This window comes from Podarcis tiliguerta, assembly GCF_965153285.1.
Source record: "Podarcis tiliguerta genome assembly, chromosome: 3".
Classification (NCBI taxonomy): Eukaryota; Metazoa; Chordata; class Lepidosauria; order Squamata; family Lacertidae; genus Podarcis; species Podarcis tiliguerta.
The window spans coordinates 61,929,038-61,985,979 of NC_139536.1; the positions used below are offsets into that span (position 1 = coordinate 61,929,038).

Here is a 56,942-nt window from a genome sequence, read left to right on the forward strand (position 1 = left end):
ATTATCTTGAAAGAAACTATTTATGGGATGAGTAGAGATGAAAGAGAAAAATAGCAGACATCTTGGGCGAATCTACACTGGCCGGTTATAATGTTAACAATGCATTATAAAAATGTGACACCAGAGGGCGCTGCATTGAGAGCTATATAACATTTTTTAAAATAGCCTTTAATAGCATTTTTACAGATCAGTGTAGATTCAGCCTTTGTATCAGCATATCAGGAGAGAGAAAACAAAATGGTTCAGCTTTTAGGGGCAGAGTTAACTTAAACAGAGAGACTACAAACAAGGGCTGGCTACATTGCTAGACAAACAGTGCCTTTGTGTGTTTTAAAGAAACATTAACTAGATGCTCAAGAGAATTAAATGTATTTGTTTTTCCCCAATAACCCTGACCTCAACACCAGCCTGCCCCATCCAGGTAAGCTGCAGTGATGCTTTGTCAGGAGGGTGATTTCATGGCCCAGACCCACAACGCCAGTTGCTGTGTGGTGTTGTGGTTAGTGTGTTGGAGACAAAGTGGGGAGACGTAGGTTCAAAAATCCCCAGTCAGTCATAAACTTCCTGTGTGAAATGGGACCAGTCACTATCTCTAAGCCTAAGCTACCTCACAAGGTTGAAATAAGGATAAAATGGGGGGTGCAATAGTGAGGTACATCACCTTGGAGGTAGGGCATAAATGTACCAAATAATTAGTGTTGTCCAGCTCTTATGCTTCCATATTTGCTGCTGTCAATGCTAGTGATGTTATAATAGTCCAAAGGCATGAATTAAGGAATGAACCACAATCCATAGCCACTTAGAAATAAATAAGTCTCTTGAATAGAATCCATTTGTCTGACTCATGAAGAAGCTGGAGCCACTTCAGAAAATCTGCTTCTTCCTTTTTAGTGCTTTTTCTAGAAAGAGCAAACCTCAGTTAGGTAATTTGCATTCTTTCTTAATAGTGTAAGTCCTTTCCCAAACACACAGTGCTATAAAAAAGCACTTTTGCTATCAATATAATGAAAGGCATAAAACCAACAAGGTGAACAACATCACCCTAGCCCTGAACCCACAACAAAATGCTGCCTTTTGAATCTTATACATTTAGGGCATGATCGTTGCCCTAATTAGAAAATGGGCTGGGTGTGGCATTAACTCAATAGATTATCCAATGTTTTATGTTGTTAACATATGGAAACAGTTACCAAGAAGTCCATCCAGCCAACTGGGAAGAAAAAGCAATGTAAGACTGTACCCAAAAAAACAAGAGGAACCTGAGAACAGAAAGAGCTCAGTTAATATTTTCTTAACTTCATTTTTCCATCTCCCACCCACCCCCCTTAAAAAACAAAAAAACAAAAACCCTTCTGGATTTCCCCTACATGTCCATAAATGGAAGTTACCAAAATGCCACATTTTCAGACTGACTTGAAACAGGAAATGCCAAAGATGTCTTAAGATAACCTGTTCTGTAACCACAATAAGGCTGCAACCCTAACCTCAGTTGCCTGGAAGTAAGTCCCACTGAATTCAATAGGACTGACTTCTGAATAGATGTGGTTCAGCTTGCACTGTACAGTGGTCCCTCAGATTAAGAACTTAATCCGGCTTGCACTGTACAGTGGTCCCTCAGATTAAGAACTTAATCCGTTCTGGAGGTCCGTTCTTAACCTGAAACTGTTCTTAACCTGAAGCACCACTTTAGCTACTGGGGCCTCCCGCTGCCGCCGCGACGCTGCTGCACAATTTCTGTTCTCATCCTGATGCAAAGTTCTTAACCTGAGGTACTATTTCTGGGTTAGCGGACTCTGTAACCTGAAGCGTATGTAACCCGAGGTACCACTGTAATGGTTTGTTCCAAAGCACACTTACAAGGGAGTCAGTACTGAATATAGTGAGTCTTGCTTTTGAATAACATGATTAGGACTGCACTGTATTTAGATACTGTCAGGGCTGGCTCCTGGTCCCAGCTCACAGAGGACCAACGCTGGCTGGTATTTATGTACAAAAGTCTTTATTGAAGTACAGTTTCCATTTCCACGCCGCAGCGCTCCATCCCTACGTCTAAACTTTAGACCGGCGAAGCTCCCTCTGAGTCCCCGCCCCCTGTACACCAGTTTAAGACTCTAGCTTTACTCCACCTCTTCTTTCTCCTCTGGGTCCTGTTGCCCTCCGGGGCCCCTGTCTCCCTGGATTCCTCTGAGGCTGACGATGACGACCCCCCTGACTCCTCCCGCTCTCTTCTGCGGGCTTTAGGACCTGGCTCTCTTCCCGGGCTGCCCCCTGTGCCTCCCTCCTGTACATTTGAACTTGGCGCGCGCGCGCGTTTAACTTTCCTGATGACCGTTTCCTCACTCCCCGACGGAGGTGTGGTCAATCCTGCCTCATGTTCTCCCGCTGGCAGCGCTCCACCTGATCCCGATGCCTGGGACTCCTCCCCCCTACTGCCCTCTGGGGGGGACGCGGGCCCTGATTTCCAACTGCTACTCTCTGAGTCTCCTCTGGCCTCTTCTTCCCGAGGTGTCCCCCTGGGCACTCCCCTTGCCCTGACCATGGGGGCCCCTTTCTGTGAATCCTCCGAGTCACTGGAGAGACTCAGAGACCTCGGACTACTGTCGTCGCTGACATTTCCTTCAGACTCCTCCCCCTCGCTCTCCGTTTCCTCCCTCTCCTGTGACTCTGCTCCTGAACCCCTGACAGATACGTTCAAAGGTTCGGCAAATTGAGGTGATACTCATGCAAAAGCAGAACATAAATATAAATATTAAACAATACATTTAAATTTGTCAAAAACAGGGATACTATTGGAGCATTTGTTGGTGGATATCCCTAGCCTGATGGGGAGTTACACATACAAACAGATGCTGCATACTTGATTTCCTGACCTCTTCCAGCAGCAGGCTTCTCCCCACATGTGAGGGATATGCTTGGGGAGAAACAAAATGTTTTTCCACCTGAGGCCACCGAGCTATCAATCTTCCTCTTGCCTCCTCACTTCTGATTCCTCCACAACCCGACTCATCTGGGGCTATCTTGCCTCTGTACTGCTCTGAGTATCATACAGTCTTTGCTCAGACTGAGGCACTGTGAGTAAGGTGACCTTGGAAAGTGCTCAGGTCACCACCACTTTGGCATTGACAAATATTTTTTTTAAAATTTCACTGTGATATACTGTGAAGCTCTCCAGGGCCACCTCGCCTACATTGCCTCTATTTCACCCACATTTCCCTCCCTCAGACTGAGGCACAGGTGAGTGGCCTAGGCAGACCTTTAGGAGCATAAGCAATGGACAAGCAGTGGCAACACTCCTACAATCCACTAGGCTGGGAGTGGTGGCTGACAAGGCCCTTGACTACCACCTTAGCAACTATAATTGTCAGGCCAGCAAAAATAGCATAGGGAGGGGGTTGGCTCAGATGTGGGCAAGGACTGTAGTCCTGAGGCAGATGAACTGGGGAGGCACTGATCTGCCAGCCCATAAAATCCACCGCCTGAGGCAAATAACTTGCTAATGGGTAGAACAATCCAGGATATGCTAACATCTACCCCTCCCATGTGCACCGTGAACATGCAGTAAGGTCTGTGACAGATCCAAGTTATCCAGGTCAAGATTTCAGAATACCACTGCCACACATTCAGTATACAACAAAAGAGGGTGGGTAAAGAAAGAGAAATTCCCATGAGAAATATGCATTCACCGTGAAACTTCACACCATTCGAGAAGTAGGCCAGAAGTGAATAAAGATAGATTGTGTAGATGTCCTCTGCTTCATCGATCATAAAGCTGACATCTATAATTTTAGCATATGTAATGCCAATGCAGGCATGTTGACATCTGCAGCCAACGGTTCTTACCCCATAAATTTATGTCTATTATTAGATCTGTTTCTCCAAGTTGTATCAGTTTCCTTTTATTTTATTTTCTTGGACCAATATTGCAGCAACTGCTCATACCAACTATGGTAAATCTATTTATACTCTGGGGAAGGGCACCGTTCTTAAATGAAGCATAAATAGTGACACATAAGCTTCTGGTGAAGGAAGGCCCATCAACACAGAGAAGGAGGCTTCCACTGTGAATCTTCCTTCTGCCCTGCATGCCTCTTCTCAAATGTCCCCAAGGCTTTTTCCCAGCCGGAACTTGCCAGAACTCAGTTCTGTAGCCTATCAGGTGGGCACCATTGACATTCTAAGAGAACTTCCCACTGGTGGGGCTAGCACTGCATCCTCAGCCCAGATGTACATGGTAGAACAAAAGGTGCAGGATGGCTTGGCCCAGATTGGGCCCAACACTAGGATATGATGGCAGTGAAACCAGCTCAGCCCCACCCTGCCATTTTGGGACCTTCTGATAACTTTGTTTGGCAGCTAGGGGAGGCTGGAGGGACATTGCTATCTAATCCAGCACAGTGAGGGGTATAAGCATTGGATTGTTTTGCCCATATCGAGCAAAAAAGGTTGACATGTTGTTCCCAAACTGAGATTGTGTTCACATCACGAAACTGGTAATTATTTATTGGGGCGGAGGCCTCATGCCAATCCATTCTTTCTAATGCTTCAACCAGTGATAGCTGTTGGCAAAGCTGACCACACCAGCCATTTATCTGACAGGAGATCCTCACTCACAATAGCATGCATGTGCCAACAGAAAAATGTGCAAAGATCTCTGAATTGGATTAATAAGAAAAACAAACAAACATGTGCTCTACTTTTAACGTGTTTTAATATTGTTGCTTCTAATGTCAGGTTATATTCCAATGTATTTCATCTCTTTTATTTGTGAGCAGTTTTGAATATACCAGAAATAGTGAAGTAAAATTCATTTTGTGTGGCCGATGGATATTACATGGTTTACGTGCACGGAACTTTACAGAGTAATAAGGCGAATTCTCCTGTCCCAGAAGAGCTTACAAGTTGCAAGACAATAGAGAGAAGATTAAACAGGGGGAGAAAATTGCATAGATCCAGGGTTTCTTCTATTAATGGAAGGGGTTTTTATCCAGCAGAGACTCCCAGTAGTGAAAGGGCAGGAGGTAAGTACCACCTATTTTCCTTTCCCTGTAACCTCAAACACAAAATGGGTTAAAAAGAATAACAATCATCTCCATTCAGAGCCACTGAACCCCAGTGCCTACATCAGGGACCGGACTAACCTGTGGCCCTGCAGATATTGGTGCACTACAGCTCCCGTTATTGTGGACCATTGGCCATGCTGCTTCATGGTTAATGAGAGTTGGGGACCAATATTTGAAAGGACACAGGTTCCCCACTCCTTGACTGGAGTATAGGACTTGAAAGTGAGAAACCCAGACTCATGAAGCACTCAGGCTGATTTTCCAGCATTGCTGAATTCCTGCTGTAAGTTCCTTTGGAGGCAGTATGGCATATTAATGAAACGTTTTGGAAAAAATAAACCCAGGAGCTCTGAGTCTGTTAGAACTGAGCATGTTCACTGGTGACAGAATGTTGACTGGCTTTTGGAGGGGAGGTTAGAAAATGGGGGGCAGAGGATGGAAAGATGAAAGACATGCTGGCACTCTGAAAAGGAGCACTCCACACAGCAACATTCAAAGTCCCACTGAGAAAGAATATTTTGGAATGATTGCCTGAGAAGTCCCAGGAAAGAGTAAGGGGGTCCATGTTCCAGTTTACATATTGCCCTCAACTGTACCATTCCTAATGCCCAAACTGCCTGCATATGCATATTTATTTTTCTTGGTGCTGCTCCTCATAGAAAATGTTGAATAGTTGGTCATATTGCCCTCCTGTGGTAGAGCCACAGAACAGCCTCAGGCTGGGAGAACATTTGAAGTGGGGAAAAGGAAGCTGTTCACTCTGCATAAACGTCTGTCTCCTAATGAGGGAAGAGAGCAACTCCAGATAGATGGAAGCAACCATTAAAGACCAAACTGTGGGAGGCAGTGGAAGACAGGAGTGCTTGGCGTGCTCTGGTCCATGGGGTCACGAAGAGTTTGACACGACTAGACGGCTAAACAACAACGAGGGCCTGTGAGAAAATGGGAAGAGAATCATGCTCTTTGTGTGGCCACAACGTGCTGGAGGACATGTGGAGGGAGCCCAATAGTGCAGATTTTCCAATGTACTTGCATATGCAGCACATGGACTGATTAGGAAGCACCAAAGGCCCTCAATCTGGAAGCATTCGAAGTATTTAGTGCCCCATATAATTTGGCCCACCAATGGAGAAATAGGTAAAAGTGCTTTTTCTTGTCAAGTACAAGTTGCTACTGTTGGGCTTTTAAAAAAAGTGCTCCATTTACAAAGACTCACCCTTTTCAGAGGAGCAGAGAAACGTAGCTAATTAAAGATGTAAATAAATGTACATCTTTTGTGTATTTTCCACAATTTGGGTGGAATAAATATGTGACAGGGACAAGGGTGGCACTGTGGGTTAAACCACAGAGCCTAGGGCTTGCCAATCAGAAGGTCAGCGGTTCAAATCCCCGCGATGGGGTGAGCTCCCGTTGCTTGGTCCCTGCTCCTGCCAACCTAGCAGTTCGAAAGCATGTCAAAGTGCAAGTAGATAAATAGGTACCGCTCCGGCAGGAAGGTAAATGGCGTTTCCGTGCGCTGCTCTGGTTTGCCAGAAGCGGCTTAGTCATGCTGGCCACATGACCCGGAAGCTGTACGCCAGCTCCTTTGGCCAATAAAGCGAGATGAGCGCTGCAACCCCAGAGTCGGTCACAACTGGACCTAATGGTCAGGGGTCCCTTTACCCTTTACCTTTAAATATGTGACAGATACTTACGTAGCAGCTAAAGATGAAAGGATCTGTCAGTTTCTATTCTTTCTAATTTCCCCCTTAAGTTCAGTTCTCATGAAAATTACACAGCATTTTCAAGAGATTTTTCTAATAAATACATTTTTATATGCAGTTTTGATTAACACACACATTTTTGCACGCAATTTTCCCTGATATCATGAGTTTCTGTATGTTATTTTCACCAACATCTTCACTTTTAAGCATACTTTCCCCCAACATATGCATTTTTGTAAACAGTGGTTGAGGAGCTGCATTGTGAAATTCGGATAAGAGAGAAGGATAACTGTGCTTCTGTTCTCTTTTGAAAAGTACAAATTTGATAAATTTACTGAACTGAATTTCTCCTCCATCCCTAGTGGCAGCCTTTACTGCCACTGTACAACAACTGGTTGTGGCTTTTAAATTCACACCTAAACATCACTGATAATACTGAAACTTAGCCCGACCTTTGCCTCTGCCCTGATTATAGAGAACAGTTATAACAATGTAATGCTTCCCAAACCATCCATTTATCTCAGTCTGCTGACTAGAACAACAAAGAATCTTGCCGAATCTTAAAATACAAACACGTTTAATTATGGCACAAGCGTTTGTGAACTAGAGTCCACTTCACCAGATGCACAGCATGATCCTCAGTTGGTTGATATATACAAATGGGTATATAGATGAAAAATAAAAAGGCACCGTCCGTTACATGGCAATGAAGTGCAAAAAGCATAGTTGGTGGCAGTTCAATTAGACACTAATTAAACTCAAGCTGCTCAGCAAAGGAAAAAACGTTCCTTTGTTTACGCAATTTTATTTCAAAGCAAGCATTTGCAGAATGACTTAAATAGAAGCTAGCCTACAAAGGAGACAAAATGCTGGTGACAGGAGACAATCCCAGATGCATTGCTCACGACTAGAGCCGAAAAGCTCCCAATTGGAGATGAATTATGTGGACTCGCATTTGGCACTTACGGCAGGATTCTGGAGCTCCTGAGTGGAGCCAATCCCAGTGCAGTTCAAAGTTGAGAGAACACTTGAGGCCTCCAGGTTCCTCCTTTGCTGCCTTGGCATTGTCCATCCCACAACTGACATCATATGGTGCCAAGTGTGAGGCAGGTGGGCATGGCTTGGGAACAATGTCTTCAAGGGCCAACTGAGGACTTCTGCCAGGAGTTTCCCCATGCCTGAATTAGAGCTTAAGTGTATGCAAAAGAAGCACAGCTACCATTTACAACAACTATGTACGTTGGTGGCAGCATAATTCTATTAGCTTCCAAAGCAACTACTCTCTTCCGAACTTAAAAGTGGTAAGCTTAATGCTGGTGGTCAACAAAAGCAGTTCAAAGACTCTCTCAAGGCAAGTCTAAAAGAATGTCGCATAAACACCGACAACTGGGAAACACTGGCCTGCGAGCGCTCCAATTGGAGAACAGCCTTTACCAAAGGTGTCATGGACTTTGAAGATGCTCAAACTCAGGATGAAAGGGAGAAATGTGCCAAGAGGAAGGCACATTTGGCAAGCCCCCACCATGATCAACTCCCACCCAGAAACCTATGTCCCCACTGTGAAAGGATGTGTGGATCCAGAATTGGCCTCCACAGTCACTTACAGACTCACTGTTAAAACCATGTTTATGGAAGACAAATCATACTCAGCTATGAGTGATCACACAAGAAAAAGAAGGAGGAGAAGAATTATATTAGCATTACTGGTTAAGTTAATGGTAAACCACTTAGGGAGTTTATTTACAATTAGGTGACATACAAATTTTCTAAAATAAATACAGTGGTACCTTGGGTTAAGTACTTAATTTGTTCCGGAGGTCCATTCTTAACCTGAAACTGTTCTTAACCTGAAGCACTACTTTAGCTAATGGGGCCTCCTGCTGCTGCCGCGCCGCCGGAGTACGATTTCTGTTCTCATCCTGGGGCAAAGTTCTTAACCCGAGATACTATTTCTGGGTTAGTGGAGTCTGTAACCTGAAGCGTATGTAACCTGAAGCGTATGTAACCTGAAGCATATGTAACCCGGGGTACCACTGTATTTGTATTTATTTGTAAAATAAATGATGGCTGGAGGAGATTGTAGTTCAAAACATCTGGAAGGCACTAGGTTGGCAAACGCTGTATATCTTATCTGCCAACTAAAGCAGACAAGCAGAGATATTTTTCTTTTTAAAGACACTTTATAGAATAAAATGTGGGCTTCATTTTGTGATGGTATGTCACTTTGATTAGCAAGATGAATATTTTAAAGTGGCAAACAGTCGCCATAAAAAAACGAAGCCCACATTTTATTCTATAAAGTCTTGGAAAAAATAATGCTTCAGAACTTGTTTGTGTTTTGTTGTGTTCAAACGCTCATGAAATGTTGTGTCCAGATCACCTGGTGGCGCTGTTTCACCAAGCGTGCATATTTCTGTGTGGTGGATAATACTTAGCACTGAGTGTGATCACCTTTACAGAAGGCAACTTAAGTACATCGGAAGCTGGATCATGCCCTAGTCCAGCATTCTCTTGCAACAGTGAATTCCTGAACAAGTTAATAGGGAATTTTGAAAGTCCTGAGTGAATATGCTGAAATCTTTAACATGTGAATGGAAAAGTGCTGGAGGAGATAAGGAAGTAAATAAAGGAGATGTTAAGAGTTAGGTGCGATCAAGGAATCTCTAAGCATGTGGTCCTCTCGAGTAGTTTCCATTCCAAAGCAAGGTGGGCCTATTATATTTTGTACAGACTTCAGAAGCATTAATAAGATCACCACTCCTGATGCTTATCCCATACCCAAAGCGGATTCTATGTTGGAGTTGTTGGGATCAGCCAGCATCAGGGTTTTTGGCAAATGGAGTTGGACTAATCTTCTAGGTGTAAAACAGCATTTAACACTGAATGGTATATATGGATTTACTTTCTTCTGTTTGAATTAAATGATTCTCCCGCATCTCAAAGGGGAAAGGGAATCTTTATGACAAATGATAACCTCTCCCTATTTTTTAAAAGCAGTACCAGCAAATCTAACCAGCAAATATGTGTTACTCAAAAGGACTAGAATCTTAAAATCAGTATTTTTTCAATTTCCAGAAAAGGGAGTGGGCAGTACAAATATGCTAGTGATTTTTTCTTTTCTTTTCAGCAAATATTACAAAGCTATCAGAAGCCTCTTCTTTCTATAAGTATTTGACATACAGTACATTCTGGTAAACAACTCCGGAACATGGCTGTATCTTTATTTAGTATTTATATTATTTCTTCTTTTTTAAAAAATATACATGCCAGTTGTTTCACTTTTAGTTAATCCACTATTAACACAAATAATCCACTATAAACAAAAATAAAGTAATTCCAGTACACTTAAATGGAGTTGAAAAGAGCTGCTGACGTTGCATGTGCGTCCATTTACATATGGCTGGCAGAATGACTTTAATAATATACAAAAATTTTCCACCTCATTCATGTGGATAACAGGCTGGGAGAAGCTGTTCCTTTTTGCTATAGTTGGTCCATAAAATGTCCCTGAGATACAAATGTGGCAGCGAGTCTTTCCAGCTCCCATTTTGCTCAAGCATCTTCAAAAAAAAGTATCTTCCAGCACGATTAAAACATTTACTTTGTGCAATATAGTTTCTTTCTTTCTCTCTCTTTCCGTATATAAACTCACATTAGGCCTTGTCCAAGCTTGGCAAATAAGTTTTTAACTGTAATATGTCGGGTACAGGCTGTTTTCTGTCATGGTAGAAACTTAGTCCCGTAAGAAGTTCCACATCTCTGACTCGGGTTGTATGGAACTTAATTCTCTCTTCCACCCACGAGGACTCAGGCTTGCCATTCTGTTGGAGCAGAGAGAAAAGGTTGTGTAAAAGATTGCCACAGAGTGTGCCTGTCTTATTTAGGGGGAGGGGGAATTGGGATTACTCACTGCACAGCTTTCACTGTTGTCTTCTTTGTGAGGTATAACATAAGATGCAACGTCAAGAGACCCTTCGCATTGCCAAGGAGTCTGGGAAACATTTTTGCAACTTGTCAAGATAATAAAGTAGTGAGTTGGAATGAGAACTTCTGGATTACTTGTGAGCCTGGAATAAAAATTAAAAAAATCAGTATCTTAGTCTTTGTCCTTGTAAGCTTTTAAAGTTTTGTCACACCACAATAGAATGTACAGCAGAATCGACAAAACATTTAAGCCCAAACTATAGCATTAAAATGGTTTGATCCTGCTAAATGCAACCCACCAGAAAGTTCAGCTGTGAGAAAACATTTTTGAAATGAATCACATAGGAGAATTTGCTGATGGATCAAGTCTCTTGATGTCAAAGGCATGAAATGTGTTTCTCTGGAAGTAGGTTTCCTTTTTTAAAAGCTTTACTTCCTCATTTTAAAGAAAACCTACTGAAGCTTACCAGTTAATGATGCTGTTAATGAGTTACTTCGAGCAGAGTTCATGATAAGTCAAAAGAACTCTTTGGAACCATGAGCCTAGTTAACTGGAAAACTAGAATTGTTTTCCTAAGGAAAGCTTTGAAAGAAAGAAAAATTACAATAGCAACTCAGATGAAGGAAGGAATTGAATTTGTCGAAATGATACTAGGTGTCTGTGTAGCAGATTCACAGGCTGTATTTGGACTGAATGCTAAATCTTCGTTCAGCACTACATGAATGATTGGGCTCCTCTCTGTTCCTCTCCCACAAAGCTGAGCTGCAGTCCAGAAGTAGCTGCTTGCATTTCCCCTTAACTGTGGTTGCTAATTAGTCAGAACCAGGGATCCTATGGTTAGTGTAGGCTTACTTTGAAACAAACTTCAGTCAGCATTAAATCATGTTCCTGATTCAGACAAAACAAAAACACAGTTAAGGGAAAGTGGAAATAAAATCTTCCAAAAAAATTGTGGAGACAGAGGAGGGGGAGTGTTCAAGCTTAGGAGGGTGCTAGGCTAACTTTGCCCACTATATTAAAGTGGACATGTGCTTTATATAATAATATAAAGTAATATAAATTATTATTTATAAATGCACATGGAGTCATACCTCAGGTTAAGCATTTTCAGGTTATGCTCCGCGGCGACCCAGAAGTAACAGAGCGCGGTACTTCCAGGTTTTGCTGCTCGCGCATGCGCAGACACTCAAAATGACGTCACACGCATGTGCGGGAGCGGCAAATGCGATGCGCAGTCGCGTCTTACATTCTACTCAGGATGTGAACGGAGCTCCAGAATGGATCCTGTTCGTATCCAGAGGTACCACTGTACTGCTTAAAGTCAAAATAGGCTTTCAAGTAGTTCATCAGTTATAAAAAGGGGGAGGGGAAGAGTGAAAGGAATTCCTTATTAACATACACTGATATACGAACTGAACCAATCCACAACTCCCAAATTACAGTCAGCAGGTTTACCACACCTATCAGCCAATCACCCATTCCCACCACCCTTCTGAGTAATACCCTTCCCAACCCTCTCACTATATATAAGGGTCTGGTGACTTCTGTTTCAGTGTATCTGAAGAAGTGTGCATGCACACGAAAGCTCATACCAATAACTAACTTAGTTGGTCTCTAAGGTGCTACTGGAAGGAATTTTTTTATTTTGTTCCCAAACTAATATGAGGATCAGAACTTACTTTATCCACCAACATTCATACTTCATACAATTCTTGACTCAGAAACCATATCAGAATACAGTGGTGCCTCGCAAGACGAAATTAATTCGTTCCGCAAGTCTCTTCGTCTAGCGGTTTTTTCGTCTTGCGAAGCAACCCTATTAGCGGCTTAGCGGATTAGCGCTATTAGCGGTTTAGCGGCTATTAAAGGCTTAAGGGATTAGCGGATTAGCTGCTAAAAGGCTATTAGCGGCTTAGCGGCTTAGAAAAAGGGGGTGGGGAGCGAAAAAAAATCTCAAGACTCACAAGACATTTTCGTCTTGCGAAGCAAGCCCATAGGGAAATTCGTCCTGCGAAGCGCATCGAAAAATGGAAAACCCTTTCGTCTAGCGGGTTTTCCGTCTTGCGAGGCATTCGTCTTGCGGGGCACCACTGTATGTTTAAATACAAATTTAGGAGGCCATGAAATACATATTTTAAAAGAAATGTGTTTTAAAATAGCATTTAAATATAGATTGTTGGCTAACTTTTCCAAAGAAATAAAATCACAGGTGTCTGCAGAAATGGAACACAATGAACTTCTAGGTGAACTCATAGGTGAATTCATGTGAAAGTGAAACAGACTTATTGGCCCATCAGTATTGCTGAGAATACAAAAATGGGAGATAGATTGATAGATAGATGATAGATAGATGGTAGATGATAGATAGATAGATGATAGATGATAGATGATAGATAGATAGATAGATAGATGATAGATAGATAGATAGATCTGATAGATGATAGATAGATAGATGATAGATAGATAGATAGATGATAGATAGATAGATATAGATAACAAAATGCATTTTATCTGATGTTTCATCCCAGAAATTAACTATAGTAAGAACTTTTCTATGGTAGCTAGTGCCATAAAATTGTAATACGGTTTTAAAAATAGCTACAACTGACATATGTTTACCTTTTCACTTCCTCGGGTGTATCATACAAGCCATTGTAGTCGTAATCAAACACAGGGCCAGCAATGACATGGACACCATTTCTGGCTGCAGCATAGGCTGGCAGTAGGACTGCATTAAAGTAGTTCCATATCACTGAAAACACAATGGGAGCAGTTGAACAAGGAAATACAAGCGCCTTTCCTATCAATCACACATGCAGGATAAAAGAGCATCTTTTGGCATTTCCCTTACTAAGATCATAGGCTGCCTTTCTTTTTCTTATTTGTCAAACTAGTTTTGTATGGCATGAACATATCACCATCCCCTGATGGCTAGCAAATATGACATCTTTGGGATGTTGGAGGCCCCATAACACATAACCTCTGTGGCCTGGGGAATTTCCCTTGATTTGTATATTTTTTTAGGCAAACTGGGGGGTGGGCAGCTCAGAGAGGTGCAAGCAGCTGCCCTCCAGGCCCCTCACCTGCCTATGTTAGTCAGCCCTGCTGCCTCCTCATACCATTCTTCCACTGAGGGAATACACGCTTGCCTCCAAACATCTTTACTTATTAGTGAGTTTCAGAGGTTTGGGTGGCAGGTGGTGGTTTTAAAAATAGAAAGAGAAGACACAATTAACCCTTACCATGGAAAGCATGGTACATTGGTACAATATTGCTTGATAAGAATGCTTCGACTTTACTGTATCTTTCATCCTTTATCAGATCTGAAAATTAAAAATGTATAAACAACTATTAATTACAAAATTTGAATGAAATGTCTCAAAAAAGGCTTATGCCCCATTCCCCCCCCCTTTTTGCCCACTTCTGGGTCACAGCGATGTGCGCATGCACTGTTGCATGTCAATTCAATGCACATAAGTCAGTCAGTGCCATACATCTTATATATAAAAGCAGAAACTGCAACTCTTGCTTTGCACGCTAATAAATTGCTCTGCTCAGAAATGAGAAAGAAAACAGAATTACTTGGTGGGAAAAGAAATCCATAGTTTAGCTGGGGGTGACTTTTGTAAAATGAACACATCTGGCTACGGTTCGAAGGAATGCGACTGTCGACATTGAAACAGCTTGGGGTGGCTTCTGAAGATGCAGTCCAATTGTCCTAATTAACAAAATGGGGCATTAGTTGCTGAGTATGCATACCGCACATTACATAAATTGACAGATACAGATTCACAATTGTCTCCCTTACTCTGACTGTCACCTATGAAATGGTTTAGCCTGTGAAGCTTTTTTTTTTTGGCCAATAATTATTCCAGTCTCAGTTCGGCTGGCTGAACATATGACTTGTGGAGAACTCTCTAATAGTAGAATTTTATAATTCCAAACCTCTTCCAATTTTGCCACACCACCAGGAATAGGTCTATGTAGACCTATTTGGTGGAAATTTCATTTTGGAGCATCAGACATTTTTCAGACCAAGCTGGTCATAGCTAGGGTGAGACAACATGTGACATGCAAATGTGAGAAGCACGTGGATGCATTGTGGTCCACCTGGCCTTTGTCCAACAGAAGACTGTGACAGTGAAGGACTTCAGGCTACTGTGGGAGATCTTGGATGTATGAACTTCAAATTCTTCAACTTGGATTTCTAATCAATTCAATATCTAGCCCTGGTACTCTCGGCCTTTTCAGGCTGAAGCACCCACTTTTAATGCAAGCATGCATTTGGTGACCCAATTCTTTATCTTTTACCATATGTTTTCATGGTGGTGGTGATCTTGCTGCAACCCATCTTGGATCAGGCTGCAACCCACTAGGGGGTCCTGACCCACCCGTTGAAAACCAGTGAAAGTCAACTAAATATCAAATGAAGTAAATTAGCTGAATTGTAACATGGGCCTGTTCTGCAATCTTCCACAATACTTATGGGGAACCACTGTGCTGTCTAAGAACCATTTGGTTTAGCTCTTAGTATCAGTATTCGTCTTAGTATTGTTTAGGCTCACTAGTCTTGCACCTCCTGATAACTTCTTTTCCCCCTTTTAAATATAAACTGTGTCCTTAATTACTAATGTACTTACATGCTTGTTAACCATATAGGCACTCCACAAAGGCATCTTGATCTTGTGGCTAAAGCCATTTACATAATGGTAGCTGTGAAGAAGACAATAGACCTGCTTCTTTTGGAGCACTCTGGGCCTCCCAAATGGCAAACTGTATTTTTCAATCTTCTTTACTAGAGTAGGAGGAAGAAAAACACAATTCAGTTTGCTTCTCCTGGAAAGATATTCTGCTTAATTTATACTTTTCTCTAAGTAGTTACAACGCTTACTTTCTGAAGTATTGAAAGTTATCTGTTGTTGAATCTGTGGCAAGAGAAAGCAAAAGGTGAGGTCGTCATTTTGTGTACCATCATACCAAGCAAAACATTTCACAAAAAATGTCCTGTTTTTTAAGTTTCAACTTTGTTCCTCTCAATCACAGGGGCCCCATGAGGGGATATAGTGACAAAGCTTTCTCCCACTTCAGAGACAGAGAACCTATGGGCCCTCCAGCTGCTGTTGAACTCCAGCTTCTATCAGACCCAGCTAAAATAGTCAATGGTTGAGGGCTAAATTTACCATTGGCCTACCCTGCAAGGGTCACATGCCAGCAATGGGTGTGACCACCCAACTATCACAGACACATAGCCCTCCCTCCTTCCACCTCAGCTGATCTGCACAGATCAGCTGTGGAGCAGGGTTAGGTCTCTAACCCACTCATCAAAGGACCAATCTGATGACCAAGACAGGAACAATTGAATTCACATCATCATCTGGGGGCTGGGCTGGGTGGAGATATTTCCCTTTGAAGGAGGAGGCTCATGGTCTGATAATTCTCCTTGTTCCAGCATTGTTGTTAGGTGTGGTCTCAGTAGAAAGCTGTTTTTCCAGCTCTGTCTGGTTTGCCAGCTATGGCCATTCCTGAAAAGGGACAGTCTAGCCTCTATGACTCATGCACTGACAATCTTGGGATTGGATTACTGTAATAAGCTGTATGTGGGGCTTGCTTTGAAGATGGTTCAGAAGCTACAGCTAGTGCAAAATGTGGCAGCTAGTCAGCTGACTGGTTCAGGTCCTTGGAATCCTATTGCACTGATCTTGTGAGAGTTGCAATGGTTCCCAATTTGCTTGCTATCAAGCAAAATTCAAGGCACTAGTAATGACTTATAAAGTTCTAAAACATGCTAAGATCAGGTTCTCCTAGCTGTTCCTCATCCCAGTGACATCTGTTATGCAGCATTGAGGGACAGTCCTCTCACTCTTACTGCCATCACGGTATGTCCTTTCCCTTGAACTATGACTGGCACCGACACTGATAAGTTTCCAATGTTAACCGAAAACCACCTATTCCATCCAGCCTTTACAGGGGTGACCATCTGGCCAGATATTGATTATTCTTGTTATTGCTGCCCTTGCTGTGATTTTATCTGCTCCTTTTATTTTTGGGTTATGATTGTATTGGTTGATAACCCTCCCTGGTATCACATTATTATAAAGACTGGGTTAGAAATATAGATATTTAAAGGGTTTTTTTAAAAATATATATATATATTTATTACAAACCATAGAAATCCCTCATTGACATCACTGAATACCAAGTGATGTTGACACAGCTTATGCAGGATTCCATGGTTTTAGCCAAGAGTGCCATCAATTGCTACATATATTTTTTTGGTCTCATGAATACTTACTGAAAAATCACATGGGCAGCCACGGTTATCTGCAGAGGTTCTCTGTTGTGTGGGAGGGCATGTTGAAGGAAGGCTTTCTTCCTTGGGATGTCTCGGCATATAACTGGCCTTCTTTAAAAGGTGGTTGAGGCTTCCATGGGTTCCATTGTTGGGAGCCGGTGTCAAGCCGAGTAGATCTACAGTTGTTCAGAAAACGATGGCAAAGATGTTCAAAGGTGCACTTCTGCACTGCAGTCCACGTGCAACTATGATCATGAAAATGCCATGTCTTTAGAATTTCTGACATTTTTTAATTATATCTATGCTGGTGGTCAACTGAAAGGCCCACTGGAAGCAGATCATAAGCATAAAAGTATAAGACAGTAAAATAAAGTAATCACACGCCACAGGTGGGTCTCCTGGGAGACAGAATTCCAGAGCCTGGGTACTACCACTGAGAAGGACCTCAGACGTTATTGAGATGTGAAGTTGTGCTTCCTCTAAAGATATCAGTGAGTAAAAAGGTAAAGGTAAAGGTACCCCTGCCCGTACGGGCCAGTCTTGCCAGACTCTAGGGTTGTGCGCTCATCTCACTCTATAGGCCCGGAGCCAGCGCTGTCCGCAGACACTTCCGGGTCACGTGGCCAGCGTGACAAGCTGCATCTGGCGAGCCAGCGCAGCACACGGAACGCCGTTTACCTTCCCACTGGTAAGCGGTCCCTATTTATCTACTTGCACCCGGAGGTGCTTTCGAACTGCTAGGTTGGCAGGCGCTGGGACCGAACGACGGGAGCGCACCCCGCCGTGGGGCTTCAAACCGCCGACCATGCGATCGGCAAGTCCTAGGCGCTGAGGTTTTACCCACAGCGCCACCCGCGTCCCACATCAGTGAGTAGGCAGACTCATATGGGAACAAGCAAATCTTTAAATACAGTATATTATAGTCTGCTCACTACACAAGAAACACTGCCTGTCATATGTATAGAAGACAGCTTGGGATCTTCCGCCTTCTATAAGGCACACTTGCACACTGGCCAACCCCAACCCTGATTCAAGCCTACAGGAATAGTCTACAACTGCAAGAATTTCTCTCTCATTTCCTTCACAGGGCAATAGTTTCACTGTTGACAGAGGTTCTAGAGGTGAAGCAAAAGCTTGGGCCCTTTGCAGGCTGTGATGCTGCTGCTAATACACGATAGGCTAAAATTCATTCCCTAATAAAGAGCAGTCCAATGCAGCCTCAAACTGACAGGGATTTCACAAGTGTGAATAGTATTTACAAACAGTTTTCTCCCAAAGAGAAGTCTGTGCACAGGGACAACCATTTCAATAAATGCACACTGAGAAAATGAGAGCGCTATTGATGCTAAGGGGAAACAAGCTATTAATCTGGATAATCAGGTCATCAAGGGCCATGCAAGAGAGCTTTAATATACAGCTCCCATGAATCTGTATGTTGAGACTGCATTTCATCACTTGCAAAATTTCAAAATGTAAGACAACAAAACATGTCTTTATGGTGAAGCTGAAGGCTTATTTGGCTTCTTGTCTATGTCCAATAACCCATGAAACCCATTAAACACTTATTTAAGTGTGGGGCAGTTTGCAATGGGTAGAGAGAGCTCCAAGAAAGGGGAAATATTAAGATATGGGAATCCTGAGAAGATGATACACGTATAGAAAGAGAGTGAATAGGAAGAGGACAAGAAGGGGCTAAAAAAAATGTAGGGTTGTTGTTGTTAGATTGAAAATTAACGTGGGCAGGAGACAGCAGAGTCCAGCAATTTCCCACTATAAGAAATGTATCCATAATGTGCATGTAAAAGTCCAGTCCAATCAAAAACTATTTTTCCAAAAGCTTTGTGGGGGGGGGGGGGGGAGCAGCCACTTTACCATACCACACATTAAATTGTAGATCTCAATGTTTTCAAAGGGATCTACTTCATTTTGAATCTTGAATCCAGGTCCAAACCCAATAAACAGAGCCTAGAATAAAACAGAAATTATGTTTTATATGTATGAAATGTACATCTTTCTCTCTCTCTCTCAGTGTGTAACACACACTCATTTGGAACATCCATTTAGGATGTAGTCCTTTTCTCATTTATCTGAGAATAGGCATGATTAATTCTATTTCTACTACTTCCATAAGGTTGCACTGTTAGTGTTTAACTAATAATTGCTTAATTGATCTGAATACAAATGCAGTCTAAGCTCATCTTAAATGATTCTCTGTTAAAGTTATTTCAGGGGAAATCGGAACAACCTTTCAACAGACTTTTCTACTTTAGACTGTGTGTATGAGAAATATATAGTTGATTCACATATATTTTTCAAAACTGTCTCCAGCAGAAGTAAACAGTGACTAGTTATGCCCCTGTGTGTCTATGTAGCCCTTAAATTTATCTAAACATGTAAGACTGAGATAGCCCTTTTTAATTGCATACAGGAAACCCAGCTTTAAAAACAAAACAAAAAACCAAGTTTGATCTAACATTATCTGTCAGGAGGCTTACATTGTTGCAAATGTTCTTTTTTACTTTCTTTGAACAAATACAATATGTATTTCCTTGCAAATGTTATTGAAGTCATGATATAAATGTTATAATCTACCTTTATTCAGACTACAGCTGCATCCCTCAGGACAAACAAAAGCAAATAACAGACTGCTACATTCAAGGCGAGTGAGTTTCTTATCTCTTGCGGTAATTTTTTTTTAACAGCTGTTATTTGTGCAGCCACTGCTGTTTGCAATAAAGAACATTAGCATGCCATGCTTCTCGGTAACAACAGATGTTCCTACAGTAAAGATCTTAAACTACTACTTGTCCCCTGCAAAGACCATTCTTTTGAATTCTCATGCAAGTTGCACATTTAATAAAACCACGATATAGCTGTAAGACTGCTCCAGTCACCAGAAAAATCTAGCAGACAAGAGCTGATACAAGGATGATACCTGTGCCATCCATTTGGACTACATACTCTGCGGATGTACAGAGGAATAAATGTTGGGTTACCCAGTATCATCCCACCCCATCACACTCGGAACAGGACAGAATCTGCAATTTAAAGTAAGATAAATGCCATATCTCTGGCATTTCATAAACGTATGGGTTCTTGATCCATATATCAAAAGTGAGATAATTTAAAATGCTGGCTGGCAAGATATAAAATTCTTCACCTATTTACAATACCTACAACCTGAATTTGGAACAGTCCCATGAAAGCAATACAGTGGGGGATCTTTTAAAGATATATAGTTGAGCTCACAGGGGCCTCCCAGCCCCATATTACAGGTAACCGGAATAAGCCTAAGTAGGCAGGACACAAGTCTAGATGGCAAGGAGGGTCAGTGGTCAGGCATGAGTGAGAAACATAGAGGGAGCATGATAGAGATCCCAGCATCAAAGCTACCCCAGGATCATTAAAAGCCTTGGAAGCGCACAGAGGGGAGAGACCCTATTTACCTGCATATTTGCAAATGTATTGTCTGACCCATGGAATCCACCAGTGCAATACTTGAGCTCAGAGGGCATCCTACAAAACACAGACATGAATAGATAACTGGCAATACCTGCCAACCAGCATTACAGAAAAAGCTTGACTAGCGCAACCACTGACCCTCAAACCTTCCTTTTTCACAATTTGTTCCTCTTCCTACTATTCAGAGCACCATTTGCTGAGACTATGTAATGCTGTTTCCATTGTCATAGCCAAGGGCGGCGGAGGGGAGGCCATCCTCCCATCAAGTAAATAAACAAAAATACTTAACTGAGGTTTTGCCGCTGCCCTGCCCCCCCCCCCTAAATCCTAGCTACGCCCATGGATGCTTCTCAAATCTCTTCATTAGCTTCTTTTCCCTTTCCATATCCAGGACTAACTCCTTGTCCTGCTCCTTAAAATTCTTCTAACCAGCAAAGCTCAGCCTCAAAATCCAACAAACTAGCAGAAGGGAAAACTCAAGAAAGGTTACAAATATATAATTTGATCCCACTTAATAGAAATAAGCAACGAATCTCAGAAACATACGATTTGTGTTACGGTGCTGGAATGAAAAAATGCTTCCATGCACAAGTAGAGTTCGTGGGCCCTGTAAAAAAAGTAAATTTTCATAGCCAGGAACGAAAGAGTGGCCACTTACCGAGCAAGCTGCCATTGCTGGTCCATATAAAAATGCACTGGCTCAATCCGGTCATTCTTGGCATAATGAAATCGCTTGGGGAGCAGTTGCTTCAGGTATGCCTTGAAAGGTTGATTTGGAACCAAGCACTGAAATTAAAAACACATATTTAACCCCATTACGCTTGCAAATTTTAAGTGTTCCCAAATGGAAACACTTGAATAACTCAAACAGTAAACCTATTCAAATTCTTCTATAGAAAACTTTCAGGTCCCCTTCTCTCTCTCTCTCTCTCTCACCCCATCATGGGAGCCACTTCCATGTGATCTGGTGTCATACCCACAAGGGTAAGCCCGATAAAGAACGTAGCTATAATTTTACAACTGGACAGAGAGTAATGACTATACTTACTGTAAGGTTTCTTACAATGCCTTCGTAATCAACTGGAAGAGTTAGATGAAATAATTAGTTACCTAAAGGTCAAAAGAAAAATGAAAATAAAGGATGTCCTAATAAGTCATGGTGATTTAAAAACTGCACAATACTTCATATTCCTTAGCAAGCATTCATGGCTCTCTCTTTTTTGCCATAGCCTTATCCACACCAAAAGCAACTCTTTACCATACAGCATAGCACAAGGGTGTCAAAAACCAATGTGGCCAGTCCCATGCTGGCATCAGGCAGACTTGGCTGAAAAGCTCTCCAATCGTTCATTTAACACACAACTTACTTGAGTAATGTGAGATTTCTCTGACTGCTCAGTACATTAGTTAAACATAGAGAAGTGTCTAAATAAATATAAACAAGCAGCAACTGCCATCTTTCTGGAACCTACTTGAGTTTTGTGTTCTTTGAAATATCATGCCCTTGGTATGAAACAGTTCAATTGCTTTAAAATGTGCCAGCTCTGTATTTTCCCCCAAAAGAAATCAATTGCATTTATTCACTTCTGCGAAAGGAAGTTAAGAGACTGTGGACTAAAAATGCATCATGGAATTGTAGATTTCGAAAAGGCCACAAGTGCCATCTACTCCATCTCCCTGCAATGCAGGAATCTTTTGCTCAATGTGGGGCTCGAATTTATGACCCTGAGATTAAGAGTCACATGCTCTACCAAAGTATGATTACATGTGGCATCTTATTGTATTGTATTATATTGATAGAATACTGGGGTTGTGCCTCAAGATAGTCAGTGGTTGCATTTGTATATAACCCTGGCCATCAGCTGAATGAAGAAGATGCCTGCAAAAACTAGAGTTCTTTTTTACCTCCCCACATCCAACCAGCTTAAGTGTTCCAAAACACTTAAGTTATGCCTTTCGAGTGATTAAATCACTGATGAGTTGTCATAGAGAAGAGCACCAGTGCAATGATGCATTGTTCTATAATTTTTGCTGCAATCTTTACCTCATTGACCTGGGAATGAGCCCCACTGAATTCAATAGGACTTACTTCTGTGTATATATGTTTAGGATTGCGCTCTAGATGTTTATAAAGTTGTTTCAGATGCGGGTAATGAACACAATAATTCATTTATTTGTTCAGTTTCCATTTTAACCTGCTCTTTGGTCAAACAAAGGTCAACCATTCCCAGGACTGAAGCAGGAGAGAAGCTTGACATGGTTATTTTGTTATGGACCTCTTGTAGTACAGGCTCGTTCCAATATTTATTTTGCTGTACTTTGAAAGTTGCAACACACACAAATAAGTAGTATAAATTAGTCTAGTAGTTACATACAAGAGTAATACTCATCTGGAACTTTTTGGGGTCTCAAGCGAGCTGCAGGTCCAGGTACTACAAACAAGTCTTGAACGCTATCCAAGTATGTATTTAGGTATGTTGATTTGCTGCAGCTTGCTGCCTCCATTCCTTCAAAGAAAAAAAGACAGACTCTTTTTAAGAATAGCTCACTGAGACAACATAGCTCACCAAGCAAAATTACTAGAAAGACATGAACAACAAATGAATGGCACAATCCTGTACATGTCTACTCAGAAGCAAGCCTCATCAAGTTCAATGGAACTTACCCCCAGATAAGTGTGTATAGTATTGCAACCTTAGTAGTAGAAATAGACTTTGACATTTCAATAACAGAACAATCCAAAACTACAGGAAATGGTGTAACTTCTGCCGGGTCACTAGATCTAATGAAAGAGCTGAAGGAGGTTTGGGATCAGGATCACGCTGCCATTTCTCCCTCCTGCTCCAGCCACTCCCCTGGATCACCCCCTTTTTTTGGCAGTGTGGGGGTTGGCGGGTTATGCTCACTTAACTTATGCTGCTCATCTGAGCCAGGGTGGAGAACGTATACTGGCATAGCCGCAACTCAGTTGGGACAACCCAAGAGGTGCTGGATCCAATCTCCCCACCCCAGCAGGTTGTTTTGATTGTACCATAAATGTTGTAATTTGTTGCCTATGTTTTTGTTTCTCCACCTCAATCCTAAACATGGAAGTAAGTAACTGTGACTTAAACTGGATTTACTTCCATTTATTCTGGACGTTTCTAAGATACTGATATGAGATATTACAAATAATGAAGAGTATGAACCAAATCAAGTTAGAGAAAATATGTATTCATTCACACCTAAAATTTATAGGCTGCACTGTAACCACAGTTCTCTGGGTAGCTCAACACAAAATTACAGTAAAACAAAATATAACCAATAAAAACCAGAATATTGAAAAATATCCTTATTATTTGTTTATTTGTTTTTAAATGAAGTGTTCAAACAAGACCTGCATAATTTAAATAAGCTTACCATGATCAGAAAGCAGAATAATGTTAATGCAATTGTGGAGGTTCATCTGCTTAAGTCCATCCATCAGTAGCCCAACCACGCTGTCTACTCTCTGTAATGCAAGAATGACCTGCAGGAAAAAAAACAAAAAAGGAGAGGCAAAACCAATGATAACTTAACATGTAAATAAATGTTAACGGCGATTAATATTTTCAATATTTCAACAAGTTACTCACTTAGAAAAAACGTTTCTCTCTAGGCCTGCAGCCTGACATACATACACAGAAACAAACTGAAATCTAGACTGGTATTTTGGAAAGCATCACAAATATAGTTAGAAGAAATATGTGTCTTATTTTTTATATTTCATGACTTAAATTAAGAGGTTGTCAGTTACATGTAATACACCATGGCCCTGTTAATGCATAATGCTAAGCCAAACCATGGTTTACAGCACAATCCTAACCATGTCTTTTCAGAAGTATGTTTCGTTGAATTCAATGGGGCTTACTCCCAGGTCAGAGGGGTGCAGATTGCAGGCTTAGTCTGGGGTAGCACAGCAGCAGCAGGACCAGAGAAATTCACACTATGCCATGGTTTAGCTGAGCATTAGGTGTGAACTGGGAAGTGCTGTTTTTAAAATGCTGCTTATGTACATGTAAGCTTCCAACAAATCTCTTTTTTTAAAAAATCACATCCCTGAGCAATTGCAGAACTTAACATTAAAACCAAAAGTAAAATAATATGAAGTTACTTACTTCACTGCTAACTGGTCCATATCTGTGGCCTGAGGAATCTGGTTCTTCTAAATACAGAGTGTAAAGGTGTGGTCTATATCAAACAGCACCAACATTTTAATATTTTACATATAAATTCAGAGAGAAGCGTGGAAATATTTAGATTCAATATTATTTATGAGAAATAAGTGTGCACCAAGAACAAGAAAGGGTCTTGCAACACCTTACAGAATAGCTGAACATCCTAGCTTACATATATTAGAGAACAGGTGTGCCACACCAACTAAGAGAACAGAATGAGTTATGAATCAAGAAATCTCCAGTTTGAATTTCGCCTCTGCCATAAACTCATTAAGCAGCCTTAGGCAAGCCATTCTCCCTCATCCTTAGTCATGCCTCCCCTGATGAGAGATATGAAGAATAACAAGGACTGAGACTGCACTCCTAATCCTGCTACTGTCTGGCAGGTTTAATGGAGCAGTGGGGGGCCCACCACATTCACATCCTTGCTAAGTATGGAAAGTGAAAGGGGGAAGAGAAATTGCTCCAGCGGTTGGGATGCCATGCAAAGCGGTTGCCACATGATGGCAACAGGGCTGGCTTGGAATCAAAACAAATCCTCAGCTGGCTCAGCCCCTCCCTAGAATTCTCTGCTGGTTGCCATTGCCAGGAAACTCACTAGAAACACTTCCTGCTGCTCTTGTATTTGGCGGCAGAAAGGGGAACTCTGCACACAGGTGGCACCCAGGGCTGGGCAGAGGGACATGTAATCCAACCCCAGCCCAGTGCAAATGGGGGTTAGATTACTCTGCCACTTAAGCGGGTTAAGATTGTAACTAGATAATGCATGAAAAGTACTTGAAAACCCTTCAAAATGCATGAGAAGTACTTTGGAACCCTTGAAAGTGCTACACAAATGATGATAAATAATAATAATGTGGCATATATATATATATAAAGGCATGAAAGCTTCTTTTCTCCATGAAAGCCTGTGCTGCAATAAATATGTAGGGCTTTATGGTGCCACAAGACCTTTCATCGCTTTTTCTGAAACAGCTTAAAATAACTATGGCTCTGGAAACTGTTTGTTGCTCACTGAAGCAAAAACAACAAAACCTGTGGTTCAATGCAGCCCAACCCCATAAGCAATGAGTGGGCTGAACTCCCAAGCAGATGTGCATATGGTGGCAGCCTAAGACCACAATCCATGCAAAGACAAGCACACATGAATCCTGCTGATTTTAATGGGAAAGTGAAATGTGTACTCAAGTATCTGCCACTGAAAATTAAAGGGGATCAAGTGCTGATCATGCTGTAACAAATGTACTTTGCTGCAAGACCCTATTTTTTCACATGTACCTTCTTCAGATGCTGCATCAGTACAGTCTTACTATGGAAGCTCATGCCACAACTAATGTGTTACACTTTAATGTACCGCCACACTGTATACCGCTACACATCTGGAGTTAGAAACTGAATACATATCTTACAGGGAGATGGAAACAGACGTAACTTGGTGGTCTTGCTAAAATGCACAGCATTATGCAGTGATAGATGTCCCCAAGATCCCACAAGCAGAATTCTGCCCAAGGGATGCTTCTGCTGGTAGATGAAGGAGTGGATTCCATCATTTCTCCTTCTGCTGTGCTTCTCCTTGGCCTTGGAAATCCACTCCAGAGGACCAGGGGAACCCTCCAAAACAGTGAGGGAGGTGGCAAGAAGGATGGTGGAGAAAAAAGGGAAGCAGCAAAAATTTCTTCCTTCCCACTTCTGCCAGCAGGAGTCTCCGCAGGGTCAAATATTGTTCTGTTTGTGCAAGAGCCCAGTCTGGATCCAAGGCAAATAGCATTCAAGTTAATCATTGTCCTGGTTTTCTAACAATCCTAAGCACAAATATAGCTTTGAAATGTCATGCTTACCTTTCCTCTTCTGGTAACTGTAGCCATTTAAGAAAAGTCATTACTCTTTCTCCATATGACACTGACCTACATAATAAAACAAAACAAAGCAAAAAGACTTCAGCTCCAAAACACAGTGACCAGGTATCACCCATTAAATCTGTACAGGTGGATTCTGTTGCCCTCAGACCATTTTTTAATGTTTGTGTATCTGCACTGAAGTACCTGCTTTATTTATTAGTATTTAAAGGTAAAGGTAAAGGTACCCCTGACTGTAGGTCCAGTCGCAGACGACTCTGGGGTTTGTGGTGCTCTTCTCGCTCTATAGGCCAAGGGAGCAGATGTTTGTCTGCAGACAGCTTCCAGGTCATGTGGCCAGCATGACTAAGCCACTTCTGGTGAAATCAGAGCAGTGCAAATGTCGTTTGCCTTCCTACCGGAGCGGTACCTATTTATCTACTTGCACTTTGATGTGCTTTTGAACTGCTAGGTTGGCAGGAGCTGGGAGTGAACAACGGGAGCTCAAACCACTGACCTTCTGATCGGCAAGCCCTAGGCTCTGTGGTTTAGACCACAGTGCCACCTGCATCCCTTTGTATTTGCTTTGTATTAATTCATTCGGTTTGGGATTCATTGGTGGGGATGATGAAGAGAGGAGGTAAAGATGGCTGAGTTGCAGTTCTAAAGAAAAAGATGGGTAGAGGCCAAGTGAAAGGCCAAGTGAAAGATAGACATGGATGAGACATAAATCAAGGACGGATTGGATGAGCCTGCCTTGTTAAAGCAAAAGAAAAACAAATGACCATTTGATGAATTGAGGAATATGTTCTTCCTATTGTGATATTGGTAGAAGAAATAAGATGTGCTGTTTCAAAACTTTTTTAAAATTCTGGGGTTTTTGTATTTGTTGTTCGTCAACTTAGAGACTCACCCATTGTATACTTTATAGATGTCTGGAAAACTTCCATTAACGGCGACATCTGAACCAGGCCAGAAGAACGTGCCAGATTTTAGTCCTTGATACATAGCTGTCAACCAGATCTGTATGAAAGGATAGACAATTGCTATTCATTAAGTCTTTCTAATGATGAATTTCGTGAACTTTATTTTAAAACTATTTATAGTAACATGGAGAGATACGTTTTACTAGGTCAGGTCAGGTCAGTGACCCATGTGGCTCAGTGTTGTCTACTTTTACTTGCAGTGAGTTCAGATGTTCAAAGGTCTCCTGCTCCCTCAAAGCCCTCTGCACTGTTTCTCCCTTGCTGTCCTGTATTCTTAAAACTGCCTCCTGGAATGCCTGTGTGATGCCGCCTCTCTTACTTCCTCTAAATCATTCCCCAAAGACCAACCTTTTCTATGAAGCTGTTGGCTCAACTCTCTAGTTCCTATGCTCTTCTCTAATGGAGCCTACGGCCATCCACATATTTCCAGCTTAAAACACAGCTAAGTTGTTCTTTCTCTCAAATCAGGTCAATTGATGTGTGGGTGTCGGGGAACTATATCAAAAAAGTCTGTCTGTTATAATAAACAACAGGATAGAGATGGGGTGGTATTCAACTAAGATTGACTCAGAGTAAACACACTGAAATTAATGGATTGCAGCTAACGTCCTTTCTACACCACTTGCCAAAGCAGCAGTGGGAAGGGACTGACAGCAGAATAAACAGGACTGTGTACACAGTCTCTAACTAAGCTTAAGCATGTGAAACTGAAACAGCTGCACCAATGAGGAATCAATAAACTTCTAGTCTTTACCTTCAAACCCTCCATGGCCTTGGTCTCTTATACCTTTACTGACATATCCTTTCCTGTTGATAGTCAGTTATCCAGTTCCATCACCTGTTCCCTGAAATGATTCTGCCCTTACTGCTTTGCTGTCTGTCTGGAACTGCTTCACAAGGCACCTTTATGCAAACACCTTCCTTAATTTCCTTCAAACCCACCTTCAACCACAGTTCCAAAGATTAATTGTAATTAATACAAACATGTGTAATTGAAATAACTGGATAGTTCAATCCTGACTTCAGTTCCCTCCCCCCATCTCTTTTGTCTGTTTCTCTTGCCCTGAATTTCAGACTGTAAGCTCCTTGGGGGCAGGGACCTGTCCTCTTGTGCTCTGAAAAGTGCCAAGCACGCTGATGACGCTATATAAATATAGCAATAGTATAAATACATATTCTGTTAGAATAGGTTCCTTTTTAAAAAAAAAAAAAAAGATAAAAGCAAAAGATACTTAAATTTTCAATTCTTTCATGGGTTGTTAGCATATATTATATAATATATTGGCATATATCTTTTGGCAGGAAGGGCAGGATATGAAATAAGTAAAATATAATATAATTAGCACTTACTGGCTGTCCTTGGTACCACTGTGGATTAAACTTCTCTACGTTTCTGAGAGTGAAGTTAGCATTTCTCTTTGGGTCGTACATTTTATTATCCACTAGACCATGGGATTCTGGGTATAAGCCCTGAAAAGTAAGATTGATTCATTGCATATGTATCAACATTGCTTCTGCTTCCAAGGGACAAGGGACTGTATTTGAGCAATAACACTTGCAGGTCCAACCAACTTGACATATTGCTTATCTTTACCAATCTCTCCCTATAATGTACAGCCCCACAAGAGTTTAGGGTGCTTGTAGGGCATACTCTCTATTCACACAGGACAACAGATTAGTAGGACACACCTCTTAATGAGTGTGGGAAGATTAACAAAGAGGCAGTGTTAATTTGAAAGGCAAGAGAGACAGAACAAGAAAGAGGGTAAAGAAAGGCTGGGATGGGAATGGTATTTCAATTACCATCATGGACTCAAGGGGTGGGGAGAAGATATGAAAAGGGATGGACTGCTTTCATATTTTTAAGTCACTGAGTTTTTGGCAAACAAAAGGTTAAAATATACTTTTAAAAAACTAGCCAAAAGATATCACATTACACACATGTATAATGTTAGAAACATAAGTGTTCTGCTTCACCAGATTTTGTCTAAGAGGGCTCCTTCAGCAAACGTCTTTATTGAGAGTTCATCCCGATTTGCCTCCATGAAGCTTAGGTGGTGGTTACCTTTGTCCAGTCCCAATTGAACATTTGAGCTGTTTTGTTTATGGGCAGTTATATGGAAATGAACATTCATCTTGCATTCCTCTTAATTTGGTTGGGAGGGGGTTTACACACCTTCCTGTTAATCGTTTATTCACCCCATCACTTTCCAAACCACAAAATCTGTGGTTGTTTTTAAGTGAATTCATTGCACTAGAATTACAGAGTACTTTAATCCACTTTAATTGTGTAAATATAAAGCTCTGGTATGTGACTGAATCTCTTCCACAAAGTACTGACAGTCACAAGGCACCCTAAATGGTTATTCCAAGATGTTGTTAAGACTCCAATTCCCTGCTACCACTGCTCTCAACATACAGATGTTCAGGCTTGGGATTTATAGTCTTACTTAGGGGTAAGTGCTAGTATCCAGGTGATAAAAAGATAACAAGGCTTAATTTGCTTTTTTCAGGACACTGATCTAATGTTTTACTTAAGAAAGGGCATTGACTGAGGAATCTGAATTTGAGGGAAGCAGTCACCAGGCACTTCCTGAGACTGTGAGAATGGCTAAAAGGTAAAGGTAAAGGTACCCCTGCCCGTATGGGCCAGTCTTGACAGACTCTAGGGTTGTGCGCCCATCTCACTCAAGAGGCCAGGGGCCAGCGCTGTCCGGAGACACTTCCGGGTCACCTGGCCAGCGTGACATCGCTGCTCTGGCGAGGCAGAGCTGCACACGGAAACGCCGTTTACCTTCCCGCTAGTAAGCGGTCCCTATTTATCTACTTGCACCAGGGAGTGCTTTCGAACTGCTAGGTTGGCAGGCGCTGGGACTAAACAACGGGAGCGCACCCCGCCGCGGGGATTCGAACCGCCGACCTTTCGATCGGCAAGCCTTAGGTGCTGAGGCTTTTACCCACAGCGCCACCCGCGTCCCTGTGAGAATGGCTAGTTATTAGCAAAAGGATAACAAGATTCATTAACTACCCCTTTTAGTCTCTGTCAGCTATCATGCACAAAGCAAAATGAAAGCTCTGCCTTAGGCAAGCAACTAATTTCTTCCTCCTCCGCCCCTGCCCACCTCTCTGAACTGGTCTGCCTCCTTGGTATTAGCATCTAGGCATTTCACAGGTACACATTTGCATTATGCATTTTCTGCAGTTATCCTTCTGTTTCCCACAAGAATCCTTACACTATTAACAAGCAATGGAACTTGAGAGCCAAAATTCTCTTAAAACGTGCTGACTGCAATATTGTACAATTTTGCATAACTACAGCTCTGTTACTAATGATATGAACTGAAAATGAAATAGAATGAAATCCACTTTCTTCCTCCATAGGTTGTGTGTGTGTGTGTGTGTGTGTGTGTGTGTGTGTGTGTGTAGGAATCCCAAGATGCTCTTACCGTGACAATGCTGTAATGATTGGGAAATGTTTTTGATGGATACACTGGTCTCATGCCATGAGCGTATGTTCCACATTTTCCTTTTGTAGGAAGCAAAATAAAATTAGAATTGTCTAACAATGCCACATTGACAGATAATATATTTTTTCATACAAATGCTTTACAAAGTGCTATAAGAATATGACAAAATTGTCAGTTGCACCAAAGGTCATTTCCCCAGCTGCATTTATGGATTGGTAGCTGGCTGGAGCACAACTGGCTTGCAGTGACAGCGAGTGGCAACTATATTCACATAAACTGTCTGGGGGAGCCATGGGGAGTTCCTCCCAGACAACCACTACCGTATAGCAATTTGTTGCTGTATAGCAAATCGCTACCACATAGCAATATGAATGCGTCAACTGACCCTCATAAACATAAAGAGAGTAAACATCATTTAGGAACTTTTGACGCTAACGGTTTTCCACTTTAGAGTCCTGCCTCTTGTGGTTTTCAGTTTATGACCACTCTACATTGCTGGATCAATAAACTAAATCTTTAGAAATCTACAGAGACAGTCTTTGGTTTCTAGTGCTAACTTAAAAAGAAAACAAATAATCTCCAGAACTTTTACTACCATAAACACATTCTAAAGAATGCACTTCTCATCTCATTTCTTAAAGTAACATGCCATTCATTACCACTCTGAAATGGGTAATCATGGTCAAATGAAAGGTACCTTGATAGGAGTCCTTCTGGGCTTTTATTAGGCCCCATGACCTTATTCCTTCACTCCTCATACTCTTTTCACACTACGGGCTTTTCAGGTTAAGGAGCAGTAGTGGATGGCAGAGCAGGGTGATGGCACTTGCCTGACCTTCCAGCAGAGGAATCAATGCCATCAGCTCCTGCTGGCGTGTTTGCACTGTGCTGGCCTCGCCACAGCCTTGTACCTCCCATTCTCCCTTCAGGTAAGCGCTGCTACCCTACAACCCACTACTATTAAGAAGGGTGAGGAAGCATTAGGTAAGACCTGAAAGAAGTCCAGCTGACCCTCCTAGGCAAATCCACAAGGAATATCCTTACTGTATATTCAAATAAATGAGATTTTCAGAAACTAGAGATGCAATCATTTTGCTTCTTTAATTCAGCTCACAGAAAATATTCATCTCAAAATTAAACTATCCAACATCCCCTCTGTCTCAGAATGATAGGAGGCTACAGGCTCAAAGGTTCAGAACAGGGTGACCAACATGGTGTTATTGGACTCCCAACTCCCATCAGCCTTAGGCAGCATAGTCCATGGTTAGGGATGACAGGAGTCTGGAGGGCACCACACTGACTACTTTTGCTTTAGAGTTTTTAGACCAATGCTACATCATGTCACCTTCCAAATGAACTTGGCCTGTGTTTATGTGACAGCTGTAGCTAATAAACATAGCAAAAGAAAGTTGTTCTAGAAACTGGTTTGTGTGCATGTGTTTGTACCTGTTCCCTGTTCTGATTAGCAAGCTAATTCAACATAAATGCTTACATTATTGTAAAATTAGAAATACTGTGCTGTTGCCAAAACATGTCCACTAAGCACTTGTCTCTCACTCTCTTTACAAATTTTTATATATCTAAACATTTAAACAAAGAACTGCCACGGAATTACTATGTTGCTAAGTTACAGGCTAATTCTGCCCCCTGAATTTTTATATAGTCAATCAATGCCCCATTGTTTTCTTAGTATGCTGCATACCACAGCATAGACTTTGCTCTTGCAGTGCTACACACCACTATGCATAATGGATTTGATCCAGAGATATGCAAGCACAAGTATACTGGTGCAATGGAGCTTTCACGCACAATGGGGCTTTCCATCTCCCCACTGCAACTCTCTATAACACAAACACACCCACACCGCAAAACAAGAACACCCACTGCTCCTGATGAGATAGGACACAGGCATTAAAGCAGGGTGGACAGATAGAGGGGAACAGGAAGAGAAGTCAACAGGAACAATTTAGGTGAGCAGAACTGCCTTCTGTTTACATACAGGACTTTCTGGACTAAAATCATAGGCTTTACCTATAACAGCTTTAAAACAGGCTTGTTTGGTTCACTTCAATCCAGCAGAAGCCCCCGCTGGAGGTCAGGGATGGCAGCGGTTTCCACCAATTCCTCTTCCCCTCTTGCTACCTCCTTTGTATTCTGGAGATTCCCAGCCACCCTTCTGGAGCAGATTTACAGGAGGTACAGGGGGCTAGAGGGAAAAGCAGGGGTTGTCTTGTCTCTCCCCCCCCCCCCAACTCTCCCACCTTGAAATTCAAATAAATAAACCATGTGTTGGGCATTTGTTGTGTGAGTTGCTGCTTTATTTTTTTAAAAAAAATCAAGTCAACTGAAATTCTTGCTGACTATATTCTATTTTTAACATTCTTCTGCCCTCATCCCCAATACTAACTCCTTAAGAGTCCAAAAGTCTTGTCTCGCCAAATTTTTCCATGTTTTGAACTGTGGTCACTTTCAAAATGATCGCAGTCCAGCCACAGTAACAGTTGTCTAATCATGCCTGCCCTTCATAGAATCCAGGCTTGGCTTCATCAAAGTCTCTCTTGTCTTTTGACTCATCAGCCGCTATAAAACTGCCACCCTCATTTGGGTCAAAATGAGTTTACGGGAAGTGTGAGAAGCTCATGAGGGCAGACAACATGTTCAAGGGGAAAGCACTGTTTAGATTTATTATTACATTCTTAATAGATCAACATGCTGTGGCTCAGACAGAGAAGCTACTCACGTAATTTGTTAATAACAGGAAGAAGTCTACCCCATGTGTGCAAATACTCAGCTCTGAATCCATCCAAGGAAAACAACAACAGTGGAGGTTTTGAAAACCTGGGCAATTAGAAATGAGACAGTTAAAGGCAAGAATTTATTAGCTGTTCACTCTTTACGCCCCTTTGGGTGCTCTCCCCCATGTGCTCATAAATAAGAGAGCGGGACCACACCCAATGACCCCACACATGCCATCAAGTCCCTGCTGTCTACAGATTGAAGGGAAAGTCTGAAGAGGAGAGCTACTCTATATGCTTATGCTTCCCTGTGACCCAGGATCCTTTGAAAGGCCAGCAGAGATGCAAAGGTGAGGGCTGGAACCAGCAGCCCTCAGTCACCTGCTCCACAATTTGTTTGACACCTAAATAGGGTTAACAGGCACCAATCTCACGAATTCTAATTTTTAAAAGCCACACATTTAGATAAATTCAAGCTATACCTCCAAACCCTTTTCATTGTGTGAAAAGACTGAACATCTAGACCACGGGTAGGCAAACTAAGGCCCGGGAGCCGGATCCAGCCCAATCGCCTTCTAAATCCAGCCCGCGGACGGTCCAGGAATCAGCGTGTTTTTACATGAGTAGAATGTGTCCTTTTATTTAAAATGCATTTCTGGGTTATTTGTGGGGCCTGGCTGGTGTTTTTACATGACAAAAAATGTGTGCTTTTATTTAAAATGAATCTGTGGGTTTTGGGGGGGGGCATAGGAATTCATTTTTGTTTTGTTTTTCAAAATATAGTCCAGCCCCCCACAAGGTCTGAGGGACAGTGGACCGGCCCGCTGCTGAAAAAGTTTGCTGACCCCTGATCTAGACGAAAGAGCGCTGAATACATAGCAAGGAGCATAATGACATATGCTACAAAAAATGTTGCCGGGAGCCTAGCCAAAGGCAACTCTAGTGCAATAAATATGCTGGAAAGTTCATTTATCTCCTTGGTAACTACAATGAGACCTTTCCATTTATTTGCTTCGTAAAGTTAGTTTCCACATTTTAGAAAGAATGGTACCCACAAGGCACAGAAATCAAATAAATATAGAACAATAATATATTGTTAATTATAATTTAATAAATATATCCAAGTATCATATAATGCAGTGGAAATGATATGTTAAAAGCATATAATTTAAACTAGGGTTATCATTAGAAGTAATAAATATTGCAAGTACTAACTAGTAAAAAAAAAATACATTCATACAGAAATCAGTCCCTGTAAAACCTTAATATTACAATACAATCACATGGTTGGAGGGACAGTGAGGAGTGGTGATGGGGAATGGCATTCCTAAAGGGTTGTCATTAAAGAGAATGGTAATCACTTGATGTTTATATAAGAGATGCTGTAATGAGCTCAGACTGGAGCCTGAAAGATTTAGGAAAAATGTCTGGGAAACCTGCGGAACTGGTTGGGCACTGGGTAAGCTAATTAATTAAAAGAATCTCGATCACTAGGGATCTGTAAGAACAGGATGCAAAAATAAGAGATTGCATTAGTTTTGATGGACTTGACACATTTAGCTAAAATAGTTGGGTGATCTTTTAAGTTTACCTAGGTATTCGCTATATACCAAAGTACCCTCTATTGGAGAGGAGTGTTTAATAAGATAGAGATGCTTCAGGCAGGTTTTCTGCTGCTAGCTGTGGATTTGGCTTGATGATCCACCTCTCTAAGTCAAATGTAGTGATGAAATGTAGCAATGTTTTTTGAAGAAAGTGTGAAAGGAGTTCTGTACTTTTCTTATGAGCGTCACCAAATCTGTTCTAAACCTGTCATCTCAAAAAAAAATGGGCACAAAACACAAACAAAGGCTGAGAGAATATCCTTGGGGATATTGGGGTTAAATACCCAGAAATCTCATATTTCTATAAGAATGTTGTGCATTTACTTTTCAGCAGGCAGCTGATTGTCTTCTGTTTAGTTTTTAGCCATCATTCCTTTTCTCTTTTGCAAGTTGGATAGCACCTCCACACACATGCTCTTTGTTCCATACTAGAGTTTATTTTATAGTCTACGAAACAACTAAATAGCAGCAGATTTTATCGTGGTAAGGCTGTTCTCTGAAGCACATTTGGTGGGAGGTAAGATTCATCAATGGCTACTAGCCATGATAGCTATGGTGCCAGAAGTGGAGTGTCTTGAATACTAGCTGCTGGGAATCACAAATGGGAGAGGAGTACTAGGCTTCTGTCCTGCTTATGGACAACCCAGGTTAGCCATTGGGAGAAAAGGAGGCTGGACAACATGGTCCTTTGGTCTGATCAGCAAGGTTGTTTTAATGTTCCACTGAAATTAGTAGGACTTCTGAGAAAAATGGCTAACCTTGAAGTGTTAGTTTACTCTCTCTCTCTCTCTCTATATATATATATATATAAAATCTTTTTTAGTTATATTCCTCAGGCAGCATAAGAGCTTCAAATCAATGCCTAGTGCCAATTTTTTAACTGAATGAAATGTCTAGCCAATTTAAAATAACAGGTTGGGAAGTAACTTGTTTCTTTTTGCAAATTGTCTTCTGGTTTGGCATTGGCAAGAAAAACCTCAAGTTAAATATAGTACGCTACTCATCCAAACTGTTTCCCTTTGGTCATATGTCAATCAGTTTGCCTCATATAAGTGACTGTTATGTCCAAGAAGATTGATAGCTTTGCCTTGTTTACAGTGTTCACAAACATTGAGAATGCATCCAGACAAAACACCAGGATTCTCCATTCCAGAAAAAGAGGCAAAGCAAAACTCCAGTCAGAGCTTATCAAATTGCACTACCTTGCTCTACAAGATGACAATGAGTTTTCTCACTCTGAGTGGACTTGGGTTAGCTGCTGTCACTGAGAACATGCATGCCTCTGACACCAGACTTGTAAACAGGAGATACACTCCAGGAAATACATTTGATGGCTGAAAAACACTAGCCTTGGCAACTTTGAAAATTAGCAACTGTGAGGGTATGTGATTGCTTTTAAATGTTCTTAGATATCCTAAATATTTTTAGATAGTTTAAAAATTGTTTTGAAATGTTTCAAGTTGGTCTTTAAATTGTTTTAAATATATTTTGTTTTGCTTTAAATTGTATTGTTTTGACTTTTTTATGTTTGCCACCCTGGGCTCATTTGAGATGAAGAGTGGGATGGGAATTTGTTGAATATTTATTTTAACTGGCTATATCATTTAAACTGGCCCATATCATATTCTCGGCTGCTCTTTTGATTCTCAGTAGGTAAGATCCAGTCCAAGTTATATATATTCAGGCAACAATCCTATATGCACTTACTTGGAAATAAGTCCCCTTGAACAAAGTGAGACTTGCCCAACTAGAAATCCAACAGGAATCCATGGGATTAATGTGTTTAACTTTAGCTGGGTCTCTTCCACTAACATTTGTGTTGATGCTTGTGGGAGCAATGACTAATTCTAGTTGGAGCACAAAAAGTCTGAATACAACCAGTCTGGGCCAAGCTTTATGATGAACAGCTCAATCCTCATAATCTCATTAAAAAATTATGGAAAACTGGGAAAGGATCAATCTGGAAGAATGGTTTAAAGCATAGGTGGCTGTTCATTAATGGCTGTTCAGATGTCCAACTTCCATCAGCCTCAGTGAACATGAATCTGGGCCAGGAAATGAGCAGGGAGCCAATGCCAAGGCTAATATATATGAAGAGAGAAACTTATGTCAGGAAGGATGGCAGGGATGAGAGAATGTGACACCTTCAGACGTTGCTGCACAACCACTACAGAAAGATTTACAGTGCCACAACACCCTCTCTTTTTTAGAAAGATGCAAAAGATATACTGATTCTTACCCTTCTGGGCACTGGGGTTCATTTAAGTCCTCACATTTTTCTTCAAGCCAGCTTGTCCTTCCTTATTTTCAAAAAGAAGGATATCAGTATATTATTCAATTGTTAGTAGCACTAGTAGCATTCTATTATTTGAAAGGGAAAAACTGACTTAATATGCAAGTATGGTAAGTTAAAAGCAATGCATTTCCTGAAATTGAAACCCATCAACATGGTCATTTAACGCTTTCTTTAAAAAAAGAAAAGTAGGAGTACAACTTCTAGGAACTCATTCTAAGATATAGGTTGAGAGCCAAAGAACTGTGGGATTGGGGCTTCTGTTTCTTGAAGAAGCTGCCAGTCGCAGATGGTATGTTGCCCTCCCCCCACTCACCACTGACCCTCCTATCTTCCACTCTATCTCCTAGTAAGTAGCAGAGATGTGCTCAGCTGGAGGTCAGGAGAAGTGGTGGTGTCCCATCTGCTACTGAAGCTGTTCCCATACCCCATAAAAAGTGCCCCCCAAAGGAATTTAAAGCAATTTAAGATGAGATCCGCAGTTATTTTTTTTAAAAAAGGTTTAAAACAAAAATAATAATTGTGTGGGAGTGTGCACCTAAGCTACACCTTGTATCTCAACCCTAAATACTCATAATAGCAGCAATTAAGAAAACATCATTTTGAATATTGACAGCATTTCTTTTTAACCCCCCTCCCCCGAGATAATAAGCTGTAATCTTCAAAGTGCTTATTCCAGCAGAGCTGGCCTGATGGCTGCTGCTTCCCATATTATTGTTGTTGTTGTTGTTGTTGTTGTTGTTAGCTATAGGAGCAGTCTTGGGACTTATGCCCATTCCCATGCTGCACCTTCAAACTCTGCTGCCCAAGCTATTTTTCTCTTAGCCCAATGCAGCTACTGCTGGTGAGTCAGACCATGAAAAGTGGCTGAAACAATGAAACACATGACATAGGGATGGTGGAAAGTTCATCGGCCGCCACCCATGCTCCGCATTTGAGGTGAAAATCAAATGCTTCATCAAAAGTCCCTGTTCCATATGTGATTATTTCGAAATTGTCCATATTTCGAATTATTTCGTTGGCCCCATTACATCTAGACTGGTCTGGGGGGGTGGGGGTGGAGTCAAGATTAAAAGGATTCTTCAGCTACACTTAACTGGTGGGATTGTAATTCTTGAGCGGCACCTCCAAATCCAGATAGCAAGCCCATTTTTGAAGGAGAGAAAACAAAACCCAACAGAATGTGCCCAAATCCTTTGGGCAATTCCTATGACTGCCAGAATGCTGTTGTGGAGTCTGCGGCAGCCCTAGATCAGGAAGAACCAGAATAGACTCCAGATGGAGCCTGCCTGAATCTCCTGAATATTGGGCATAATTTGCCACACTTATTTATTGTTCTTCAAGCACAAGCTACCTGACATAAGAGTTGTTGTTGTTTTTCCCCATAAAGTGTCTATGTGCTTGACAACTCCAAGTATGGCAACAGTAGCTCATTGGATCTCAGCCAAGGATAGGTTTCCTTAGATTTTTCAAATCAAAGCAGCGATCAATACCTTGACCAAGTAGAGCAAATAACCCAGCCCAATACTTCCCTTTCACAGCTTTTAACCAGTCAGCGATAAAACAAACATAATATTTTACCTTCACACACTGAGTAATAATTGACACAGCAGTTGTTATTTTTCACACAGTCTTCTGAACAGGAGCAGAGGTACTCTGGCCGGTTCTTCTCCCCACACCGAAATTTGGTACAGTTCCATATATGACCTGCAAATTCATGGAACCCACTCCACTTTTAGTTAATTATGGCTGAACTGGGTATTGTGTAGAAGGATATCTGAATGCAATTATATGGGTACAAATCAAAGGAGCCGTCGTTTCTTTGCTGGCGCTTTCATAGATGTTGCCTTTATAAAAGCTAGTCATTTTAATATCTTCGCCATATGTCTAACTCCAGGTTTAGGGGTTGTTGGCAAGGTGCTCCCTATGGAAACCTCCATGTCTATGATCCCCCCCCCCAATCCCTAGCAGCCTTAACTAGCAGATGGGGGCCTAGGTACAAAGTAGTAGAAGTCACCACCTCTGCTACCATTGGTGAGCAACCAACACCAAAAGAAGAGGCCACCTTCTATGCTATTCTGAATCCTGAAGCCTGTTTAATTTGTTTTCATTTGACTTCCAGCCCTCCACTGACTATCAGGAAAGAAAGAAAACAATATGGGGCTGAGGAACCCAGAGTAGTACAAGGTAACCATGCTTTTCTTCCATTGCCAGCACAGGCAGCTCACAGTAGCACAGACAGCAGCTCCTCCCCACTCATCATCTTCTCCACTCCTTGCCCAGAAGATGCTTTCTCTTTGCCTATCCACCTTGCAGCTTAGAAGAGCCACTGCTTGCATTCCTCTGGGGAAGATGGGGATGGCAGAACTATCAGCAGGAAGCAACTGTGCAGTACAACAGCTCATGTTACTTTGAGCGGGCAGGCAGCTGCAGTGGAAGCAGTCAACAGAGAAGCACCACTCTTTGCACTACTCTGGGCTCCCCAGAGCCTTACTTCTTTTACTTGTTCCCAGCACTCAATGGAGCACCAAGAAGGAGAAAAACAAAGAGCCCCAGAATGGTGCAGGTGACTCCTGCAGAGGAGTGCCAGGGGCTGCTATTTTAGTTCTCCACAATGCCCCTGACATTGCATCACTGTAATTCCTGGATTAGCAGAGTGCTGCTAGAAAGAAAGAAAGAAAGAAAGAAAGAAAGAAAGAAAGAAAGAAAGAGGAGCTCTGGAACAGGAAAATCATTATGGCTTTGGCGTCTCCTATGCCAGGCCTGATATCCATACAATTCTAAATTCCTGAAACATGACAGAAAAAAAGTGTTAAACTGCCTTTATGGTTTAGCTCCCTTTCAAGTCAGGATACAACTTCCTATTCATGCTGAGAACAAAACCACTACACCTTGCTGATGTGGCATCAGTCTGAATTATCAGTAAAAACAAAACAAAAAACAACAACATTAAATTTGTATTACTTTTCATGCATCCCCACTGACTTTCACAGAACTGCTAGTGAAACTTAACAAAGTAGTAATGACCCATAGGTTTCCATGGTGGGAAGAAGGCATGACATTAATAGGATACAGTAGTACCTCGGTTTATAAACTTAATCCGTTCCAGAAGTCTGTTCTTAAACCGAAACTGTTCTCAAACCAAGGCGCACTTTCCCTCCTGCCACCAGTACCCTTCCACCATTCAGATTCCGTTCTTAGACTGAGGTAAAGTTTGCAAACTGGGATACTACTTCCAGTTTTGCGGAGTTCATAAACCAAATAGTTCTTAAACAGGGCTGTTCTTAAACCAAGGTACCACTGTATGGTGTTTTCTGTGAGTCAAGTATTAGGGCCGAGCTAGGCATTGGGTGGCAAACGTCTGGAAACATCAGATGAGTTGACAGTGGTGAGGCATGTTTTGAAGGGAGAAAGCAGAAGCCAGATGCTTGCCTGAAACCTGTTCAACCATTTCAAAAATGCCCCAGCCATTTCAAAAACATATATGGGAACCACAGGTGGTGAGAAATAGCTCAGAGGAGAGGACTTAAGGGGGAAAGTAATAGGTAGGAGAGAGAACCCAGCACACCTTTCTTCCCCATCTACCACTCCTACCTTCCAGTTCATTCCCTCTACCACTAATCTTTAGATAGTCTGAGGGACCAGCAATATACAGGGACATCTGACCTAGTCCTTGTATGCAGTAATTGAGTTGTTTTGCCTGCAGAAAACTCTGTCATTTTCTAAAATGTCTAAGCACTTTCATGGAACAGCATCAATAACCGCTGCAGTCTTAGAAGCAGCATTTTGTTTAGGAAAAATGCAGAGTGTTTTGATCAGACTATGATGGTTTGAAATGGCAATGGGACAGCTGTAACAGGACAGCAGCTGGTTCATGTCTCCCAGCTCACCCACATGCTAAGCTGCTTCAAGAACGGGAACAAATTTTATACAAAAAAGTGATGCTTACCCGGTTCTATACAGGCTTCTTGGAAATCTAAACAGCAGTTTCCAAGTTTAACACATTCTTTGTCACAGCGGCAACTTCCAAATGTTCTCTCATAGCAACGGCCTTTGCAGGTTTTGACTGAAATGTTTCATATTTACTTGATGTTAGCAATTGAACATTGATACTACTTTAATTAACATTTCATCATGGACCCAGGAGTAAATTTGCATGAAAAAATAGATACCCTTCACTAATTCTTAGTCTAACAAAAAGTACTGTGGGAATTGTGCCTGGATGGCGAGCAATCTGCGAAGAAATATATGAGGGACAGGCATGAGCCAACAGGCTTCCACTGCAACCAGTAGAGATTGTGCATCAATACTGCTGTTTTGATTAGTTTTTCTTCCTCATCAGAAAACTTAGCTCAATGGATCTGTGCAGAAGCAATAGAATATGCCATTTCCACCAGCGATAATGATAAAAGTAATCCATTTCATGCTAACCTCAGTCCTACCCACAACTGAAAGCAGAACTCAAATGATGTCCCTGGGCTCTGCACTGGCCTAGAAGTAGGAAAAATTTTAAATCTGCTGACTGAAACATCTCCTTCATGTGACACACATAAATATTTCTACCCATGCAATTCCTCAAACAGCTCATTTAGCATACAATGCAAGTTTGGTATGTTTGCTTTTTCTGCAGTATGTTAAGTGTACCATTGGCACAGCAATGTGGAAGCCTTTGCATGAAACATAACCAACATGAGAACCACAGATATAAACACAATGTATTAATCACTGTGCATGGGCTTTATGGAAAGGGACTTCATAGGATGGCAGTCTGACTTTCACTTGCCTTTGAGTGGAATTTAATGTCATGCAATTATGATTGTTCCATAAATGCAAGCATTTCTGCTTGCCCGATGGAACAGGCTCTCCTCCCCTACCTCTGTGTGGTCCTGGGGGTTCTTCCAACCCCCCAAGCCAATTTGGGGGCACAGAGCAAGGGGGGGAAGCCTCATTGCTCTAGCAGGATTCATTGTACCCATTCCCACAAGTGCACCTATCTGATTGAATCCCTCATTTAATTAACTAATATTTCCTTAACTGGGTGACAGGCCTAATAAAAACTTTATTATTTGCATTCAAAAATTGTATTACGACAAGACTGTTACGGAATTTTTATGACAAATGGAAAGATTCATAAATGGGAAAATGGGCAGAACCAATAGTGGATGCTGTGTACCTAATGAATGCAAGGTGAACCTTTTATATCTAAAGAAACTCAGCTACTTATATTAGCATTCTTCATTACTTACCATCTCTTGTACAGCTAGGTTTCAGCCCAAATATACATCCCAGGATTGTTGTTAGCACAATGACACATAATACCTAGAACAGAAGAGATAATAGCCGTCAATATATATATACTAATTACACCAATTCACATTGCTTATCTTCACTCATGCAAACAGAAGTAGTGCTTTTAATTACTTTTTCTTGAAATGAAGCTGGCCCTGGTGACTCCAACACAATCCTTCCAAGAGCTGATTTAATTAGCAACAAATGAATGATTGATGATGAAGATTTTCAGAGTGAATTCAAATTGCAGGCGACAGAAGTTGCACAATTCTGCCCAGTCTATGCGATCACAGCTCTGACATGTTGTCATCATGTGTACAACACATGTTTACTGTACACTATGCAGAACAACACACAGGGCACACATTAGATATGTTCTTTGGAAGTTCTTAATCAACCAAGAGGGTAAACAGCAATCAATCAACATCCCCCAAAACTGTGAAGTTAAAGCAGCATTAGGGAAGTGATACAAGAAACCTATTCTATATGTTCAGCTAGAACTGCATGTTACATGTCTCATGGAACATGACAGCCAGGCATTTAATTTGTCCCACCATAGCATCTAGGACACCTTAGTTATGTTGTTATATCCTCTTCCCCACATCTAATGCATAAATGGCTGGAATTGGGAATGGGTGTGGAAGCAAAGCAGGTGCCATAATCGTAAGTACCACAGGCCCAGGGATGTAAGAAGACAGTGATTCCCATTCAATCCTTTCCCCCATGCCCATGGCACTGGGCCAGGCAGGGGCCACGCTGTTGGCCCGCTGAGCTGTGCACCCAGGTGCACCCCTCGTTCTGACTTGTCTTCATCACAATCAGTGTTGTTTCTGTTCTGCTGCACTTCAATTTCTACCAAAGCGTCTGTTATTCATCTCACTGTTCATTCATTTTCTTGAAAGCAAATGCAGTTTAAATGCAGAAAAGGTCATTGAATAAGTTTCATTTGCAGGCTAGGGGTGATGGGTGGGGGCCAGTGCTGGATTGGTTTCTGTTCCTGACATAGGGCAAAACAAGTGAACAATGAAAATTTCTGCTTCTGTATTCATCAGAATTATCTGGCATACCTAAGCTACAATGTAGCAACCATAGAACAATTACAGCCGCCTTCTCTTCACAAACACTAAGGTTGTGGACACCAAGAGGAGCCTTGCATGCACACAACTTCTCCAGCTGTGCTAAAGTTTTAATGTTGTCACTTCACACAAATAGAAGAGGGTTATTGTGCTCTTTTTCTCTCCTGGATGCCATCTGGTATCTGTTGTGGTGCAGGCAAAGGATGAAAGTTAAGTCACATCTTGGGGTTTTCCCAGCATCACAGAAAAGTTCTAATTACATCAGAATAGGAAAACTGCACATTTCTGAGCATGGTCCAACAGAGCTGTTCCAGTGAAAGTTCCACTTAAATGCAGGGAAATGTCACAAGAGCAGAACACTGATGGATGGTGCCAAATGTGGTAAATGTTCTAAGAGAAATAATAATTTGTTTGTTTTTATTATAAATGGAAGCTTCTTTCTAAAGGGATAAGAGCATAGAACGGTTTTCAGATTGTCTTTCTGAAAAACAAGAAGGCAAAATTGGTACATTTAGAATTCAGCTACTGGTAGCAAGAGTAAAAACCTCAAACCTCAGACGGTTTACTAAAAACCGGACAATGCCTAAATACCACCATGCCACCTCTCTAAATGCCACAGCTGAATAGTTTCACATTACAAGTGGATATAACTCATCTAAATGAGTAGTCCTCATAATATCATCATGGTTGGTAGAGAGAGGATGAATCCCTTCCTGTGGTGAGGAAGTCTTACAGAAATGATAATGTTACTTCTGAGCTGCACTGATTCATGTCATTTTGGGTTCTCATGCAAGCCACACACAGGCAAGTTCACAGCACCACAAACCTCAGAACATTACAAAAATATTCATGTGTTTACAACAAGTGCATAGTACCTAGAACTTGGAAATGTTGAGCCATATGATTAGCAAGAACATCCCAGTGATTTCGACAGAACAAATCAAACTGGAAGATGAACATTTATGAAAATGATCCATAACCATTCATTTTATTGGATACACAGTACAATTAATTTTTAGTAAATAAACAGTATGAGTATCTGATGTGATACAGTAGTCCTATAAGGGGTTACAATTGTAAGTTATCAATAATGTTTCCCATAACAATATACCAATAACCACTTTCAGTAGGGTGGCACTTTTACATTGACCCAGCACTCACCACAAGCAAAATTAGGTTGTGGATGCCAACTTTCAAAGAATAAGATGAAGCTCAATCACGTTTCACTTTGTTTCCATGCATCTCCAAAGAACAACATGGTCCTAGTCCAAGCACCACTTGAAGATGCTATAGAGAAGGAATGGCCACAAACTATGCACACTTCTTAGTCTTTGATGAATTTCCTTCCCTTCTAATTATATTTTGTCCAATTTAACAAATATCCTATCCCTCATTTGTCACAGTTTTACCACCCTCTCCCTAAACCTGGGAAAAAGTTAAGCAGCCTCTCTCAGCTATTCTTCAAACAGCTGAGCTCCATTCAAACGCACTAATCCAAATTGCTCTGGAGTTAGAAAGAAAAGTTGAAGAAAGATACCAAATCTTACTCTGAACAGGTGTAAAAACGTTTGACTGCAGCTGGTGGAAAATGCAAAGCAATGATTTGTGGGGGGGGGGGGGGGATTAATTGGTTTTCAAAAAGTGTAATTTGACCTTTCCATTAATTGCAGCTTCCGATTTCATTCTTGAGCAAGAGAGTCACAATGATATATGGAACTTTGGAAGAAAAATTTAGAGTTGGCTTTGGGGTTACGGAGAAAAGAAGAAAATGTTCTGGTTTATTCTGAGAGGTATTTTTGTGCTTGTTTATATTGGAACAAACAATTGTATTCAAGCCATGAGCTTTTGTCTCCTTACTGCTTCCTCTGTGTGGGAGGAAAACAGAAAGCATCACCTTGCAAACATTATAGGCAATGGCAGCAGGTGGTCAGATAAGTGGGGAAACATTTTCTCATCTAGACAATGAACACTAGGGCATAACAGTTTGGAAGATCTTCCAGATGAAAACCAATTAGACTATGAAAGCAACATGATTTTGGTCCTGATTTGCCCATGTTTGCTGTTCTGCAAATAAGCATTGTAAGAAGAAATTATGCAGTCCAAATGGTTTGAGGGTCCAAGTGTGTGTCAAGGGAGGCAAAACATTTGTGGTGGTGGTCATTACATCTTTTGTAATGTTAGTAAGGTGGTCCTAACATCTTTGAAAAACACGCACACACCTCAGAACAGAATAAAAAAATTCCTTCCAGTAGTACTTTAGAGACCAACTAAGTTTGTTATTGATATGAGTTTTCGTGTGCATGCACACTTTGGGTGGGGAGGGGTATTACTCAGAAGGGTGGTGGGAATGGGTGATTGGCTGATAGGTGTGGCAAACCTGTTGACAACTGTTAACGACTGCAATTGGTCTTACAGGAAAAAGCAAGGGGTGACCAATTGCAAAGGGGTGACCAATACCATTCTAACCCTTCCTTCCATTTTACCTGCATTAAGATTCCTCATGCCTTAAAACAGCAAACTTTTGCTCCTGTTTTTTCTGCAAGTTCAGCTCTTACTTGAATTCCCAGTAGTGATGTATGTATGGAAGCTGGACCATAAAGAAGGCTGATCGCCGAAGAATTGATGCTTTTGAATTATGGTGCTGGAGGAGATTCTTGAGAGTCCCGTGGACTACATGAAGATCAAACCTATCCATTCTTAAGGAAATCAGCCCTGAGTGCTCACTGGAAGGAACAGATCCTGAAGCTGAGGCTCCAATGCTTTGGCCACATCATGAGAAGAGAAGACTCCCTGGGAAAGACCCTGATGCTGGGAAAGATTGAGGGCGACAGAGGACGAGAAGGTTGGACAGTGTTCTCGAAGCTACCAACATGAGTCTGACCAAACTGCAGGAGGCAGTGGAAGACAGGAGTGCCTGATGTGCTCTGGTCCATGGGGTCACAAAGAGTCGGACACGACTAAATAACTAAACAACAAGATTTAAAAGAAGCCAACCCAGTTGAATATCATTATTTCTTAAACGTATTTTGTTTAGTACCTCTGAAATTGTTGACAATTTCACACAAATTATGCAACCCTTCAGGATATTTCATGCAAAGCAGCCATTATCACCATAACACTAACATTGTTTCATGTAACCTGTCACCTTGGAGAAATGCATAGTTACAAAAGAAGGTCTGTATACTTTGCAAAGATCCAGAAATAATGATTTTGTTAATCAAATGCTCCGGAGTGCATGGAGTGTATTGAATAACTTAAGCCTTTGGTACTTGCATGGTGTGCTTTGTTAGGGTAAATTGAAAATGCAGGAATAACCAACACTTCCTTAGACACATATGTAGGAGGTGCCCTCTACCTTGTGTGTTTCCTTCCTGTGTGGAGTGAACTATCCAAGAGCGCAGCCTTATACTTTGCCACCAGTCAGCCATGCCAATTGCCAGCAAATCAGTGTGCAAAAGTACAATGTAAGTTATAGGGATCTTATATACTAAACCAGAGCTGGCCCTGTCCTGCCCCAAGACAAACATATGACTGCAGAAGCGTGGCATGTGGAATGCATGTGTTTTATATATACATAAAATTCAGTGGTAGTAACTGCATGATAAAAAACACTTCACATAGCTGAGACCAAACCCAGATTAGCTTGGATTTTCCAAAGGGCTAGTCTTGCCATGCTTTGAATCATGATGTACTTATTTGGCAGCCACATATGGATGTCATGGTCAATCACCCCTCAGAACTTGGAAACAGTCATCCCACCACCACACCTATCCTTCTGGTTGCCTGTTTATTTATTGTGTGGTTGCAGAACATACATTGCTTGAAGTCAGCCAGTGGCAGTGCTTAGTCAGTTTCTCCTATATGAAACCATTGTGTTTGCAAATGCCTTTCAGCTTGCTTTGACCTTTAGCAGCTCAGGGTTTACTTTTAACAGAGGTAAATTTATTATTATTCCTAAACTTCACAAAGCAATATGCCGAAGGGCTAGCCTTATTAGCAGCTAAAATGGATGTTCTCCAAAACTATTGGTATGTGCGGTTCTACTGAAAAGAACAAGATAATTTTGAATGAATCATTGCCAGTCATTGTGAATAAGCATTCAAGTGTATATTAGGAAATTATGGCTCATTTTCATGCAGGAGCAGGCACTTAACTAATAGCTGACATATCTAAGTACAGAAAGTGCAAAAGGATTGTTTATATGGCCAAGTTCAACAGAGAGAAACACGAAAGGTAAGACAAATTCACTCTTATTTAAGATAACTCGTCTGGCTTATTTTCCTTGAATTGTTCTAGCACAATATTGAATCTATCACAACTTTCCTCTGAAAAAGATTAGCGTACCTGACTAAATAAAAGCAAACATGGTTAGGTTGTTGTTCCTACTGCTTCAGTGCTTCCCCTTTCACCACTCTGAATTTACAACAAAACAATATGACAGGCAGCACTTCTTACATACAAAACTGGTGAGTTGTTGTTTTGCTGTCAAATTCTAAAATAGAAATACACAATAAGGAAGATGCCTTATAGCAAAGCAGGCCATTGGTCCACCTTGCTTAGTACTATCTACACTGGCTGGGAGCAGCTGTTCAGGATTTCAGGCAGGCATCTCTGCTAACCCTGCCTGGAGATATCAGTGATGGAACCTAGGACCTCCTCTACATGCAATGTCAAGTCCAGCAAAAGCTAGAGAACCACAAGTTCCCCATCTCTGTTTAGGAGGCTTATCAGATTATTAATGAGTTGAAATCAAGAAACAGGACCAAGCTGTTGGAATGGTTAAGTGGGGTTCATCATGGGCTTCTTCTCTCATGGCAACAGGGCAATACTCTGCATGCTCACTCAAAAGTAAGTCCCGCCATGTTCGGTGAGGCTTATTCCTAAGTAAATGTGAATAGCACTGCAGCCATGGAGATACAGGCAAGCAGGGACAAAAGCCTGCAAATGTAGGTGCACGGTCCAGAAGAGCCAACAAGTTCATTAGGAAGTTGAGGTATAAAGTTACAGCTGTACATTGCCAAAAACTGTAGATATTTATTCCCTGGCAAAGAACCACCTGCTCTTTGATGTGTATGCCAAAGCACATATGATTTAAGGGCATATGACTCAGGGTTGCCTCTTTCTGTTAAAAAGACGACAATTATGCATTCTGCCAGGAATGGTGTAGTTTTCCAAGGAATCACACTACTAAATGGCCCATGCTATATAATACTGGACTTGTAAATTGTGATTAATTGCTCGTGTTCATATCAAACAGCATTCACTTAGAAGTTTTATTTCGAAAACACAGACAGACAGTGCTCTCCCCCCCCCCAATTGAACTAGATCTGTTAGCTCTTAGATATCCTGTCCTTTTTCTGTTAGACTAACTTTGGTATGAAATTAGTACAGCAAAATGATTTTAATCCTGGCTCACATACTTGTATAGATGCAAACAGCACCATTCCTTCACCTGGGTAGAAGTGATTGCCATCAAAAGTTCAAAGCACACAACCAGACAGGGGTCAATTTGGAGGGGGGGGAGAGTTATTAATACAAAAATCAGCAAACTTGGATAAATATCAGCAATTCCAGTCCTGGGAGTCCTGGGAGAATCTATAGAATTTGAGACTTGATAGGCAGGCGTCAAACCATCAGGAAGGAGGCTGGAGGAGATACCAATTACATGGTTTCTGCTGATTCAGGCATGCTTATTCGTGGCTTACCTGGCTTGTAAAGGAGATAAGAGTCCACACACTCCCTTACACTTTTTGAATCCCTGTGCACCAGATCAAACCTGAAAGATAGACGATTGGCCTCAATGCTTTACAGCACATTGATAGATCTATAGAAAACTCTGATGGCCTTCTCAAGGCTTAGGAGCCACTATTGGAAACCTGGATAAATAACATCAGGACTCTCTTGCAGGAGAGTTATAAGAGGAATGCCAAAAAAGGATAGGTTTGGTATCTGCACCTCTTCTGCAGAAGTAAGGGTCAACACTCTGTGTATCCCCCAGCCTCTCAATCTTCTATGTGGAGAGGTCATGTGGGGGCCCGTACTGGATGTGGGGTAAAGCACAAGGCACAAGGTCCCTTTGACAAGGTGACTCTTTACAAGCACATGAACAAACCGTGTTCATTAATACCTTGGTGCATACTTTCTTTGCTTCCATACTACACTCTGCCTTGTAAAAGCTTGTAACTGGAACAACTTTGTGTGGTAACATTGGTTGTTTAAAGAAAATAATAAAAAGTTTGGAGGCGCTACCAGATTATTTGCTTTTGAGCACTTGCCCTGATATGTTTGCAGGGAGATTAGAGAATGTTTACTAAGCATTTGTGTCTGTTGTTGCAAGATTAGACGGCATGGCATCATAGCAAGTGTATTTTCTCATCACTTTGCTTATCACAAAAAGTACGACCTTTTGGGGGAAGCTGGTTTCTTGCACAAGACCTCCAAATCAACTGTAATTGTGCAACCTGAGTTTGTTAGTATGTGATTGAATCCCATCCAAAAATAACAAGTCTGGAAGCACCCTGGCTTTTAGTAACACACTTCTTCACCCAGTCCTTTGGGGGAACTTGATGTAGCAATGTCAGCTTCAACTGATGTCATCTGCTGTCTGCTGTTATTTATTGTTGTTTGATATTTTAATTAGTTCTGTGATCTTGTATTTTATAATTAACATTTAAATTACTGCAAACCACTCTGAGATCATAATTGATTAAGAGTGGCTTAGAAACTGATGAAATAAGTTGTTATTTCAGGTATTTATATACCACTTAATATTTAAAAATTATAAGCAGTGAAATTAATGAAACAAGTCAATTGAATAATGTATAATTAAATAAATTATCAAAATATAACGGCTCCTAATCCTCCATTCTAGTCACACTCTGTTCGCAGATGCAGTTCATTGATGACTAATCACTATGCAATGTCTCCAAGTGGGAATATTCAAATCTTCAACGGTTCAAGACATCTACTTTTAAGCATAAAATGTTATATCAGAAGCAGTCCTGAAACCACCTTTGGTATCCCAAATACCCAGAGGTAGCTTCTAAAATAGAGAACATTTCATATCAATGCACCAAACACACTACATTCCACTGTCCTACAGACACATTCATCATACTCCATTCTCTCTCTCTGCTCCTCAGCTTCCCGTCTACATTGTGTATTCTCGCCATACTGTATTCTTGTTGGAAAGGCCATTATGCAACAGTGCTTAACAACTTGATATTTTTAACAAGATTATTTAAAATGCAATCTTAACCCCCACTGCCCTGGAGTAAGCCCTGCTGAATTCAATAGGACTTGCTTCTGAGTAGACATGCTTAGGAACGCACTGTTATTGCTTCAAAGATACAGCATTGGTCCATGCATCCTCCTCCTAGAAAAGGCCCATATAGTCATGTTGGTTCATAGAAAAATCCAGAGTAGAGCAATACATTTCTTAGGACCAACCAAATGTCACAAAATAGTAAGGAAGCTTTTCACTTCTTCAGAACTCTTCACCAGGCTGGACATTAAACAAACCGTTGGCGAGAAAGAGAGAAATGGCATGATGTTAAAACAAAAAAGTTTGTAGTTTTAATAGTCTAAAAGATAGAGGAGACTGAATGGAGAGTAAACTGGAGCAGACTATACAGTAAGTTACTTTGAGTTTAATTCTTTGGAGAAAAGGGACTGATAAAATAAGAATAAGAGTAATATTGTGGTCTTTATGAGATAGAAAAAACCAGTCATGGCAGATCTTCCATTACTTTGAAAATATAAAATCTAGTCATTACTCAGATCTATTTTTTTTTCATGCTATCCATTCCTATCATTCTTTCTTCTCTACTATACTGTAGAACAGCAACATATTCAAGATACTATATGACTAACTTTACAAAGGTCATAGTCCATACCTCAAAGGTTTTATGGCCTACTGTGCACAACCCAATTAATCAGTTTAGAACCTGACAGCAGGTGAGCCTTCATATTTTAGTCATATAGCCAAGCATCTTAATTGCTCATTATGTTACAGAACAGATTGGGAACGTTTGACCTAGAGAGGGAAAGGCAATTCTTTTTAAATTGATATGTACTTCTATTTTTAAAATTTGTAAAGGCTTAAGGAACAATTCTCCTCTCACCTGCTGCACACATGATACAATGAAACAAGTGGAGAGTAAACCAATTCTAAAACTTTATTTGCCAGGTTCAGCAGTTATATTGGCCCTTGTGGGTAACTATGGGTGTTTCAAAATACTGTAGGCGCCAGTTTTGTTGAAACATGATGCAAGCCAGTGCTATTTTTCTAGAAATTGGGGTGCTGGAACTCACCATGAACTTCTCCCTTGTTCTCTTATACTTATACTAATACTAATACCTACTACTACTACTTTATTATTTATACCCCGCCCATCTGGCTGGGTTTCCTCAGTCACTCTGGGTGGCTCCCAGCAGAATAGAAAAAGCACAATAAAACATCAAAAATTAAAAACTTCCCTACATGGGGCTGCCTTCAGGTGTCTTCTAAAAGTCAGATAGTTGTTTATTTCCTTGACATGTGAGAGAGGGTGTTCCACAGGGAGGACGCCACTACCAAGAAGGCCCTCTGCCTGGTTCCCTGTAACTTTGCTTCTCCCAGTGGCAAAACCGCCCAACTGAGAGGTGTCAGAACTGAGTTCTGGTGAGTTCCAGCAGAGAAAAAGCCCTGATGCAAGCTATTTGAGTTGCAACAAACATTTCTTCAGACAATTCTCAGCTAGATACCTAGCAGGATTCCATTCCAAACAACCTTCTTAAGAGCCAGATAGATAAATTCCAAAAGATTAGACATATCTAATCACACACACAGCACACACACAAACCCATGCAGTTCTGCCTGCACTTAAGCATACTAAACAATGAGACAAAACCAGGGCTAGGACTTTTCAAACAAACATCAAAGATATCTCTGTTACAAGTCAAAGGGACTGTGATCCACTAAAGAGATTTAAGATTCCACACTCAAATCCTGAGATGGTGAAGGCTATGGTATCTCCAGGCTTTAACTACTACCCATTGAGTTGGGTCCAGAAGTGTGACTCACTCTTAAGAGCAGAACACTGCTGCATCAGATGTTCTCCTCTGGGACAGCCCTGACCCCAGCTAAGTATCTCAGAAAAGGAGTAAATGTGTAGAGGGATATATTAGCACACTTTCCTCCAGAATTCAATGTAAAGCGAAGTTCTCAAAAAGCGATTCTGTTTTATCAGATTTCCCATCAAAATATGATGAAGAAAAATGCTCAGTTCACCACTGGCATCACACTATGTAATTGACAGATTAAGAAAGATGGGTCAGCAATGGGAGTGGACATAAGGCATAATCATGCAGGGCAGGGTAGCAGCACAGCTGCATCTTAATATGACACTCACTGTCTTTGTTTGTTTATATTATTTTCCCACTTCATCCCAAGAACAGGTTATAATATAATCTTAACTCAGTTCACCTCCAAACCATTCCTTTGAAATAAATTATGCTGCAGTTTACACATGCAGGCCACTCCTGTGTAATGTGCAGTAATTAATCTGGAATAACTCTCGCTCCTTCACTGTGATAGTCAGTAATGCAGACTGCCATCCTCATCGCAGATGAGCTTGCATTAGAAAGGTGGGGCAATCCAACTTGCAAGTACTACTCTAAAGTCAAGTGCCAAGGAAAGTTTAAAGAGTGCAAATACCATACTAGACTCTTGAATATTAACTCACAGACACGAATCATTGACAATGTCAGCTATTAAGTCCAGTGTATGGCGAACCACCATTTCACCACACACCAAAGTTTTTCAATGCCCTAATATGAGTGTGTTTAAATCAGCTGGCTCCTTATTAGTGAATACTTTCAAAAAGGAAGATGCTGTGGTTAAAGCATATGTGGCATGCTCCTAACATCCTCTACTGTCTGATACAACACATGCAGGTGTGGAATGTGAGTAACCAATGTTGAGGAAATTTAATTCTGCACATGCTCAGAGATACCTGGTTCTTATTCACTTGTCGTTTCACATGTTACGGCACTGAATCATTGCAGTGAAAATTGTAGGTGGCCAATTTCAAACCTTCTCTCTCACATATACAGATTTTCCCCTGCATTGGGAGGAGATGACTTGCCAAAGGTCAGGCAGCATGTTTGCTGTTCCTAAATTAAAGGCATCCCACTCGGTGAAGCTGTGCTGCTGCCTAGGTGCTTTAGCAAAGCCTGCGTCACTTTAGGATGCGAGCCACGTCGTTTGGGTCCCTTAGCCAGATTCACAGAGTGGCCCAAGCAAATATTTGCTTCTCCCTCTGCAAAAAGACGAAGGTCACCAACCATCACTTTGGGAAGCTTGCCTTTGCCCAGCGAGCCCGTGACTGCGAGGAGGAGAAGCGTCCCCTTGGAGCCTTACGACAGCCCTGCGAGGTAGGCTACTTTGCCGGCCGGGGGTCGGGTTTTGCGCCCGCTCCGTCCCCGGGTCTCTCGAGGCGCCTGGCTCCGGAGCGGGGAAGGGGGCGGCGAGTCTCCTTACCAGGGAGAGGACTTTGTAGGGGTTGGGCTCCTTGACTTTCGCCCTGAGCGCCGCCGCTTTCTCCGGCTCGTCCGCCACCTCCATAGCCGCCAGCATGGGCACCGCGGCGGAGTTCTTCTTCTCGGGCCCGTCGCTGCCGAAGCCCTTCTCCAGCGGCGGAGGAGCCACCTTGGCTTGGCTGTTCCTCAGGCCGGCGTTCTCCATTCTCTCGCCCGGCGCCTCCTGCGCCCTCGGCTAATAAAAGGGCCGTGGCGGCTCCGCCCCCTGCCTGGCTTTGGCGGGCTTCCCTCAGGCCGCGCGAGGTGGGCGAGGGAAGAACTCGGCGCTCCGGGTTCCTCGGGTTCCTGCCTCGCCTCCCCCCGCCCGCACCCTCTGGCCGCGCGCGCTCTCTGGGGAGCCCGGTGGCTTTTTCTTCTTCCCCCATTCGTGTTCGCAGGAACCTTCCTCTGACGCGCACCCTTCCCGGGAGATGAAGAGGAGCCTATGCTGCTGGTCCTCCTGAAGGAGCTTTCTAGAGGATGGTCATCAGCATCACCACAAAGGCTTTATTATATATCTGTCAAGAAGCTGAGAAGATGGCAATGTGTGGCTCCAGAAGCCGGCGGCGCAGGAAGGTGACCGGGGTTGTTTACACGGGAGAGTGTGAAGAGGCAGCGTTTTCCTCTGCGGAGAGGAAGGGAAAGTGGGTGGCTGGGCGAGGGGAAGACTTCCAGCCTTCCTATTTACACAGGTTCTTCCAGAAATCACACCAGTGGCGTAGCGTGGGTTGTCAGCACCCGGGGCAAGGCAAGTAATTTGCGCCCCCTAACCCGTGGATTTGCGCCCCCTAACCCTTGGATTTGCGCCTCCTAACCCTAACCCCCAGATGTTGCGCCCGGTGCGCCCGGCCCCCCCCTGCACCCCCCACGCTACGCCACTGAATCACACTCACCTCTCCAGGCGAAAATGGAACAGAAGACGGACAAAAAAGATGGAAAGGCATCATCCAAAGATGGAACTGACTTTTTTGTCCCCCATGGACCACTTGGGAATTGGCTGGTGAATACTTAGTGGTTTTTCTGCCTGTTGTAGCAAGTGCCATGTGCTGTGCTAGGTGTTATATGATTATTATTTTTCTCCCCACTGTCGTATGTTATTGTATTACAGTTTGCATTTCACATAATTCAAATGGTAGTTCAATAACATGCAATACAATAAATAATATACAATAAAAGAAGCAATAAAGATTCAAATAAAATCAAGATGAATATTTAATGCAAGATATGCCATGGGCCACCGGAATGAGGCTTCCAGATTACTGGTGGTCAATGGATCACATTTTGGGAACCACGGTTTGGGAACTATGGGAAATAGTTGTTTATTACATACCATCTCTAAAAATAAAACCGAGGGCTATCTGATGTTCATCTTTGTCTCCCACATCCAATAAGAAACAGTCTTGCAAATGCAAACTTACCTTCCTTGAAAGTTCTGCTACAGTTTGATGCATGGTTACTTGGAAGTGATCCCCGCTGAACTAAGCCATTACTGCAGAGGAAACATGCTGTGTATATAAGAGCTGGCTGCTCCTTTTGTAAATGCACATGGAACACACACCTGTAATATATATATACAAAGAGAGAGAGAGAGAGAATTTTGTTTCCTTTTTTCTTTCTTTGCATACACTCAATAAAACTGCCAATATAATGACATCATTATACAAGTCTATGGTGAGACCACACTTAAGAACACTGTGCACAGTTCTGTTTGCCTCACCTCAGAAAGGACATTGCAGAGCTGGAAAAGGTTCAGAAAAGGGCAACCAAAATGCTCAAGGGGCTGGAGCAGCTCCCCTATGAGGAAAGACTTGCAACATTTGACACTTTGTAACTGAGCTAAAAGGGATGTGGTTGGTGCTGTGATCTAAACCACTGAGCCTCTTGTCTTGCCGATCGAAAGGTCGGCAGTTCGAATCCCAGCGACAGAGTGAGCTCCCATTTTTCGGTCCCAGCTCCTGCCAACCTAGCAGTTCGAAAGCACACAGTGCAAGTAGATAAATAGGTACCGCTCCGGCGGGAAGGTAAACGGCGCTTCCATGCGCTGCTCTGGTTCGCCAGAAGCGGCTTAGTCATGCTGGCCACATGACTTGGAAAGCTGTCTGCAGACAAACGCCGGCTCCCTCGGCCTGTAAAGCGAGATGAGTGCCACAACCCCAGAGTCGTTCGCGACTGGACTTAATTGTCAGGGGCCCCTTTACCTTTACCTAATTAAAAGGCAAATAAGGGAGGGGGCATGATAGAGGCCCCCTAGTGGAGCTGAATGTTGGAAGATTCAGGAGCAGCAAAAAGAAAGCAGACTACAGACTATGGAATTTGCTCCGTCAAGGTGGGAGCTTGCTTTAAAAGATTAGACAAATTCAGGAAGGATAAGGTTATCAATGACTACTAGCCATGGTGACAATGTTCTGGCTCCACTATCCAGAGGCAGAATGCCTCTGCATACTAGTTGCTTGGAATCA

The 56,942-nt window shown here is 41.8% G+C and overlaps 1 protein-coding gene and 1 long non-coding RNA gene across 2 annotated transcripts; both read right to left on the reverse strand.

Moving 5' to 3' along the window:
* Positions 1-9,963: 9,963 nt before the first annotated feature.
* ENPP1 (ectonucleotide pyrophosphatase/phosphodiesterase 1) lies at positions 9,964-54,885 on the reverse strand. Its single transcript, XM_083434846.1, has 25 exons — positions 54,446-54,885; positions 42,805-42,877; positions 41,508-41,624; positions 39,140-39,265; positions 37,505-37,565; positions 33,667-33,764; positions 30,906-30,985; positions 28,810-28,929; positions 27,387-27,496; positions 26,477-26,542; positions 24,579-24,651; positions 23,842-23,950; positions 22,818-22,949; positions 21,491-21,522; positions 21,101-21,228; positions 20,427-20,496; positions 18,858-18,945; positions 16,981-17,156; positions 15,580-15,613; positions 15,329-15,483; positions 14,271-14,406; positions 13,931-14,011; positions 13,308-13,440; positions 10,674-10,830; positions 9,964-10,584 (listed from the first exon to the last, which is right to left on the reverse strand). Exons 1-25 carry the CDS (start codon positions 54,647-54,649, stop codon positions 10,417-10,419), a joined length of 2,727 nt encoding a protein of 908 aa, XP_083290972.1. The 5' UTR covers positions 54,650-54,885; the 3' UTR covers positions 9,964-10,416.
* LOC310675068 lies at positions 50,661-53,212 on the reverse strand. The gene is made up of 2 exons (XR_014509915.1): positions 52,988-53,212; positions 50,661-51,427 (listed from the first exon to the last, which is right to left on the reverse strand). It is a non-coding gene; the product is annotated as an uncharacterized lncRNA (long non-coding RNA).
* Positions 54,886-56,942: the final 2,057 nt, after the last annotated feature.

Bases quoted from the DNA above. Each gene is read 5' to 3' on its own strand.
- ENPP1 (XM_083434846.1), bottom strand. From the start codon at position 54,649: ATGGAGAACGCCGGCCTGAGGAACAGCCAAGCCAAGGTGGCTCCTCCG. The intron at 33,765-37,504 runs GTAAGAATCAGT...CTAATTGCCCAG, and splicing joins GAACCCCAGTGCCCAGAAGG to GTTTTCAAAACCTCCACTGT. The intron at 22,950-23,841 runs GTAAGCTTATTT...TTTTCTTTGAAG, and splicing joins TATTCTGCTTTCTGATCATG to GAATGGAGGCAGCAAGCTGC.